The sequence below is a fragment of the Cynocephalus volans genome, chromosome 11 (assembly GCF_027409185.1).
Source record: "Cynocephalus volans isolate mCynVol1 chromosome 11, mCynVol1.pri, whole genome shotgun sequence".
NCBI lineage: Eukaryota > Metazoa > Chordata > Mammalia > Dermoptera > Cynocephalidae > Cynocephalus > Cynocephalus volans.
In genome coordinates, this window is record NC_084470.1 from 54,915,250 (window position 1) to 54,987,338 (window position 72,089).

Below are 72,089 nucleotides of genomic sequence, written 5' to 3' on the forward strand. Positions count from 1 at the left end.
GTGAGTGGAATGACTTGAGTGAGAGGGACTGGTAGGGAGAAACCATCAAGGAGCTGATGAGAGAATCAAAACCCTGAGATGGGGCATGGGCAGGAGGTATGGAAGGGGTGTGTGTGCCCACATCCTAAACCAGCCAGGCCAGCTTGGGCAGTGCTGGCCAAGCATCAGTGTTCGTGTTGGGTTGGACCAGAAGCTCAAAGACCTGCCCCAGCTTGACAGTTCTGAGGCTGTCTGACAAGGGGTGGGGTGTGAGGTAATAGTAGGTGGAACCCCAGGCAGGGCGAGTGGCAGTGCCCCTGGAAGGGACGAGAGGAGTAAAATGAGTTATTTCAGATATTCCGAATGTGACGCGTTGGGGGACATGCATGGGGAACGGTCTATCCCATGCAACACGAAGAGAGTGAAGGAGAAAGAACGGTGTTGGGTTTATCTTTTAGAAGGCCACTGGGACCTTCAAGAATGCAAGGTGTGTGTCAGTGGTCAGGGCCCAAGAGGGAGACAGATGGCACCCTCGAGTTGAGTAATTCAAGGAGAGTTTAATGAAGGGATCGTGTGCAGAGAGGTGAGAAGCCACAGAGATGGTGCAGTACCCAGGACTGGTAATGGTGGCAGTCAACAGCAGGGACCAGAACGGGAGACAGACAGGCCTGTTTGGAGAGGGGCCCGACACCCAGCGAGCCGGTGTCCTGACCCCCCTTTCCTGCCAGGAGGGAAGGGAGCCATTAATGAGGACTCTACCACGTGTCAGCCTCCTGGAACCCAAGGCTGAGTGACAATAGGACGTGAGGGGAAGCAAAAACATCACAGCCAAACTGCAGGCTGTTGGGAGGCAGGCGGGATGGGGCTGGATGCAGCCTGACACAGTGGCTGGTTAAGAGGATGGTGAAAGCAGGAGGGGGCGGGTCCTGGGCAGGTGCCGGCTGGAGGCCAGGAGCTCAGCTGTGATGCCTGTGACCAGGGGAGAGGATGGAGGGGAGTGGGAGTGGGGTGATGCCTGGAGAACAACCCAGATGGGAAAGGGGGGGATGGTCAGTCCTCCCTCCAGGGGAAAAAATGATAATTAAAGAGAAAAGAAGACACACACTTGAATAACCCACGAAGACTGAGTAGAGATGACGAAGAGTGAAAAGTGATGAGATTTCCTGTCCTGTCATTTGCTTTTATGAAATTAACAGAAACCAGAATTTCCAACTGTACCTCCCCTTGGTTCCATTTCCCTGAAAGACTGACCCAACTGGTGCTTGAGAATAATTTCCTTCAACAAGGAGCCTGGTAGGAAGCAGCCCATTTCTCTGCCTCTTCAATTCATCAGAATTTGCGTGTTAACAAGGTTTGCCCAAGGGCAGGCTCCTCATGCTTTCATGTGTACATGTGGGGATCTTGTTAAATGCATATTCTGATCCAGCAGGTCTGGAGCTGGGCCAAGGATCTGCATTTCTAACTGGCTTCCCAACGCAGTGCTTTTGGCCTCTGGAGCCACACTGTGAGTAGCGAGGCCTTGGGAGACTTTTTCTAAAGATTAGGATTTAAAAACCAAACAAGAGGCTAGATGATCCCAGGTATGAGAAGCAGATGGCAAACATCTACACTAAAAAGCGCAGCACACAGCTGTGAGCACATCTACCCTGCCGCACCGCCCTCTGCTGCCCTTCTGAATAAATAAAGCCCTGCATCTCCAGGAGACACTCTGAGTTGGTACACACTGGGTGCCGCTTAAAAGCAGCGCTGCTGGAGGCAAAAACCTTTCATGCACATTGTAAGTTACCTAAGAAAAGCAGCGGCATCCTTTTTGAAATGGTTCTCTGTTTCATAAGCTGGATTTTTTTTTTTTTTTTACCACTACTCTTCTCCCCCTGCTCACCCCCTGGACACGCTAAAAGTGATTTCCTTCAACTTCTTGGGGTGATTTGAGTCCATACATGGAGGCAGATACTTCGTGAGCTCCTTTACACACCTCCTTAACACTGCCGACTGCAAGGCTGGCCTCCCTCCCCTGTGACTGTTACCAATAAATTTCAAAAAAGGCAGGTCCCCAGCATCCATTTCTCTCATTACCTGAAAAGGGCTGTTACCTAGTTTTACTGGATTTGAAAAGCACGGAGCACTTGAGGATAGAGATTTCTCCGACCCTCACTTTGGGCCCTCCCTCCTTCACCAAGAGGAAGTCAGATGATGGACAGCCAGTGTTCTGGCTTCTCAACTCTGGAGCATTATAAGGTGGAACCCGCCTTTCACTTGTTCCCTGATTTAGTTCTAATCTTGGGGTGATGAGAGCTAGAGATGTAGTTATTGTGATGAGACAGTTTATTTTGAAAATTAAGAAGGTCTATGATGTAGAAAAACTCATCCAATCTCCTCTTCTCTCCAGCCTCAACACCCTCCACCCTGTTCCACTGCCTCTTCTTAAACATTATTTTTTAAAAGGCAGAGTCATTTTCTTCTCTCTTTCTTGATTGTGTTCTTCATACCCATTCAAACTCACCATGCAAAACAAGTTCACCTATAATCTCTGGCTCGTGCTAAATTATGGAGACTTAATATACTCCAAGTGGAATCACCCCCTCACTTCAGAGAGCCTGAGGGGGCAGCAAGTGTAGCAGTATTTTAATAACAGTGAGCATTAGTAAGCACTTACTGTGTGCCAGGGTCTGTACCAGGTACCTTACACTCAATGGCTTATTGCCGTGCCAGCCCCTCTGGGAGATGGGGGTACAGTCACTTTCCCATTTCATAGAGAAGGAGTCTGGGACATGCATGGATCACTACATTTGACCAGGGGCACTTGGTTGGAATAGCGGTACTAGGCCTGCCCAGTCCCAGAACCCAAGCTCCTAAAACTGCTCTCTAGCATTAGAAGCAGCTGGAGCTGCTGGCACCCTAACCAGGTATGCTCATTGAAAGCCTCAATCGTTTTGGAGTTTGGAAGTTCAGGGAACCCAAATTTGAACAGCCCCTTAATTAGAACATTGCAATCTAACAATGTCAAGGTCTCAGTGTAGAACTAGGTATTGCGTGCCTTCCTCTGTGTGTTTTACAAACATCTGTATCCGGGACTTTTGTCTAGGTACATTCCTTCGAGGAAAAGTCCCATTCCCACCTCAGGCCACCTCAGACCCTGAGGGATTCATTGTTAGGGGCTGCTTTCCTGGTACCCAACTGTAGCACTGTTCCTGGTGGCCTCAGCAGCAGTGATTTGTTTCAGGGTCTGGGAAGGTCTGGATCTGCTGCATTTGTAAATGAGTTGGGCACCTAATACATAAAACTGTCAGACCCTGATTTGGGGATCTCTGCAGGCTGGGTTATTTAGTTGGGTTGAGCAAGTTTACAGTTCAGCCAAAGTGTGTTGTGCACCTACTAAGTGCAAGCTACAGACAAGTGAAGTGGAAAAGCCAGATAGAGGGATGTATAAGACACAAGCACTGTGTCTAGAGCCTCAAGGACCCTGGCAGTGATGACACTTGTCAGTCCATAATGCAGCCCAAGTTGCTTTTATAAGGTGCAATGGAAGGCCAAGGGAGAGGAAAAGAGATAGCTGGCCAGCAGGGAACTGGGGAGGCCTCGGGGAGTTGTTGGCATTTGAGATGAGACTGGAATGAGGCAATAGGACTCAGACAGGCAGGGACTTGGGTGGGGGGCATTGCAGGGAGAGGCATGGAGGCCTCCTTAGGACTTTGAAGAGTGTTAGGCAGGAGTGTTTGAGGGTCTGGAGCTGTGATGCCACATTAGCTTAGGAAGAACCAGACATCTAAATCCTCTAATAATAGAGCCAGCACCTAAGACTCTTACTCCACTCCGTGCTTTGAAGGCTTTCTCATTTAATTCTTCTTAGCCCCCGTGGTAGGTTTTATTATTTCCACTTTACAGATGGAGAAACTGAGGCCTGGATGGGCTAAGGGACTCACTTGAGGCCACACAGCTAAGAAGTGGCAAAGTGAGGAGTGAAACCCCAGCAGGTCTTCTCAGGAGGCCGTGTTCCTCAACTGGGCACTCTGCCTCACCTCACCGCAGTTGATCCCCATTGTGGGGAACCAGCACTGGTCTGCAAAACCGCAAGGCTTGAAAAGCGATGGGAGTTGCCCCTGTACCAGATCAGCCTCTGAATCCATACCCTACAGTGTGGGAGATGGAGACACCTTCAGGACCTACACAGGCACCTGCCTGGGTGGCAGGAGCCTGCAGGGTAGAAGAACAGCCACATATTGGGGCAGCAGGTGCCAAGAAGTTTCCTTCTCTGGCAGATGGCTTACTGGCCCCAGCCCATTCTCTCCCAGCAGCCACATGCATGCAAGTGCAGAGCCCCACCAGGAGCACATGCCTGGGAACTGGCGTCCCTTCTGAGAACCCTGAGGCAAAGGGACACAAGGCAGAGCAAATTAAAACAATGGAAGTCACATCACTTATGCCTCTTTAAGGCAAGCCATAAGTACATAAATTCTTGGACCTGCTATTCTGATTCCAGCTAATATGTTTTAACTGCAGTTCATGGGCCCTGGACAGCAGCTGTGAGGAACAGGGCAGTAAATTGGATTGTAGAAGCACAGGATAGAAAAATGATTGCAGCATTTTTACAATTACCTAGTTCTCCATCCACAGAGGGAAGAGTGCTTTCTCTTTGTACCTCTGCGGTAAAAATGTATCCAGGTTAAGTCCATGTCTCCAGGTTAAGTCCATGTCATTACTGTATCATCATAATCTAGCAGGTACTGATTGCTCCCCACTCACCAAGACAGCAGCCTCACGTTTAACCCTCCTCACACCTCCCCTGCCAGGTGGGCTCTCTCCATGCATTCCTGCTTTTCACCTGAGTCAGCAGAGGCACCAAGAGGCCAGCAAGGTCCAGAGCCAGGGGGATGGTGACCCTGGCAGCCAGACACCCCCATCCCAAGGTGGCAGGCTCCAGTACCCACTCCTCCCAAGAGTGAGAGTTTTGCTTTCTGTTACATTACTGTGAGGAGAACGAAAGTGGGTCAATTTTCATTTTCCAAATCACATTTTCTTTCCACACCTAAGGGATTCAAACAGTCTCTAAGCCCCTGAAACTCAGGCACATGCTCCCCCTAACTGGAGCAGCCAGGTCCCCTCTCCATACTGGGGGCTGCAGTTTTCATTGTCTCCCTGCACATTATTAAGAATCTCTCAAAAGTGAACTTAGATCCACTGTACCAAGTACAAGCTGCTTTCTATTTTTCGCTCTTCTACTTAAATTTTCAAAGAATCTAAAATAGCACTTGCCATTTTTTACCATCTTCTCTTCTGAAATATTTAATTCTTCCTTGAGCAGTTTAACATTGTGTTGCCCGAGGATTAACTTCCATTTTTGAAAAGAGTCTATTAGCCGAGAGAGGCAGAAAATGTATTTCACCGAGTGGCAGAGGTGCAGCCAGCAGTGCAAGCGAGGAGAAGCCGGGAGGCCACAGCTTTGCCTTTATCAGGCTGTTTGCCCATCCGCAAAGCTGGGACCAACTGCCTTTATTAAATGCATACTGATTTTTAGAAAGCAAAGTTTCCCTGCAAAGACCAATTTTAAGGGGATTAATGCTCAATGAATAATGCATCGGGGAAGAATGACCGCAGTAATACTTAATTGGAAGAGGAAGAATCAACTGTGGTGAAGTGCAGAAATCACCTTCTAGATGCAAAGCAAGTCATGAGGGCTGCACGGGTCTGAAGCCACCACTAGGGCAGCTCCCAAGTCTCCAGCCAGAATGGGGACAGCCTAGATCACGGGCTGCCACTGTTTCTCTAATTGTCTGTCTCAATAACTGCCAGAGAAGAGGAGAGGTGAAAACGCACACAAGAGATGAAAGCTTTGGTGATTTCTGCCTTTTCGTTTGAAGGTCCTAATCAAAAGCCTTATTTCTCCCTCTTAAATTATTAAGTCAGACAATGTTGATCACAGGTGATTCCGCAGAGTTCTTGCTGGAGTCTGTCGCTGGCCTCCGTCTCCTGCTTCCTTGGGCCAGGCCTAAAAAGTTTGAAGTTTATCCCCCTCCAGAGACAGTTTTTTCTGACAGCCTTTGTGGATAGCTGTGATGGTTTTACTGCCTTTCCCCTATGTCTTTGCCTGTTTTCCTGCTCAGTTCAGCAAACTGGACCTCCTTTAGTCTATGAGGTGTGCAGGTTTTTGCTTCTTTGACCAAAAGTGTCCAAATTCACTCACTGTGGTAGCGGGAGAAAGGGACAGTTTCCTCCTTTAATCCTAACTCACTTCTTTTCTCAAAGAAAGGTTTCTAAGCCATGATGTTGGAAATGTTCTTGCCAGGTCAGTGTAGGAAAATGTAATTCTTGGCCGATTAACTATGAAGCTGATTTTCCCAAATCCAGATTGGTAGTGATAAATTGCTAACCCTTGCCAACTATCATTTATTTTTTTCTGGAAATATGAAATGAAAGGGGGCCTCTAAAAATTGAAAAGAGACCATCAGGATCCCACTTTTAGCACATTTCCACTCTCCAGCTGGCCCCTGCGAGACATAGAGGATACCTCCTGTTTTCCACTTGGCCTGGAGATCACTGATTTATAGTGCAGAGGTACTGGAGGCACCCGAACCCTAGGAGCTGTGAGTGCTGGGCCTCCCGAGATGCTTCACAATGGGTTTAAGCTGTAAAGGCGGGCGCCCTTCCTCGGAGGAAGGGTGACTTTCCAGCTCCCATGTTCTCAACTCTTTGCAGTCCCCAGGTTTGCAGTAACTGCAGGGCCAGGCACAGGGTGGAGGTGGCACGTGGAGAATACCCCCCGACCTGTCATTTCTAGTGCTTGGCGGGGGGGGGGGGCCTCAGTCCTTGCTGCCTCTTAGAATGACCTGTGTTAGCGGGCTTTTGGAAACCCTCTTCCAGGCTCGCCCTAGACTAAATAAACTGAATCTCTGAGGGAGGAACATAGGCATCAATACTTTGTCAAGCAGCCCACATGAATTTATTGTGCAGCCACATATGAGAACCGCTGATCTCAAAGGCCCTCCCAAGGCAGCACTGGGGAAGAATTCATTCAGAAGAATACCTGCCTGCATCTTAGTCCCCTTTTATTTAGCAAGCACTCCAGGTCACTCTTTTCCCTACTTTTCCCATTGCTTTGTATTTTATTTTTGACACATTCCATTTTTCAGCTTCATTTTCCCTCCACAGCTGTTGAGGCACAACCTTTAATAGTTATGTTTCTCACCAAGAAGGTGGTTTAAAGCGTTAAGCAGTAAGTGAGCTTATAAGTCTCTGTCTGACTTAGTAAATCTGCTTTTAACAATGGTAACAAAGACTTCACAAATCCATTATAGTTATTTTGTTGTATGTCACCAGGTTTTTTCCTAAAAGCAAGGATGTGTTTTAGCTTTGCTTTTAAAAGATTATTCTAGAATTCTCCCACCAGTGTGTTTCTTTAGGAAGTAAGTTAGGTCCTTACACAACAAGAATGTAGGGGTCTCCAATTTTCACCATCTTTGCCATTTAGTCACTCCTTTTGTATAAGACTGTAACAAATAACGTGTTTATTTCCCCACCAGTGTTTCTTCTAGAACATCATATAAGCATGGTGTGATGGGAGGCTGAAATCTCTGGTTCAGTTTCTGACTCATCCACTGTTTCAAAGTGAAATGTTAGGTATACTATTTCCTTTCTTGAGATTGTTTCTCTTTTGTCTACCTCATAGGGCTATTATGTGGTTTCAAAGAGATATAGGTGAATGTACCCTGAAAAGCCTAATGCACTGTGATATAACGTAAATTTAAAATGTCATTAATTAAGGTTTCACTCTCTGCTGTGGCCTTTTTGTACATGGATGGATACAAGTCTGCCCTAAAAGAGGCACATTCAAGACATGATCTAGCAGAAGAACAGAGGTTAAAAGAGAAATTAATAACATAACTGATAACTTTTTAGGACTGTTTCCCTAGAGGCAAGAAGAATTTACGTTATGGCCTGCAAAAGGCAATTAATTGGTTGAACCACCGTCATTCAAGAGAATGCTTTAAAAATGTCTTGCTCTCTGTGTCTTACAGAAAAGCAAGGGGAGTTGGGAAGAGAGAGGGATTCTCAAATAGGTAGATGTTTTTTATATAATGTAGTATCTGTTTTAATTTTTAAATTTACTTTAAAGTTACCCGGACTTGTTTTATGTGTAACATGTTTTCTCCACCCTGAGAAAACCATTTACTGTTTTCTCAGAGACAATCTAGAAGCAGGAAAATCCTACAGCTGGAAAGGACTGTGCTGCACCATGGTCTAGTTACTGTTGTAACTCACTCACTGTAATGTGTTTATGCCAAAGGCTCCCCCACTTACCATCAATTAGGACAATACAATGAAGATACTGGGTATTCCCTTATATGTGTGTATACTTACTTTTTTTAGGACAGGCACGTGCAATCGGCTCCCCTTCCCATATCCATGGGTTCTGTATCTATGGATTCAACCAACTGCAGATCAAAAATATTGGGAAAAAATTTGCATCTGTACAGAATATGTATAGACTTTGTTCTTGTCATTCCATAAACAATACAGTATAACAACTATTTACATAGCATTTACATTGTGTTAGGTATTACAAGTAATCTAGAGATGATTTAAAGTATACAGGAGGATATGCACAGATTATATTAAAATACTACACCATTTTATATCAGGGACTTGAGCATCTGCAGATTTTGGTGTCCGAGAGAGGTCCTGGAACCAGTCCCACATGGATATTGAAGGATGACTGTGTTACAGTTTTTGAAAATCATTAAGGTAAGGAAGATCCTCTTTTGAAATGTTGGGGGCATAAGTGACTGGAAAACGTAGCCTTTTATTCTGCATATTCCTGCATTGTCTGTAAGGTCTCACTTCACTCACCACCTCCCAACTTTATCTCTCCCCATCTCTGCCCCATTCCTGGAAAAAACCACTATTCACCATGTAGTGTTTATGGGTCCAGACATTTGCCATTTATAATCATGTGCCTTTAAGAACAGAAACCACAAGTGGAACTATAATACATATGTACTCATCCAGTTACCGTATATTAACACCTACTGTGGGCCAGGCACTGTTTACGTGCTAAGGAGACAACGCAAAAAGAAAGGTAGGGTCCCTGATCTCAAGTAGCTTGTATTCTAACATTTAGTGACATTAAAAAAAAAACAAAACTTTATTTTGAAATAATTATAGATCCACAGAAAGTCACAAAGACAGTACAGAGTCCAAAGGTCCTGCACACTCTCTGTCCAGTTTCTGCCATGGTTGCATCTTACATAACTGTAATACAATAGCAAAACCAGGAAGGTGACACTGGTACAATGTGTTTGTATAATTCTGTGTTGTATCACATGTGTAGATTTATGTAACCAGCACCACAGTCAAGGTGCAGAACTAACCATCACCACAAAGATCTCCCTTGTTCCACCCCTTTATAGTCACTCCCACCACACTCCCACTCGCCATCTCTAACCCCTGGCAACCACTAACCTGTTCTCCATCTCTATAAGTTTTTCATTTGGAGGATGTTATATAGATGGAATTCTACAGTATGTGATCCTTTTTAATTGGCCTTTTTTTTTTTTTTTTTACTTAGCATCATGCCCTTGAGATCCACCCAAGTTGTTGTGTATATCAATAGTTTGCTCCTTTTTATTGCTATGTAGTATTCCATGGTATGAATGTACTACAAATTGTTTAATCATTTACCTGTCAAGGGACACTGCAGTTGTTTCCAATTTGAGGCTATTACAAGTAAAGCTGCTATGAGCAATTGTGTACAGGTTTTCATATGAACGTAAGTTTTATGCTTTCTGGGACAAATGCCCAGGAGTATAATTGCTAGGTCTTATAGCAAGTATATGTTAATTTTTGAAGAAACTGCCAAACTGATTTCCAGAGTGGCTTTACCACTTTACATTCCCACAGGCAGTGCATGAGAGATGTGCTTTCTCCACATCCTCTCCAGCATTTTGTGGTGTCACTGTTTTTTATTTTGTCTGTACTAAGAAGTGTGTAGTGATATCTCATTGCGGTCTCAATTTGCATTTTCCTCATGGGTAGTTCTGTTTAATATTTTTTCATGTGCTTATTTGCTATTTATATATCCTTTTCAGTGAAATGTCTATTCATGTCTTTTGCCCATTTTCTAATTTGTTCATTTGTTATTTTAATATTGAGCTCAGAGAGTTCCTTGTATATTCTAGATAATAATCCTTTGTAGAATACGTGGTTTCCAAGTATTTTCTCCCACTCTGTATATTGTCTGTTCATCACCTTAACAGTGTTTTGCAGAGCAAAACGTTTTAATTTTGTTAAGGTCCAATTATCAATTTTCTTCTTTTATGGTGTTATGTCATGTCATGTCATATTTAAGGGTTCTTTGCCTAGCCCCAGATCCTGAAGATACTCTCCCATGTTTTTTCTAAGTTTTATAGTTTTACATTTTACATTTAAGTCCATCATCCATTTTGAGTTATTTTTGTATAAGGTATGAGATTTAAGTTGAGGTTCATTATTATTTTTTTATTTTTATTTTTGTCTGTGACTGTCCGATTGCTCCAGCAGCGTTTGTTGAAATGCTGTCCTTCCTCTACTGAATTACTTCTGTACCTTTGTCAAAAGTCAACTGAGCTCTAATGCGGAGTATTTCTGGGTTCTCTGTTCTTCCTGTTGTTCTCTGTGTCTGTCCCTTCACCAACAGCACACAGTCTTGATGGCTGTAGACATATAATCAGTCCTAAAATCAGGCAGATTGATTTATCTCATTTTATTCTTTTTCAAAATTGTTTTAGCTATTCTAGTTCCTTTGCATTTACATATAAATTTTAGAATAATCTTGTCTATATCTACAAAATACAGGGATTTTGTTAAGAATTGCATTAAGCCTGTATCAGCTTGGGCAGAATTTGACATCTTTACCATGTTGAGTTTTCAAATTCATGAACACAATATGCCTCTCCATTTATTTAGATCTTTGATTTCTTTCATTACCATTTTATGGTTTTCAGCATCCAAGTTCTATACAAGTTTTATTAGATGTACAGATGTAAGAGGGTGAAAAACCCTGTTTTTTCCTTCTACTCACACATCACTCAAAACAACGCTTCTGACAGCAGGTGTGTGGGGGTATTTCCCCATACACCAAACAGTTCTCCAGCAGACACCAGCTGGAGGTCCTCTAATTCAATTCAATTCTGACACTGTCTATCTGGACATAGCATCAGATCCCATAGGTTAAGGGCTCAGTTCCACAAGACTGCTCCTCCTTCACATGCCAGTCACAAGCAGTAGGCTGTTACCTGTAGTTCTGACCATCTATAAATCAGGTACTATCATAACCCCCTCCTTAGGTTTGATTAATTTGCTAGAGTGGCTCACAGAACTCGAGGAAACTCTTTACTCATATTTACTGACTTATTCATAGAGGATATAATAAAGGATGCAGATGAACAGTCAGATGAAGAGGTACATAGGGCAAAGTCTGGAAATGTCCCGAGCACAGGAGCTTCCATTCCCATGGAGTTTGAGTGCACCCCTCCCCTGGCACATTGGATGTGTTTGCCAACCTGGAAGCTCTCCAAACCCCATAGTTCAAGGATTTTTATGGAGGCTTCATCATTGTAGGCATGGTAGATTGTTACCTCCACTGTCAGTCCCTCTCCCTTCTCTGGAGAATAGAAGGTGGAGCTGAAAGCTCCAAGTTTATAATTATGGCTTGGTCTTTCTGGTGACCAGCCTTGATTCAAGAACCCAAGAGTCACCTTGTTAGAACAAAAGATGCTCCTATTATCAGGACATTCCAAGGGATTTAGGAGCTCTGTGTCAGGAATCAGGGTCAAAGACCAAGTATTAGAATAGAAGATTCTCCTAGCACCATTTCTACAAGGGTATTAGGAACTATGTCTCAGAAACTAGTTCAGAGACCAAACATTAGAACAAAAGATTCTCCTAGAATCCCTACTGTTCAGGAAATTAGAAGGATTTTAGGAGATCTTTTCCAGGGACTGGGAGCAGAGACCAGTGTCAATGTTTTTTATTATTTCACAACACGTATGTCTTTTATTTTTTCTTTTTAGTGATTGTAAATGATATTGTATTTCTAAAATTGGCACTTATATATTCATTGTTAGCTTATAAGAAGTACAATTGGTTTTTGTATGTTTATTACATTTATCTCATATTCTGTGACCTTGCTGAACTTCTTTATGAGTTCTGGGAGTTCTTTCATTGTTTTTGTTTTGTTTTGTTTTGTTTTTAGATCCCTTGGGATTTTCTATGTAATTTCATGCTGTCTAGAAATAGGGAGAGTTTTGTTTCTTCCTTTTTGTCCTTTATGCCTTTTCTTTCTTTTTTGTTGCTTTATTGCACTGGTTAGAACTTCCAGTACTAAGTTGAATAGGGAGAGGTGAAAGGAGACATCCCTGCCTTGTCCCATTTTATGGGGAAGCATTCAGTCTCTCACCATGAAGTATAATACTCATATTAACTGTAGAACATTTTGTAGATGCTTTTTTATCAAGTTGAGGAAGTTCCCCTCTGTTCCTACTTACCTGAGAGTTCTTATCATGAATAGGTGTTGAATTTTGTCAAATCCTTTTTCTCCATAAATTTACACAATCGTAATTTTCTTCATTAGCCTGATAATATGATGGATGACGTTGATGGAGTTTTGAATGTTGAATTAGCTTGCATCCCTAGAATAAACCCCACTAGGTCACGGTATATAATTCCTTTCATAATATTGCTGAATTTTATTTGCTAATGTTTTGTTAAGGAATTTTACATCTATTTTTATGAGGGATATTGGTCTGTAGTTAGTTTTTTGTTGTTGTTTTGTACTGTCCCTGTCTAGTTTTAGTATTATGGTAATACTGGCTTCATAAGATAAGTCAAAAACTGTTTCCTACTCTTCTATTTTTACTGGAAGAGAATGTGTAGAATTGGTATTAGTTCTTTGGTGGAATTCTTCTAGGAAATCATCCAGGCCGGGAGATTTCTTTTGCAGGAGATTTTAAATTACAAATTCAATTTTCTTGATAGTTATAAGGCTATTCAAATCATCTATTTCATACTGGGTGAGTTCATGTTTTTTAAGGAATCAATTCATATCATCTAAGTTGTCAAATTTCATAGTAATTCCTTATTATCCTTTTGATGTCTATGGGGTCTGTAGTGATATCCTGTGTTTCAGTTCCTGATATTGGTAGTTTCTGTTTTCTTTCTTTCTTGCTTTGTCAGTCTTGCTGGAAATTTGTCAATTTTCTTGATCTTTTTCTAAGAACCAGATTTTTGTTTTATTTGTTTTCTCTATTTTACTATTTTCAATTTCACTAGTTTCTACCCTTTATTATTTTCTTTCTCTGCTATCTTTGAGTTTATTTTTGCTCTTTTTTTTTTCTAGTTTCTTGAGGTAGGAGCTTAGATTATTATTATTTGGGACTTATCCTCTTTTCTAATATAAGCATTTATGATGCCCCTTCTCTGGTTCTTTGGCTATGAAAAGAATTTTGGTTTGGTGGAGACCTTTTGTTGGGATCTTTGTGACTATTCCTATGACATTTCCAGGTTGTTGGCTTCTTCATGTCCAGGTCTAGGATATATGAGGCAAAAAGAAAACCCAGTAAACTCACCATCATGTCATCCTTTGGCCCAAGGTCCCTAGCCAGTCTTCTTGCTTCTCTCTGCTTTTCATATCTATATCTCCATGATGTGGAGATACAGATTTAGATATAGAGGTCGTATATCAAGACACCATACTAGACAATTTTAGTAGTTCTAACAATTCCCAAGATAATGGTTTTGGATTTTGGAGGATAGCAATCACAAACTTTTAAAAGAACTGTGTTTTCTCTTCCTTCCCAATATTTATATCTCACTTTATTTTCTGATTTTCTGGTCACTGCCTTTCTCAAGACCACTAGTGTAATGTGGAATAGCAATGATAATGATGGGCATCCATCTCTCTCTTACTTCTCATGTTTCAGTGTTAAATACAGTCATGTACTACTTGACAACCTTTCAGTCAATGAAGGACCACATATATAGCGGTTGTCCCATAAGGTTATAATGGAGCTGAAGCATTCCTGTCGCCTATGATGTCACTATCATTGTAGCGTACTTTTTTTTTTATAAATTTAGTGTAGCCCAAGTGTACAATGTTTATAAAGTCTATAGCAGTGCACAGTAATGTCCTAGACCTTCACATTCACTCACCACTCACTGACTCACCCAGAGCAACTTCCAGTCCTGCAAGCTCCATTTGTGGTAAGTGCCCTACACAGGTGTGCCATATTTTTAATATTTTATTCTGTGTTTTTGCTGTACCTTTCGCATGTTTAGATACGTTTACATACACAGATACTTACCATTGCATTATAGTTGCCTACAGTATTCAGTATGATAATATGCTGTTCGTGTCTGTAGCCTAGGAGCAATCGGCTATATAGCATATAACCTAGGTGTGTAGTAAGCTGTACCGTCTAGATTTGTGTAAGTACACTCTATGATGTCTGGCACAATGACGAAATCGCCTAATGACACATTTCTCAGAACATACCCCTGTCTTTAAGCAATGCATGACTGTAGATTGTGTATTGTTTTGTAGGTTTCTGTAGGAATGCATGTGCCTTTTTATCAATGTCTTGTGTCCAGATGATTGTGTTTTTCTCCCCGATCTACTGACAAGTTGAATTATAGTAATATTTTTAATGTTGAGTCATCTTTGCCTTCCCAGCATAAATTCTCCTAGATCATGTTGTGTTACTCTTTTAAGACACTACTAATTTTAATTTATGAAATTATATTAGGATTTTTGCTTATGTATGCATTAATAAGGTTGTACTTATAAGCCCTGCTGTACACCAAACCGAAGACCTCTTTCAGATGGGTCATATGTTCTCCCTATGGTCACTCTATCAAATTAATATTAAACTTCCTATTAAATATTAAGTTTCTTCCTATTAAATGTCTTGTCTGGCTTCTAAAGGCTTTCCGAGTTGTCTGTACGTGGCTATTTTAGTGCCATTCTGTTCACTTTTGGTATCTAGGTTACAATAGCTTTGTAGAGTAAGTTGAGAGACTTTGCATATTTTTCATGTTCTGTGCAGCCTAGCACAGGAATTGATGTGTACTTTAAACTTTAAAGGTTGTTAAAGTAAAAAAAAGAAAAGGAAAAGAAAGTAGTGAGGAGTAAAACCATCTGGGCCTGGGACCTGTTTGCCAAGGGATGAAATCTTTGGCTACTTTTTCAATTTTTTTTCCCTATATTTGCTGATCTTTTCAGGTTTTCTGCCTCTTATTGGGTCTGATTTTCAAGTCTTCTCCCTCTTATTAGTAGTTTATATGTTCCTAGGAAATTATTTTTTTTCTATTTCCACATTTATTTTTTCAAATTTTTTCCAAATATGTCGGTATTTGCATATATATCCTTTAATAATCCTGAAATCAAATCCATGTCTGTAGTTATGTCCTCTTTATTATTCCTAATTTGTTTTGTTTACCTTTTTTTATCAGACTGGTCTCTTTTATTAATCTTTACATCTTTACGATTTAATGATCAAACCAATTTGTCTGTTTTCTATTCATCATTTTGTTTTTTCTTTATTGAATCCCTTTCTTCAACTTTGTTTAGCTCTTTTTTCTTAAATTTCTTGAGATGATTGTTTAGTGCATTTTCAGTCTTCGTTGCTTTCCAAATGCAGTTTAAATTTCGAGTCCCTCTTTGATGCATCCTGTAGATTTTGAGCTGAGTGATCTCATTATCATTTGTTGCTATACAGTCTCTAATTTCAGCTTTGATTTTCTTTGATAAATTACTCCTGGGTTAGAGCATCAAGAGACCTGTAGTATTATTCTTTTGAGGATTTTATTGAGATTTTATTTGTGGCCATATACTTGGTCAGGTTTTTTAAGTGTTCGTGGAAATTTAAACACGTTTTCTGTTAGTTGGGAACTGAGTTTAAATATGAAAATCATCTAGCTTGCTGACTGTGTATCAAATCATCTGTGTCCTTGCCTGTATTTTGGTCTGTTTGATCTGTCAATTTCTGAGAAAGACGTGCTAAAGTTTCCCACCATGGTCATGGATTTAACAGCTTCTGCTTGAATTTCTAACACTTGTTACACAGTTCCACGCTGTGTTATTCATTGAAAACGGTTTGTAACTATTATTATTTTCTGGATTGTATCTTTAATTCATATAAAATATTCTTTTGCTTTTGGCCTTGAATTCTACTTTTGTTTAATATTAATACTGCAGTTTTTGCTTTTCTTTTGATAGCACTAGGTTTATCCCCAGTCATTCTATATCATTTTAAGTCTTTTCAAAATAACATACAGCTTGGTTTTATACATTTCCCTCTGAAAGCCTATCTTTAAATAGGAGAATTTAAACTGTTTGTATTTATTATAAATATTGGTATATTTGGACTTATCCCTGTCATTTATTTTTATTTTCTATTTAACCCACTTCTTGTTGTTTCTCTCCCTACCTCCCTTTTCTTATTGCTGTGTTCATGTTTTCCTTTTCTTTCTTATCCTTTCATGCTTTGGAAATATTACATCCTAATCTTCTTATCTTTAGGTGTTTAAAGCAGAGTATTTAACCCTCATTATTGATAGGAAAATGTTATTTTAATCAGAATTTGTAACTTACCCCCACCAACAGGACAAAAATCTTCAGCACATTTTTACATGTTTTTAACTTCCAAGGACTTTCTTGCTCTCTGATTGCCCTCTTTTCACAATAGCCTGTTCTTGTTTTACCAGAGCTGTGCATCACTGAAGATAACAAGACAGAGGCAGAGTTTACAGTATAGTGTGTAAGTTCTGTTCTCTGCATTGGAGTCCAGTTCTGTTTATCTTTGTCTTTCTCTGTTGTGCAAATGATTTCTTTGAATGTCTGATCATTCTTGCTCATCATTCATATTTTAAAATGCAGAATTGTGTGAATTAGTGTTGGTAATTGTCATGTCTTTCCTTGGCAATCATGTGCCTTGGTTTCTACTGCAGATCTCGCCTCTGAATAGAAGGATGGCTAAGAGCCACATGTCAGTTAGTGGCTGGTGTGACAGCAAATTTCCCTTCTGGGTCCCTGGGAAGAGAGCACCCAAGCCACTGGAAACCTCATGGGACACCATAGGAAAGCTTTACCCTGGTGGAACTGTGTCCCATAGCTCACTTCTGGACAGAGTTTTGTTTCTCTTATTCTTTCCTTACCCCCAACTCTGCTGAGATTCCTTGTCTCTCCTCTTACTAATGTTCTATACTCAGCATCCAGGAGTTCAGCTCCTATCCCGTCCTAGACCAATTCCTAGCCTTAAGGCCACTCTCATGGGTCAAGTCTGGCACATGTACTGCTTCTAGCCTTCTACATACTGCAGGAAGGGGCAGGAAGGGTTGGCCCAGCTATAAACTCTCTTTTAACCAATTTCCCTCATAAGTGCCTGCATGGTCTGCCCTGTCTACAAATTTGGAGTCTTGCCAGCATAACATTGGGAAGACTCTCTTACCTCTGCCTCACCTGATTTCTGTCTTCCTGAAATTTATCAATCCATGTATCTGGGGCACTAATGGTACCCTTTCCATGCTAGTAAGGATTTATTTTCTTTCTTGGTGAGGGGAATAAAACATATGGTTAATCTGCCATCTTCAACCAGAAGTCTAAAAGAGAGTTTAGGATATTGCAAACATGTATCTTTTTGAGTGAGAAAAACAAATCACTAAAATATATTTTCTATAAATAATTCCAAAAGAGACTTCCCTTTTCCTGTAAATGTAAGTCAAATAAATAAAATATAAGAATGTGAGTTGTGTTTGTCTGCAGTTAGAATGAAGCAGTGAGCACTACTGCCTGACAGAGGCCAGGCGTCGGGGCTGTGTTTGTATTGGCAGCACTGGTCATATACACTAGCTGCCTCTATTAAAATGTAACTATTAGCAAATGAAATTAAATACTTCAGTTGCCTAGTAACTAATCCAATCTGAGAAAGAAGCAAAAATAGAATACATAAATTTAGCACTTTTAGGCCATGTGCCAAGCAAAATATTCTTGCTTTGTATCCTTTTGATCATCTGCAATTTGAATGGAAGAAAGAGTATTTTAGTGTCAAAGAGGCAACATTTGTGTTGATATTTCTTGCTAAAAAGTGAATACCCCTTGATGACTGAACATAAATGAGAGATTGTCCAGCTTCCCAGGGATCTGTGGCCATACTAGCCCCTAAAATCACCAAATAGAAGGAGCTGTAATTAACCACTGGGAATTTATTTTTCTGACTTAATTGAAAAACCAAAGGGCACTGTGTGATTTCAGCGACATTATACTGTTGGAAGAAAAGTGTAAACCATTTGTTTTACCCATTTTCATATAAAATAAAAATATCATTTTTCCTCCCAATCAGCTTTTCAACAAGATACAGAAAATTAAGAAACAGTTTAAGATTATGTTGGTACATGAAGTAATTAGTGGACCATATGATATTGGAGTTTTAAAAAATACCATGATAAATAAATCAACATTAAATGTAATATCAGTTACTTCAAATATTACTTTTTTCTGCCTCCTTACAAAAATGGGGAAAAATGCATTTATTTATGGATGGCATATTTCAAAATAGAAAGCAAAAAAAGATGAAAATCTATTCCCCCCCCCAAATAAAAATAATTTAAAACTTAAGGAAGAGTTGTAAGAATAGGACAATGAATTCCCATACACTGTGGATCCAGATTAATTGCTTTGTCACGTCTTTCCTGCTCTCTCTGTCTCTCTCTCTCTCTCTCTCTCTCACACACACACACACACACACACTTACACATGTATACACACACATTTTTTCCTAAACCATTTGAGAGTTAGTTTATCTTTAAATATTTCAGTATGTATTTCCTGAGAACATAACCCAGTACAATCATACAATTCAGGAAATTTAACATTGATACAATAATATATTGGTAAAATTGTATTGGTATTGTATTGATACATTATCACAATCTATATTCGAATTTCGCCACCTGTCCTAATTATGTCCTTTAGGGAAATTTCCTTTCCTCGTGATCCAGGATGCAGTCGAGTAGCATGCACTGCGTTTGGTTGTTGTCTCTTTGATCTTCTATAATCTGAAACAGTCCCTCAGCCTTTCTTGTCTTTCATGACACTGACATTTTTTAAAAGAACAAAGAATGTCCCTCCTTTGGGGTTCTTCTGGTATGTCCTCATGATTAGATGGAAGATACATTTTCAGTCATTAATCACAATATTCTTTTGAATAATCTAAGTTCTGAAGAGGATCGTTGAGTAGAAGGTAGTTGGAAGACATCGGAGCCCTATCACCCCAAAGCGTGGCTGGGTCAGGCATGGCTCTTGGTTGGGAGTGGCTGGCCCCGCATGCCCAGGGCTCTGGCCTCAGCTCTCTGGCGTATCACCACTCAGCACACAGTAGGCATTTCCTAACAAAATATGCAATGACCCACTATAAAAAAGGAAAGCAATCATTTGAGCATGAAACCTATTTTTTTCACTCCCTTTTAAATGTAAAAGCTCATAAAAAAGAGGCGACATACTTTAGCAAAACTATTTAGACTATCTAAATGTCTTTCTATTACTAACAGTTAGCAAGTTAAGCTTTTAAAGTGATACCAACTTTAACTGCTTAAAGAAAGGCTGGCTGATAAATTGAAGGGCTGAGAATTATAATGCAAAGAAATTAGTAAATGAGGTTCCAAAGGGAAGTTCACATACACAGGCCAGTGAACTAACTGTGTAGCTACCTGTCCTAAAGTCAGGTCTTACCCCACAGCCAGGTTTTCAATGAATTAGGTTAGGGAAAGTTTTTCTGAGAAATATGTGTGTGTGTATAAGTTTATGTTTATACATGGTTGGATTTGGAAGAAGATATAATCATAGAACTGTTTCTTGTCCTGTGAACTGAAGAGTTTGGTGTCTTAGTCTCCCACAGCCACAGGTTCATCACCAGAGTGAGCCATTTTCACCCACACTCACTGTCAAACACACATTATAAATCCTGGACAGAGGCAAATAGTTCTTCGTGGCCTCTGTGTGAGCTCTTTGCTTAGCGTCCAGCTTCATTCTTTTCCACAACTCTTTCCTACTGCTTCTCTGCTTCCCATTTTTCTGCAGTTATTTCCAATATTAAAAGTGCAGACCAGAAACATCATAGTGGTTATCCCGAGGCAGTCTTGCCAGGTTCTTGGAATTTTCCACAATGATACTTAGTGCAGCCATCTTGTTTGTAACTCTTAATGTTTGAACCTAAGCCATAATTCTGAGCTTAGGTTCTCACCTGCTCCCCTTCAGCTTCCATGAGCACCTCCTCAGCTGCTTCCTCACTCCCCAGCTTTGTGCAAAGCCGGGGTATTGCAGAGATCAGGGGAGGAGCGGGCAGCTCTATGGAACAAAGATGTTGCTTTCCATTCTTTCAGTCATTCATTCAACAAGCATCTGCTGAGCATCCATTACGTGCCAGGCACTGATCTTAGTTAGCAGTGGAGATACAGAGGTGAACAGGTCAAAGCAGATTCCCACCCTCATAGAGCTTGTGTTCCAGTGGGGAATCATGTGATATACCAGAGCATAAACATAGTAGAACGTAGTTCCAGATGGAGATAAGCACTGCAATGAGAATCAGATGGGCTAACGTGAAAGCCAGTGACAAGTGGCATAGGTGCTCACCTTTGCTTCCCTAGCCTGTCATCCCAGCTGCATGCCCTTCTCCAGCTGTGGGTTTTGCTCTGGTGCTTCTCTACACAGGCTGGCTGGCTGTTCCCTCTTTTCCCTTAGGCTGAGTCCAGGGTAAGTATGTGGGGAGATGCCAGCAGGGCCCCAGGTGCTCCTTATTAATGGTCTATAGGAGATGCTAAGTTATTTGGGGTTTCTTGGAGATGGGACAGGGTGTGTACATCTCACAGACAGAACCTGGGATCAACGATTTGATGTGAGAAATTAATTCCTGAAAAGAAAGACTTTCAGTTTGTTCAAGAGGAAGTCAATAGAGCATTATTTGTTTAATCTAATTTTTATATGGAAAATAATCAGAACTATGGTACAACAAATTTAGAATAGACATCATCTTGCTTATGCTTTCTAGACATGGGACTATATACTGTGTAGTTAATTCCAATGATTTTGTGTAGTTCTTAGTAATTACCATTCCAGTCACATCTGCCCCTAAAATTGGGCCATATGCAAGTCTCTCATATTATTTATCTTTCAAAATTAAAAGGTAACAGACTGAAATTATGACTTCAAACAGTATATGTGTTATTTTTTCACATCTTTCAAAAGCTCGTGTCTTTGGGCTACAGTGTGAATTTTTAGACTGCATCAGGTTGTTTGGATTGGGCAGGAGACGAAGGAACAGCTGTACCTACTCAAGGACTAATCAGTAGCAAGCCTCTAAGCCGTCGGAAGGTATACTTCTCCAGTATCAGCCTGAGATAGTTGCGTTATGAATGTAGCTATAAGCAATTTTATACTATGTAGTACAGAGAAGCACATACACACAGTCCAAGAAACATAAGTTTTCACCAAAACTTGATCTAAGACACTCATGGGGGAAGTCGGGGAGCAAGGCAGTTCTCACGCCTCTGGTGGGACAGAACCACTGCATCCAGCCAGGCCACCAGCCCACAAGCTTTCCTGGGCTCATGGACCATGGTCTGAGATGGGCCCCCCAGTCCCACCCCAGCACAAAGCTCAGGATTCCCTTTGACCTTCACTCTGTCGCAAGAACCATGGACTTTGTGCACAGCCCCAGCCAGGACCCCCCCAGGGCTTACAGTTTGCAGGGGTGGGAGAGCCCTGGCATGGGGAGTACTGGCCAAAGGACTTTGAGGCCCACGCCTTGCCTGCAGGGCGACACAAAGCACCTCTCTCTTTTCCTCTCCTTTCTTCCCGTCTCCTGATTCCAAAAACCCTGGAAATGATAGAGGCTTAGTGAAAGAGCGGAAACAAACACCTCTTTTGTATTTCCATCCAAAGTGGCCCCCAAGGGATAACAGAGGCCTCCCTACAGAGACCATGGTCCACATAGCCCTCACCAAGGGTCAACAAAGCACGGCCAGAAGATCAGACTTCCTGCCTTCAGGGACTTGTGGCACTTCAAAGTGTGGAGATAGAAAGTTCAAGAAGCAGAACCCTTGAATGGCCCAATGCACAGATTTTACCGCGGTAAAACACAAGACAAAATTTCTTTGCCCCGCTGTATTAGTCCATTTGTGTTGCTTATAACAAAATACCTGAGACTGGGTGATTTATAAAGAAAAACATTTATTGCTTACAGTTTCTGAGGCTGGGAAGTCTAAAGTCCATCTGGTGGTGGGAACAGCAACCCAGGGGTCTCACTTTGCAAGATGGTGGAAGCAGAGAGAGAAAGAAAGACAGACTCTCCCCTTCTTTTAAAGCCCTCAGAACCACACCTCTCACCAACCATTTTTAATCCATTCATTACTGCACAGTCCTGCAACCCAATCACCTCTTCAAGGCCCCACCTTACAATTGCCATAATAGTAGTTCCCACTCTGTTAACAATCACAGTAGAGGCTAAGTTTCTAATACATAAAACTTGGGGGATACAATTCAAGCTTCATTGAGTTTCAGGGGAGCATAATTCAACAGTTTGCAATATCAGAAGTTTTCTAAGCAAAGAAAGCATAAAACTGGCAAAGCCTGAGGGTCCCTGTGATTCCCTGATGACTTTTAACAGCCCCCCACTCCTGTCCCATAGGTCTGCCACCATTTCTCCTTCTCCTGAATCCCTATTCCTAAACTTGGCCAGCCGCAGCATGGAAAGTGTGGACCGCTGACATGGCACCTTACCCCAAGAGCAGCCTCCTAATCCAGAGACCAAAAGAAGAAAAAATTAAACAATCTTCCATCTTTTTCTTTTTTTTTTTAATACAATGTGCAAGTAACCTGAAAGATGAAAATGAAAACGAGGATCCAAAGAAAATGAATGGCAGCAGCAAGCAGGATACACACACTGTTGCACTCTGGGACTGTCAGAATTCAGCAGGGAGGACCGTTGTCCCTTGGTAATTATGCGCATTCATTAGCATGGCATCCATTCTTTGTCAGAAGCTTTGGTGACAGTCCCTCTCCAGAGAAGCACACAGCTCCTGCGGTTAGATGGCTGCAGCGTGCCTCCCCCAGGGAAATGCTGCAGCTAACACCATATTAAAGGCAGAGTTTGTTGGGGTTTGTGGTTTTTTTTCCATCTCAGATGCCAGTGCAGAAGCACAAGATATTTATTATAATTTTATAGACACTGCTAACAAAAGCTTCACTCACAAAGGAAAATTAAATGTTAAGGTTTCGGGGATGATGATAGTGGGGGTGGGGTGGTTTGCAGGAGGTTGGGTAGGATAGGGAAGTGTCCTTTCCGTTCCTGTAGGAAAGAAAATATGGGGCAAGCCATAAACATAGCTTCATTCCCAAGCTGGCAATTCTTACACTTAATATGTTTTGTCAGGCAAGTCTTCAATACAGATTAAAATGAAATGCAAAGTAATTTCCACCTCTCGGGCTGGCTTGTGTCTGCGAACAATGGAGAGTGTTTTGATGAATGTCAGTTAATGGCACTTGCACTCTTGTAGATTCCGTCCCAGCAGCAAGGACTGTGGGATGGGGGGTGGGGGCTCAGTGTCTGTGTTTGGGGAGGAGGGGTGGGGAAGATTGTTCCGTAATCCCTTTCTGACTGATTTGGCTCATAATAACTGAAATTCAAAGTGAACCAAAAACAGAATCAGGATGCCAAAATATGATGACCCTTTGTTGTTAATTAGGCCCAAAGTGTAAAACATGATTTCTAAGAGCAGGGTCCACTCAGAGGAGGCTTTCTTCACATTTCGGATGCTTGTCAGGCAGATTCTATTTCAGTGGAAGGAAAGAGGGTGGCCGTGCTGCTGGGTCTCAGCTCTGGTTCAGCTGTGAGGTTTGCAGTCTCTCGTCAGTTGCACTGTTGAGTCTGTCCCCTTCCCCACTCGGTTCCAACCTGACAGATACCAGACCCTGCAAAACCCCAGGCCAAGCCATGTTATCTCATTTCCCTACACACCACTGCCTTTGCAATTTTGCGTTCTAAACTCCCAGTATGAGGTAATTTTGAATAGGATAAAAACTAAAGCACCAGCAGAATTCTGTCACCCAAGGATCTAAATCCTCACCTTCCTCGAGACTGGAATGTGCAATGTACTTATTTCTTTCATCCTGTTCTTAAGCTTGATTGGTAGGATTTGATTTTCACTTATTCTCTTACTGTCTGGAATATGAGCTTTACCTGGAAATCACTGACTAATTCTACGGTTGTGTAGGTAACAGTTAACACTCCTGCCCAGTATCCATGGTGAGTAAAGTCTCTCCGTGTTCCAGGTCTAGTAGGTTATGTTGGTTTTCCCTTCAGTCACAACGACCAGCCTGGTGCATCAGCTTTGGTGCTTAAGTGTTTTTTGTTGGTTCTTTTTGAATCACTGGTTAACAAATCTTGTAGCATAAACCTAACTTTCTTACACATTGAATCAGAAAGGAATTCTTGGGACATGTGAAAAAATGATCTTCCCGTGACCTGAATGGAGGTCCCAAGAGCAAGGGGAATAAAACTGAGGTGTGTTGGGGTTGACGATTCTCATTTATTCTCCCCCACCTCATCCGATCTGCACACACACCCTCTGAGAGGTGTCCTGTCCCTGTTTTACCCACAAGAAGCTCCCTGACTTGCTCAAGACCCCACCCCACTAAGAGTGACAGAGCAAGGAATTAAGCTGTGGGTCTGCCTGACCCAGAGTTCCAGCTCTCACCCAAAGCCTTACCTTCTGAAAATTTTCAAGTTTTTACTATAACTCAGAGATTGCTCTTACATGCTTAAAAAAAAGTTGAAGGAAGGAGTAGTTCTTGTTATACTTGTATACTGATGCTGAATTCCATTTTTAAATTTTTAACCTTGCACAATCGGGTGCATAATTAGTCTCAGAGCATAAAACATGATTTCTGAGAGCTGAGTCCACTCTGCAGAGGATTGCTTTGCACTTAGGAATCATATACTCCCTCATGTACATTTCAGGCAGCATGAGTTTTTAAATTTCTAGATAATTGAAAAAGTCCATTTTTCTGCTTCTAGCCTTTTCAAAACTAAAGTTTTAAGGAGCTGCCTCTAAAGCAGGAGTAAAATGGAATGACACGAGCTGGTCTCCCTTCGGCATCTGGGGAATTTGGAAGCACGGTAGAGAGCAGGCACCCTGCCAGCCTGTGAGAAAAGGAAGGGCAATGCTTGCTGAAGATGCCTGGGGCTGGAGGACTGTAGCCAACCCAGAAGTTCATCCCCACCACTCCACCCGGGATCCAAGACGCACTTTGTTGTCTCATTATCTGGACTCACTGTCTTGCCATCACCACCACTGGGAGCCGGTGTGGATGTTGGGGATGTTTGTGGTTGAGGCTGAGCCCCCATTTCCTCACCCATCACGTAGGGCAATGATACTTACTCCTAGGTTCTGCAAGGCTTAGAAAGGAGGCGTGTGGAATACCTGCCAAAGTCAGCCTCCCTGCAAGGTGGCCACTGCAGCAGAAGCATTCCAGAAGCTGCCAGCTCAGCCAGGCATCTCTGGGCCTCCCTGGCAGACCTGAACTCAGTTCCCATCTATTTTGCGGTCTGTCTCTGACAACAATTCAAGTCCTCTGGCATTTGGAGGGAGTATAAAGGATGGGGTAGCGTGCCAGGGAGGTGAGTATTGAGTCCTTAACCCCAGCCTGCAAAGGCTAATTCAGAAAAGCAGCTTTGTCAAGTCAGAGAACTCCAGGGCATTTTCTTAGGCTCGTTCCTCTGGGACCCTCTCATGATCCGAAGGATTCTTCAATTTCAAAAATCAAAGTGAAATCTTTGGCAAAACACCAAAATAGAGCTGTGCATCTCTGTCAGCAAATTTCGCTTCCTGAGGAACTGTTTCCACAGGCAGAAAGGCCAGTGGTCACTGGAGGAGCAGGAAGATTTGGAGTCCTGGGGCTCTGCCTCAGCCTAGACTCTCTAAGGAGTGGGCATGGTGGCATCTCTTCCCCAGGGTACAGCCTTCAGGGCACACGAGTGGAGAGAGGACAGGAGGGGCATTCCTCCAAGAGGATTGCAAGGCTTGACTAACTTATATTGGTGAAAAACTGAGGAATGTGTGTAGAAATGGAGTCTAAGGATATTAGACCAAGGAGGATGAGGAGTGAGATTCTGAATTTAATGTGTTAGCTCAAGCAGCTGGAAGCAGCTCTAGGAGACTGGTTGGTTGCCTGACAGTGGGACTCAATGGTTCTGTATTCAATGAAGTTTCCAAAACTTCCTTGGCATAATGTAGAAGGAAGGAATCAAAGGCTTAGGAAGGCTGGGATGTTGGAGGGGATTTACTATGTGTGTCCTGCACACCCATTTCTTCACCCTGTCCCCAGAGCAGGCTCAGAGGACACTCCCTTTACCAAGGCCTGAGAAACATCAGTGATGGGAACACCGGAGGCCTTGAAGAGCTCAGGGGTGGCTGAACTTTCAAGCTGGGCGTACTGGTGGGGGGTACTGCCATTGAGATGGACTCTGTGATTTCACTGGGGATGACCCTATGGCAGAGACCAGAGACAAACATTTACCTGCCAGGGACAAATGGGCACAGTAACCTACTGGGCATGAAAATGTTTTCCCAATATTGCTATCCAGCTCTTCTACAAACATTAGTTATATAGTGTTTCCTTTCTCCATTACTTTTCTTTGCTTTTACTATAAGCACCTAAACATTGTATACCACGTCTTGGCTGTGAATCAACTGATTCCTCCACTTTGATCCTTTTTTGTTTTTCCTCCTGATTTTTGATATTGGAGAAAACCACTTCCAATAACATAGTAGGTACCATCAACACATCATCCTTTGGTATAATGAACCTGAGCCCACAGGCACTATGTAGAATGAATGTTCTGAGTGTGTGCTGTTTCTCCAGGGTAGACAGCTAGCTATAGGAACTCCCCACTGTGGTTGGTGTTCGTGCTTATTTCCGTGGTGTTAGGGGCTCCTGTTGGTGAGCTGCCAACAACAATGATTACTGTGATGGCTGTGAATATTTATTGAGCCCGAGTATTATCTCTTATTCGCTCTAATAGGCAAGGAGAGTAAGCGTGGTTATTGTCCCATTTTACAGAGGAGGAAACTGTCAGCTAATCATTAGGTCTGTCTTGCTGACCTTCCACCCCAGGTACCCAGAGTATCTCCAGGGAGTCCCCTCAGACCTCCTGCAGGGCAGGGTGCTCACCTTTACACGCTGCTGACTTGGTCTGAATAAATGTTCTGGAGGAGCTGCCTTGCTCTTCTTCCCTTTGCTGGTCTGAATCCATTATAGGAGTAAAGAAAATAAAAAACATTAGCTATGAAACAAAGGTTGCTTCAAAGGAAAGTTAAATACATTTACAAAATATGTATGGCTCCTACCAATCCCTGATTTTCATAAAAGTCAATAAGCTGCCCCAAAAAAGTTTGCTTTAAGTCCCCTGCCTCAGTTTCCCCCATCTGCAAAATGGGGGCAAGACCAAGACCCATTTTCCATCTCCTCACATCTCATTTTATTGCCTCTCAAGGACAAGGGGAACTGAGGTCAGGTGTATCTTCAGCTGAGAAGAAGGGCTTTGCTGAGGGTTTTCTTCTTTCACCCCTTTCTCCTCAGCTTCCCTGAAAGTACCCCCTTCTCCTGAGCCCTCAGGTCTGCAGCTATTGGCTGAGCCTCTGGGAATGTGGGACGAAGGAAGAGCTTCAGATTGGTGCTTTGTCTAGAGAGTATTGAACCATTTTTTTTTCTTTCTAGGGATGTAGAATGGGGGGGTGGAGGGAGGGAGGGAAAGATGGTGTCATAGAAACACAAACAGTCCGAGAGCACCCCAGCCCTAAAACAGGAAACGCCACCTATGCTTAAAAGACCCATAACACATGTCACTAGAAGCCCTGTGTCAAACAAGAGCTAAGAGGCACTTACGGGTGCTGTGATTACGTTAGCTGTGCACTGTCACTTTGTCAGAGAAGACTGAAAGTACAGAGGAGAATCCAGCAGTGAGTGCCCAGGCTGGCAGAGCTCCCCACCCAGCCACAGTTCTTCAGCCCAAGGTTAAGTCAGCAGGGCAGTGAGAAGGTGGACCATTTGGGGGCCAGAATGGACCCATGAAATTCAACCGCATACCCAGGTTGCTTTTGCTGAGTTTGAAAGGACTTGCCCTGAAGTCAGGGTGACTCTGAGGTGACCAATTTCTGGGAATTTTTTACAGAATGAAGAATGAGGCTGGACATCCCATTTTGTGTCCAGAACAAGGATGGAGAGGCTCAGCAGTACCAGCAGGTCAGTAGGTTTCTTCTGTTCCATATGACAGGGTTCTGAGTTGGCTACAGCTGTGGCCTTGGGCCAGGCACGTGATGTCTGATTTTGAGTCTCAAGGGTGGTGTTATTCCCATTTCAGCAATAAGGAAACTGAGGCACAGAGTGGAGTGGAGCACCAGACAGCATTATGAGGCAATGGAATGCAGCAAGGTCAGGTGGGTGTCAGCTCTGGGGTGTGGAGATGAGTCGTATGTCCCCGCTGCTCTCCATGCTCTCCCCGGCATCCATGTTCCCACGGGGAAGGCGTCCTTGATTTTTGCTATGCCTCGGACCCCTCCTCAGAATATGGCCTTTAAATGCCAAAATTAAAATACCTAGGGTTAGAAAAGTGCTTTCCTTTGAGCAAAGTCTCAGGGATATTTTCCTAAGCATTCCTCATTCAATTATGTCAATAAATAATCACACAAAAACTTTTTAAAAATAGTGTTACTAAGGAAGCTGCATGGACCCCTTGAATTCTCATCTCTGCCTTAATCTGTCCCACCTTCCTGTTCTTCCCATTCGTGCATCTGAACAAACTCCTCCCCAGGCATGAGCACCTCCTTTTGCAGGAAAGCTGTCTCCTGCCCCCAGGATTCCAGGCACTTTCAAAGTGTAGTGCATAGGGCCAGAGTTCTGGAGGAATTCACTAGCTCCAGGTGACCTGTGTCTCCCTCACTGACAGAATGGGTCCTTGAGCTGCTCCAGTAATGACACTCTGGAAGAGTCATGTCAGTGTCAATGCCTGGGCCTAGAGTCTGGGGAGAGGACCCTCTTTGAGACAATTTCTCCCAGCCCCCAGAAGCCGGTTAAGAACCATAGAACCATTTGGACTCATGAATTGTCCTTAGATTTTGTTAGTGATTTCTCTAAATGATGGCCAGGTGATCTCCTAACAGATCCGAAAGTGATACAGAAGTGGGCGTGAGCATGTGTGTGCCAGAGTCTCCCCAACTGAGGGCTGCAGTGTAAGAGGTGGTGACTCATTCATTCTCAAGCCTGTTCTTGTTACCTTTTCCTGAGTATTTTGCAGTTGTGCAGAGGCAGCTCATTCTGTTCAGAAGCAGAACTTCCCCTTGCTACTCTGTGAAACCACATGCCTTTAAAGGCTTTTCCTCCTCCAAGACTACAGTAGTTGCTGCATTTTTAAAAAGCAAGTTTCTTGGGAGTAATACTAGAAAGAAGAGAATGCACACATGTGATGACAGAGGCCTGTGAACCATGCAAGGTAAATTTCACGGAGCTACAAGGCCAGGAATTGTGGAGAGGAAGCAGGACTTTCAAAAAGAAATATTAGGTCTCTGCTGATAACCAGAAAGGCTCAGCAGGCCTTTGAGTTCTCAGTGCCAGTCAGGGCTTTCAAGCAACAACTTTTTTTCTTCCATGAGAAAAACTGCTTGGTCAAGCTTCCCAAATGTACATTTTGTCTGTGAAGAAAGCATTTGTGCTCTGGCAGCAGAAATCCTGAGAGCCAAGGCAAGAGAGCCATGCCAGGAGAAAGGGAGAACAGCCCACCAGCCCCAGGTGGGGGATCCCAGTGTCCCCTCCACAGCCACTTCTGTCTGGGCCAGGGAGTCTCAGACTTGCCCAGAAGGTCTTCCTTCCAGGGTCCTGGGCAGGCAGCAGGACAGGCAAGGTCAGTAACCCATGTGTGCTGACCATGAGCTCAGTGTGTTGGAGAGAAAATGGAGACAGGATTGTCTTGTTCATTTATTAATAGGCATTTGTCACACACCAGGTTAGGAAATAATCTTCCCATTGTCATGGTATTTTTTTTTTCTTTTGGGGAATTTTACCATTTTATTATAGTTTTATATCCTGCTTTTTTTCCCCTCCTAAAAATTATTTTGTGGGCAATGTCAGTATGTCTTAATCCTCGTGTTGTCGATATGTCTTCTGGGACTTGCAGAGGAGAGAGATGATTTTTGGAAGAAATCCCTTTTCAGTGATAGATAAAGATGCACCTCTCTTTATATGATGGGCGCATGATATTCAGGGCAGCAAGGAAACTTGTTTTTTTAACAGACTCCTACTAGAGCTCTTGGACTCCTTAGGTGGTTTGTGTATAAATAGAGGCTTCCATGTATTGGGTTTCCTTAAATGATGTTTTTCCACATTTTGCTTGGTTCTTAAAAGAGTAACAAACCAGCATTATTCAAGAAAGGCCAGGAGCTGACAACCCTTAGTGCATCAAGTCCTGGCTACCTCTGATGAATGCTCGTGGGCTTTTCACTTTCCTGTTATCACCCCCTGCCCGCATTGTAAGCCTAGTAAAGGAGATGACCACAATGAAGAAAAGAAAGAAAATGCAACTAACTTCAAGCATTTTTAAATTCAATAAAGAATAGAAAAGCAAAGTTCTGAGCAAGGTCAAAAGCAGGTCTCTTTCAACTGTGTGAAACTGTCACAGTGAAATCCTTTTGAGTAGAGAACCCCAAGCATTTCTATCCCTTAGACAGACCAGAGTGCCGAGCACATCCCTAGAACCACCAAAGAGACAGGATTTAACCATTTTGATTTAGCTAGAAAAGAACAGAAAAAAATCATCGCTAACTAAGGCACCAAATTCACACTGTGGAAAAGAAGAAATCATAAACTCTCTCCCCGATGCTAAGTAGCATTCACACAAAAGCAAATTTTCTGACAGTGAATCAACCACTAAAAAAAGCCACTTGCAGCACATGGCAGGGACCAGCCTTCAAACATGGGTGCTGATTATTCTGCCCTCCCCCCAGAAAGCAGCTCTCAGATACAGCAATCTATCCACGGAAGAGCCACGGCTTTCCAGGATTAATTACAAGCAGGGGCCACACATCTGTCTTGGATGCGTGATCGATCCTGCAGGAGGAAATTCAATGGGAAGCTAACGGGAAGCTAATGCTACCTTTTATCCAGTAAGCAAAGTTCAGAGATGTTTGCATTCTGCCAAGTAAGCATGCTCTCTCAAGACCCAAGAAGGATGGACTGCCTTGTCAGCATGAATTCTCACCAAGGCGACACATAGGTATGCCTCGGTGGACCTCACCTGGCTCAGTGGACCAGAACTCCTAATTTTGTAAATAGCTTAATTCCGTCATGTTTTAATTAACATGAAATATTGCAAACTGATTCTATTTAAGAGATTGGCAAGTGAAAATGGATTAAGATCAGTTGCAATAGAATTGGGATGTATAGGGTTTTCCTAATCACTGAAGTGTGCTAGATGCTGGAATTTTCTAATTTAAGCAGAAAAAGAGTCTTATTTTTTGCCATATACCCTCTTCCAGAAAAAAACCTGAGTACAGGATTCATCAAAACAATAAAAGGAAAAGGGGAATATTGCATGTGGCAGAGCTGGAACTTGGAACAAATAAATGCTAAAGGGATCTGGTACTTCAGGAGGCCCACTCATGACTCAGATGCCTGGCAAAGAAAATATCTTCACACCAAAGATGTGTTGTGTAGCCTAGTGGCCTGAAGAGCCAGCAGCTCTGGGCTCAAACCACAGCTCTGTGGCCACTTTCCAGCTGTGACTTTGGGTAAGCTATAATTGCTGTTTCCAAGCTTCCATTTCCTTAAGTGGGAAAACTGTAAAACAGTAATGTCTCACCCCAGTTAGAATTAGATCAGATATCAAACATGAAGTGTCAAGCCTGATAACAGAAAGATAGTAAGTGCTCAACTAATGATAGTACTTCATTTATTAGAAGATCCAGCGGGATCCAGGAAAAGTAGGAGAGAGAAGATAGTGGTCGGTGGCTGGGTTACCAAAGGAAGCGTACAGCTCTTCCTTATGGCAAAACACTTTCTTCACATCGAGGGCAAAAATCCTGTCCCAACACATCTGATACCAAATAGGTTTGATATTCTGCCCTCAAGATTATCGCAAAGATGTCTTAAATGCTCACATCAGAATATGCACTCAGCTCTGTCCAAACATGGGACAGTTTTGTTTTTTTTTTTCTCTTTTTGACCGAAAAGGGGATCGCAACCCTCGGCACGGTGTAGTCTGCACCACACTCAGCCAGTGAGCGCACAGGCCATCCCTATATAGGATCTGAACCCGCGGCCTTGGCACTACCAGCGCTGCACTCTCCCGAGTAAGCCATGGTGCCAGCCCATGGGACAGTTTTAAACATACACATGTACACCATTATTTTAAAACCACTCATGAGTCTTAAGAGGGTTCAGACTATAGTGTGACACAGAAGGGAACTGTATGGAGCTGAGGACCTTCAGGTAAGAAATGAGCCAGGGTGAACTATGGTTTACCAGCAGTGAGCACTGCTTCATCTCTGGAGCAAGCGTTGGAAGGCAGGCTCCCAGGCCCCATGCTTTCCTTTCCCTTTATGGTCTCACTTAACTCTCACACCATCATGAAGGCTGTGGGGAGATTAGGAGGCAAAGGGATGGAGGATTGGAGAGGGAAGCCCTGGAGCTGTGTGGGGGACTCCATGGCTATAATAGCCACTGCTCACCAGGACATTTACTGTGTTCCCAGTAGTGTTCCAAGCACCACACATGTACCTTTTTCATTTAATCCTCACAATAACCCTGCAGTTTGCAATACTTCTAATGTGGGGATTGTAAGAGTCTCAGGGTTAGGTAACTTGCCCAAAGTCACAGCAGCAGGCCCAGGACTCAGTTCCTGAGGATCTAATCACAGACCCTATGCCTGTCCACCCTGGGACGCCTCCTCAAACCCACCAAAGGCTGCCAGAGTAACGCAGAGACTAGTGGTAGGTAGGAAGACTAGACAGGGTTCCTCAGGGCCAGATTTCTGTAATTAGCAGGCAGGAGCGTGCAGTTCACATCTGAAGACCCTAAAAGACATGCCAATGGGGAATTTTACCATGCACTCTGTGTATATACTACAGGAAGCTGCAAATGACAGTGAGTTTTGACAAATTTCCCAGCCTGTGCTAGTATTAGCTTACATTTACCCAGTGCCTGCTGTGTGTGCGCCAACACCATTCTGAGTGGTTGACATGTGTCAACACACTGTATCCTTACAGCAATCCTATGCAGCAGGTTCTGTGGTTATGCCCATCTTACAGATGAGCAAAGTGAGGCCAGAGAGGTAAAGCAACATGCCTGAGGTCGCAGAGGTAGAAAGTTGTCCAGCTGGTATTTAAACCTGGGCAAGTCTGGCTACAAGGTCCATCCATGCTCTTAACCCTACTGGGCCATGGACTAGAGGAGCAACACACTGTGGGGCCTGGAGACATGTCTCTGATGTCTCCATGTGTCAGGTGATACTGACAAAGGTGAGTGCTGGAAGGGATGCACCTCTTCCAATAATTCATGTTAATGATTCTACTAAACCTTAAAGAGTATGGCATGAAAGATAATGGGTGACACTGTGCCCTCCATTCAGCCATCCTCAAGCCCTTAACTTGAGGAGAGGCTTGGAAAAGAGATACTTAGTTGATCTTCCTGATTTTACCCTTCTCACTTAGCATATTCAGCCGGTGGGGCTGCTAGAAAGAGTTTGGAGGCCCGCTGAGCGTCTTGACATCCTTGTCTGAGAGACATTGGCATTGGCAGGTGTCCAAATACTGGGTGACTTTCAAACCATTATAATTGAAACCACATTTTTTTTTTTCAGAAGGAGGGGGTAGATACCAGAGTAGGAGAAAGATCTTGGCAAAAACCTTATATGTACTTTTTCCACCACTGGATTGACCAGACAGGGCCACCAAGCTGATACAACGGGATTAGCAAAATTGCATTGTTGGACATAGGCACAGCGTGACATGTGCTACAGCAAAGGCATTTGGCAGGATTAACCTGCCAAGGATAAAGATGTAGCAGACAAGAGGCTGAATTAATGGACTGGCATGACCGAAGCAGGGAAATCTATTTGCATGCGATATTAACTGTGCTAATAAACTCTGGGCTGAGCTCAGCAGGCGGGGCAGCCTCTTCAGGAGTTTTTATTTTAAAGCCCACCTGGAAGGCTTCTGCCAAGATGGGCTAAAGCAAGCAGGCCTTACAGGTTGCCTTGTGGTTTATTTTTGCCATCATCTGAAAATAGACATGTTGTCTTAAATGCCTTCAATGGCATCTGTGCTTTACTGACTGTGCAGAGTGATTCTAATACCTCAGGATTTGGGTGCCAAAAAGTCCTCCATTTAGAGGGTTATCATCTGTGAGAAAGCAATGAAGAAGCACAGGCACAGCACACTCTAGAAAATACCTACTTGGATTGGGTTGCTTTGCCTGATTTGTGTATTCTGATTCCCTGAAAGTCATGGTAGGACTAGGGTGAGCAGGCAAGACATCCAGGATGCAAAATTTCAGGAGGCACTGAGGTCCGGCTCATGTCAGAACACGTCAGCACCTGAGAGTGAGCTCCTCTCACCCCGGCCCCACCCTGGAAACAGCCTAAGACACACCCATTCAAAAACATGAGTGCCCTTAAATACACTTAACACAGACACAATCTGCCCAGCTGCGTGCTGGGAGGTGGTCCCAGGAAGCATTGCAAGAGACTAAGGAAGGGAGCCAGTAAGGAGTGTGTTATCCATCAGGTTAGTCTGTGGGCAAGTGGGGACCTCTGTGAGCCCATGAGAGAGCCGGTGATTACCGTCAACTCCCATCTGTCACTCGTTGATGGCACTCAACCACCCACATGCAGACTAAATACACTCCTACTCCCATTCCTGGCCCAAGGAAGCCCCCAGGCAGAAAGTCGCATCCTGAACAGTGGTGTTGGGCATAAACAGCGCCTGCCACGTGGGCAAAATTTAATTTTCTTCTGAGGATGTTGAAGCCATATCAGACTCCCACTGTGCTGAGGCTCATCAGGAACATCAGATTTTAACAGAGCCCTAGATTTAGAGTAGCAGTTCCCAAGTCTGGTTTATTAGAATCCCTGGGGTGGGGGCTGGATTCCTGGGCTTCACTCCCAAATCAGGACCTTGGATTTAGGGTGGAGCCCTGAATCCCCCACCCCCCACCCTGCAGCCACCTTGAGCCAGCTGGATCCAGTGGCTGGTGTCAAACCCTGAATGGAATCTGCGTTGACCCACAATGACCCTGAGAGGTGGTTGATGAGAAAACACATCATGCTTTTCTGTTGCAGTCATCTTTTTCCAGAACTAACAGGCGGAAAAAGGTTCAGTTGATTTGAGACCTCTGATGTTATAAAGCTTAGATAAATGTCGTGTCCTTGGTGTTGCCTGCACCAAGTGATCATTATGTGATGTTAAAAAAATAAAACAGAACAGAATTAGCTGGCTTGACCCTACCAAGCTGGTAGTGAAGAAGCATTAACATAAGCAGGCAAAAGAGGAAAATAAAAAGATGAAGGCTTTGGTTAAAATTGGTGCCTGAGTTTTGGAGCACTAGATATCTTGCATTCTCTTATAATGCCCCTGGGGTAGCTGAGGTCCTTAAGGAGGCAACAGGTTAGAAAGGCGCTAAAGTGGGAAGGTGCAGGATATGTCCCAGCAGGGCCACTCCATCTGCCTGTATACACAGGGGCCCCTGTCCAGGGACAAGTGGGTGCTGAAGTCAAGCCCAGGTGTCCCCTCGGTAGGTCACATGCCCTTTTAAGGGGCTGCATCTGCCTGGTCGCAGGGGCCTCTTCTTGTGCTCACAAAAGGCTCCATTCAAAGGAAAACATGATTTTTTTTTTTTTACATTGCAGACATATAGTCTAGCTCTGCATTTCAAGATCTGAAAGAAAGACAGTGTGGCCAGAGTCTACTAGGAGGGAGGTGACGTTGGATAAGCAGGCAGGCCTGGCTCACCAGGGCCTTGTGGGCTTTTGCAGGGAATTTGCATTTTATTCTGGGTGGGATGGGAAGCCAATGAGGGTTTGAGGCAGGAGACTGACGTTCTCTGATTCATGTTCTAAAGGGGTCACTCAGGCTGCTGTGTGAGGAATGCATCGCAGAAGAACAAGTTAGACACCACGTCCTCCAGACAAGAGGTGGGGGTGGGGGGAGTCTGGGCTGGGGTGTGGGGTGGCCAAGGAGAGGAAGAAATACATTTTAGATGGCAAAATATCAGGACTTTCCGGACATACTGGTGATGCTTAGCGGATGCTATGAACACATTTTTGCCATGATGGTGCCCACACCCCCAACTCTGCAGGACTTCCTCATTGAATGAGAGCACGTCCAAGCTGAAGGCCCCTGTGTCCCAGGTGCTTTGTGGGTGCTGACCTGCCAGGTGACTCCACAGTGACCTCTGTCCTGGGGTCACCATCTACTAGGACAAACTGAAGAGTTGAACAGTGATGGAAGGACACAGAGATGCAAGAGTCATGGAGTCCAGGCCAGGAGCTTGGACTGAGCAAGGGACCTTCCTGATGGCTGGCTGAAGAGCCCAGACTGCAGGAAGGAGTTTTCTGGATAGAAAGGGTGGAGGGCATTCCAGTCAGGTTCAAGTCCACAGAAACACACACATGTTGGGGGCACTGCTGCACCATGTGGAAGGGGCAGACCAGAAAAGGGGCTGGAGGAGAAGTGAGGATGTAGGACCTGGGACTCTATCCTGGGGGCCATAGGGAGCCTTGGAGAGGTTAAGCCAGATCAGATTGACCCTCTGGAAGAGTCCCTATGATTCCTGTGGATCAGAGTGGGGTTAGCCTAGAGGCAGGGAGATGAGTTAGGAGGTCTGACCATCAGTCTGTTGAAGTAAGATTATTCATTACAAAATAGCACTGGATATATCCCTAAAGTACTCAGTGCCATTTTGATTCTCCTGAGGAATTCATCCAAGCACTTAGAAAACAGTAACTGCATCACACAGGTCTTGGTTTGAATCGTTCATTTGTCCAACCAGAATTCATCAAGCATCTCCTACACGGCCAGTGCTGGGGATCCAATGGTGAGGTCAAGTGGAGGAGATTTCACTCACACTCCATGATAAGTGTGTTGAAGGAAGACTACTGGATGCCTGGAGAGCTTGTTACAGAGGAGTCAGATCTGTTCTGGGGGTAGGGAGTCCAAGAAGGGACTCCAGAGCCGAAGTCCGAGGGAGTTGGTATTCAACTATGCTAAATGGGGAGGGAGGCATTCCAGGTGCAGGACGCAGCTTGTGTAGACGCCCTGGGGTGGGAGGCAGCATGGCCTATTTGAGAAGTTAAAAAAGCAGAGAGCAAGGAGGAGAACAGGGAGGGATAAAGGGAAGAAGGGAGTGGGGCCAGGCCAGGCCCTTGCTGGGTGCCAGCTCCTTGCAAGCATTTGAAGTTAAAACATGATCATCATTTATTACTTTGAGATAATCACTTCATGACCTCTATGTGATCCCCTGGGCTCTGAAGGATTCTAGAGAGAACCAAGAAGTGGGATTGGCTGCAGATAGGTCTGTTCATGCTCCAGCTTCCCACCTACTCCTCAGTTGCCTTTTGCACCTTAGATGCAGGGATGGGATAATGCAGTAAATGAGTTCATGGTCTTTCACTTTCTTGGAGTTTGTGCAGGTTTCACCCAGTACCAACATGACCTTCTACGTACAGTCTTGGCCAAAAGAACACATTAACCTTGCTGAAGGCTCAAGCCACTGAGCTGTGGCAATTCACAGTCCCCTAGCTTTATTTTGTAAGGAGCTATTTTACGTGGAACTTGCTCATTCTCAGAGTAAGTCGTTGTTGGTCCTCAAGACAGTCCACAGAAATTTTAGCCCCAGGGGAAAAACAAAGCCCAGGTCTCTCTCTACCCAGTGCTTGGAAAGCTGGCCACATTAACCTGATCAGCACCAACACTCGGAAAATACAATATGCACACTTATCGAGTGTTTGCAGTATGCCATGTTTTCTGCTCCTATTGTTACACTGTTTTGCAGATGCTGAAACTGAGGCCCAGAAGGGTTCAGTAGCTTGCTCTAAGAACACAGGTGGGAAGGGACAGACTAAACATGCACATCCAGACCCAGCTGTTTCCAGTGTCCCAGTGCCTAACCACAGTACCACACAGCCGCGCACTCATCCATACTGTGTGTCCAGAGAGCAGGCTTCCGGCCTGCAGAGCTCGGGGTGTGGGGCTTAGAGACCATCTGCTCTGGGCCCTCCTTCAACAGATGAGCAATCTGAATCAGGGAAGTTACCCAGACTCAGCCATATCTACCCAGGGAAGCTGGTGGCCAAGCTGGAGCTGAGGCTGGGTGCCCTTTCCACCCTGGCTTCTCCCACCACTCCTTGACCACACACAAATTCCTCATCCCTCTAAACTTGCCACTCCTACCCCAGTGGGCACAGTGATAGATCATGCCCCTCATGGGCTCAAGCATGTGTAGTGCCTAGAACATCTCCTGGCCCAGACATCAGCATTCCTTCTGCCCGGCACTCAATGAACTGCATTTCTGGTTCCGTGTCCTTCCTGGGAGCCTGGCACAAGCAACCACATTTGCTAGAAATTCCCTGCTTGACAATTCCGTGGACCACGGAAGCCCCAGTGTAAAGATTATAGCCTGATGCTCCAGCAGGGATTCTTTGGTTTTAGACAGGAAAATCTAGACATTTCTGAACTACAAGGCCACAGTGGTTACATGTCACAGCCTTAAGCTATGATTGATGAATTACGCAAAGTTCCTACCTCCCCCGACTCCGGGGAGAACTCTGGCACAACTTCTGTGCCACATCCAGTACTAGGAACTTGCCAAGTTTGTGTCCTTAAAGAGGTTTCCAAGATAGATAGATGGCAGAAAGTGGAAAACGTGATTTTTCTTGATTGGGGAACTAAACCACACAGCAGGCAGGAGCCATTTTGGGCCAAAGAGCTGTTCATTTAAAGCGTTTATCGACACCTGGAAAAAGGGATTGGACTTCAAATGCTATTTTCACGTCCGTTTATGCTACATAATCTCATAATGGTGATAAAATCCAGGCAGACACCAAAGGAGATTTCCAAAGTCATTTTACCACTGTTTCCCTACTAGAGACATTCACTGTCCTGGACCCACTGAAGCTGGGAGAGGAGGAGCCCCGGCCGTCACGTGCAGGTAGAGAGGCAGGCACCGTGACAGCCAGTTGTGTTCACGTTGGCCACCTGACTTCTTTTCAGCCAGTCTCAGCTTCTGTTGGTTTGTATGACTGTCCTGAATCCTCAGTGATCACCCTCATTTGTGTTTGGCTTCTGTCCCCTGCTCTGTCGAGGACTGAGTCAGGGAGATGCTGTCCATCCTGATCATGCTCGGTAGACATAAGAACTGCTCAGGTGTGGCCTTCAAGGTCTGGAGACCCTGGTCGGGCATACAAATCAAAAGGGTGGGAATCTTGGAAACGTTACAACTCAGAATACAAGGTGAACTGTCTCTGGTTTCTGTGTTTAGCAACAGAGTGATGGGAATTCCTGCATCCCTCCTGGACAAGCATCAGTAGGGGGAAAACTTTACTGACTGGTGTTAAAAATATTTGGTTACCACTGCACCTCCAAGACAGCGATACTCCAGCTCTGGAGGGCTGTGTTTCTGAAACACAGTAAGTTTGTGTCCAGGGTTCCCTGGAGCCATAGATACCCATCTATGACCCCACGGGATGGGGAAGGTGGCAAAGACAACAAAGAGAACAGTGTCTCCGATGGGGATACGAGGAGATGCAAGAATGGGATCTGCTTGCATTCATTCCAGTTCTAACCCCAGCTGCTCTGTCCTGTCCCCGCCTCCTCCCACCCTCCAGGAGCAGCAGCATCGCAGAAGTGACCCCACAACCATCGGCCACCCCGAAGACCTCCTGGCATGGTGCGGTGGGGCAGCTGGTGTTGTGAATCAGGCCGTTGCCAATCAGAGAACGGCTACTTCACAACACCAGGGTCGCACCCCACTACAGGCAGCACTCTGGCACCAGAACCAGCAAGGGCGCTTGCCGGTGAGACAGCCCAGCCCTCTGAAGAGGGTCATCGGCATGACACCCCCACTTGGCTCCAGACCCAGGCACGCAGCTTTCCAGTTCCTGTCCTGCTGGTGCAGCGCCACTGCAAACACTGGCATCCCGAGGCTGCTGTTTACCCCCCAATGCAAATAGCTCCACTTTTAATGAAAAAGCCACTCCTGGCAGCATTAGCTTCCTACAGAGAAAATGGTGCTACCAGGCTCCCCACTGTGAAAATGGAGCTAGCTATGGGCCCTCAGAAGGGTTAAGCGCCACTCAACTGAACATTTCCTCATAGGTGTTACACCCACGCAGCAGTTGCAGAGCCGAGACCTCTGCTTTGATACTTGGCGATGGTAGCTTTGAACAAGGCAAAGGGGAGGGAAGGGAGGACCTAGTTATAGGATGGCGGCCTCAGGGGACACTCTGGGAGAGGGAACGGCTTTTGTAGCCACACATACAGGAATGCATCTATTTCTTAGATGGCTCCAGTTTCCCTGAAGAGTTGAATGCCTTTCTTTGCTGGGGAGAGTTCCACAGCTCCCCAATGGGCGCGTGTCCCAGCGATGTGAATGCTGGATGAGGACCAAGCACAGCACCGTTCCTAGGGCGTTGATCTGCCAGAAGCTCCAGTCGAGGGTAATATGTGCCATTACCTGTGATGACAGATGGGCTTCCTTTCCTCAGGTTCTCACAGCCAGGGACCCAGCAGAGTTGGAAAACTAATTAGGGTCTCCAGAGTTTGCATGTTTTTATGCCTAACTTACATCTTACATGTGACACCCCCATTTTTCAGTGCCTAGGCAAGAGTTTTCAAGACAGAGTGGCTGGGCTGGCTGTGTGAAGCACTAAGAAAACAGAGGATATCCATCCCTCTGGCTTTCTGTAGTATGGAGATCCAGAGCCGCTCTGATGAATGCAGGCCCTGGCTATATGACCTCAGCACTGTGATGTTTGCACAGGCCTTTTTCTGCTGTCCCATAGAAAGCCAGAGAGATGGACAAAAACGAGCCTCGGCAAAATATTGCACAGCATCAGGGTTACATAGACAGAGCCTGAGTTCATCAGAAATGCCTGGATCTCTGTCACCATAGAGGTCTGGGAGCTGAGACTGCTGCCTCTGTGAAGTTCTATCCCTCACCCCATCCCCAGATCCCTAAGGGCATATCTGAAATTTGTACTAATTATGTTTGGGAACAAGTATCTTCAGAGTAAAAAGAGTCCCAATTTTCAGAAAGGGTTCTCTGCCGTCTCCTAAAACATACAAACTGCCTGTTTCTGAGAATCCCTCCACTTCCCACTCCCCACCCCATCACCAACAGAGCCCAAACCAGTGACACTCACAGTGTGTCCCTGGGCGGTGGCCTTTCCATGTTAGAAAAGCAGAATCTCTGTCCCCACCGTACATCTGCCCCATCAGAATCTCCGGTGGGGACAGCAAGCTGGGCTCAGGAACTGTGTGTTAACAGTCCCAACGGACTCTTTAGAACTGTGGCCACCCCCTTTTTGGTCTCCCCACATCCTCTCCAGCTTCCAGTCCAACCCCATCTCTTCTGCATGATACAGCCTGAATGATCTTTTCAAAATTCACCATTAATATCATGTGAATCCCTGCACTGAGGCCCTAAATCTGCTTAAAGAATTGGCCTTACCATAACTGCAGTGGGACCCATTAGTAGCATGCACACCCCAAGCCCCTCTTGTAAGGCACCCTTCCTCTCTCCCTACAAAATCTCTCCTGCCCCTGCCCCAGGGCTTTTATATGGCTCAACCCTATCTGGAATGCTCCCCAATTCCAAACTCTCATTATTGATGCCTGACTGTCTTCCATATTTCAGACGAGCCAACCCCCCACCCCCACCCCTGCTAGGTCAGGTAGCTGCTGTCAGTGCACTCAGCAATCTTCATTCCATCCCTTTGGACTGTCCATCCCGTTTTGCTATTGTGCATTCATCCACGGGAACCTTTGCTAAATGTGTGTGTCTCCAACTGGCCTGAAGGTCCTCGGGGGCAGGGACATTCAGCTTCATCCAGGGCTGCACCCCCAGCCCGGCTCAGCGTCTGGTGTTGAGTCATAGCTCCATAGCAGATTTGTCCAGTGAAGGGACAAGCACAGCCTGAGCCCAGTGTTCTTCAAGGTCAGTCTCTCTCGCTCTTTGCTGAAGCCTTAGGTCTTTGTTTCCTTCCAGTGGCATCACAGTAATAGCAGCAGGCACTTAGAGAGTGGGAACGGTGTGCCAGGCACTGCTGTTTACCCTTTTACTTGATGCCTCAATTTCTTTGTGATAGGTCATGTGACCACGCTACTGGGTAAGTACCAAGGTCACACCATCCATACTGTTGGTAGTTGGGTCACTGCTATTCAAACCCAGGCACTCTGGCCCCAGAGTCCATGCCTTGGGCCACCGCTCCATGCTGCTGCGGAGCCAGAGTAAAGGGGGCAAAGGTAAAGAGACAGACCCGGGGCCTGCTCCCAGGGACCAAGCAAAGCCCTCTTTGCTCTCAGAGGCTTACACTCTGGTTTCCTAAGCCAGGCAGACCAGGCAGTGTTCTTCCCATTGGTGCATTTGAAAAGGTTAGATTCTAACCTTGTATAAAGCACATCGTGATGGAACCTGATTAAAAACCTAATAAATATAAACAGGGTCAAGTCCAGAGAGAGAACTGCTTAAGATCCAGAAGAAGCTCTACTTAACTTTGGTGTTAACTGGTGAATTCATTTGAGGTTTGCACAGTGGCCTTTAGAGGTCAAGGCTGCAAAGGCAGATGGCATGAGCCCTCAGCCCAGCCTAGGGGAGTGCAGCTCCAGGGCCACCTTCCCAGTCCCTAGCGCCAGCCAAAGCCCCATCCCTGGCCACACATCTCCGTCCACACATCTCTGTCCACACTATGGCTTCTTTTCCACAATGCATCTTACCTTAGAACAGCCTCCTCTTCCAGAACATGCCAAATCCTCCACGTAGGTAGACTTGATGCCTCCTGGCCAGGAAGAAACTAAATCACCTGAAGCCCTAAATTTAGAATCTCTGTATTGTAACTTTGTAATAACTATGTTTGCAGTTAGCCACATTCCAAATTACGGGACTCTTTCAAGAGGCCCATTGCAGATGACCAAAAGCCTTGGTGATGAAGGCAGCTCATCAAACACCTACTTTTACACCCGCCATCATGTCCTCTCATGCTGGTCACCATCTGCTGACCCCAGTCAGTGCTTCTGGGAAAAGCTAGGTTTGTAAAGGAAGTTTCCTGAGTAGATATTAATAGCACATACAGCTGTGGTTCTCAAAGTGTGGTCTCTGGATCGGCGGTAACACCATCATTCTCTGGGCACCAGTTAGACATACAGATTCTCTGGCCCAGCAATCTATGCTAAGAAGCCCCCCAGGGAATTCCAAAATCCTCTCAAGTTTGAGAACCACTAAAATAGACAAAAGATAGAACAAAAAGCCTTTCCAGTCCCAAATGGGAAAGGGCACGGTAGTGGAATGCCTGTGCCTGCCATTTCGGCACTAAACTGAAAAGTTTAGGGCTTTTACTGTATGTTGAATAATAATTCTTTTAAGACTCACTTTTCTGAATTTTAAAAGTAAATCCCCAGGTATTCTGAGCTGTGAAAACCTCTTTCCAGCTTCATCTGAATAAACATGCCCAGAACATCCTTTTATCACTCACAACAGGGGAGTTGGAAGGCAAAAGTTATTTTCCACCGATATAAAGTCTTAGATTTTTTTTCCTAATTTATTGAATTCTTAACACACTACCTGGCACACTTTAAAGGCTAATCCTAGGGATGAGAGGCTTTACATTGTAAAGTCTTTAATCTGAGCTCACAAGAACCCCACTTTAAGAAGAGGAACTAGAGGCAAAGAGAGGTTTAGGAATCTGCCACCCAGGGCTGAGAGGCATCTACTTGCTGGAGCACAGATTTGAGCGTCACTTGTGTCCCCAGACCCAGGTTTGGTCCTGCTTTGGATTTGCCTTCTCCTTAATGAACATGTGAGGACCAGAAAAGTCAGCTGTGCCCAGCTCAGAGCACCTGTATCCATCTGAGCATTGAAAAGCCTTTTGATTGGCAGCCAAGTCGGGGAAACCTTGACCCTAAAATGTAGTGCCATAAAGACTAAACACTCTGGGCAGTCATTTCATTTAAAATTGAGTAACTTTGTTGTTCTATTAACTTGAGGTGGGTTTCTTTTTTTAGTGGTGATGGTGGGCTACATTTTCTTGCTTGTTTTGCTGGAAATTATCACTAGCTGTTTACCTTAGGCCTCATGGAGGGTCTCTTATGTATTCCTTGTGCAAGCCACAGCCAAACACCTTTTCAACCCCAAGCATCTCTTCCTGGTAAGTACTGGCTCCAGATAAGTGGCGCCAACCCCAACACTTTTTTTTTTTTTAAGAAAATACAGTAATTTGCAGGTTTTTATTTGTCATTGCTGTGAGGCAAGAGTTCCCACACACCCCGTCCTACCACCTGTAATGAGACTAACAGGAAAGCCGAGCACACACACTGCTGAAATTTCAGGAAGAGTTCATGGGCCTCAAGGACAGAGTTGAGGTCAAAGGCTTTTTACCTTAATGTTGAGCTTTGATGGATTTTTAAAGGCGGGAGGCAACAAAAGTCTTCCACCATTTTCTCTCTCCCCTAAAAAAAACTCATAAGGAGCCTCACACAAACCAGAGAGAGAGCATGAAATTGCTATTTTAAAAGGCATAGCAAAAACGAGTTTTGATAGAAATATGGACCAAAATAAGTAAGCAGCAAAACATAATCTCTAACATATCCTCCAGAAGCCTGGCATACTGGTTCAGTTCTGGACACTTGGATCACTGCTCCCTATTTCTACGGGGGTGGCACAGGGGCCCAAAGCAGGGAAACCTAAGGCTGGAGCCCAACAGGATGAAACTTGGGAGCAGCCTCGGGTCTGGAAAACCTCGCCTTCCTGGAAGAGCAGGTCAGGGTGCAGCAGAGCCCAGGGCTGGGCACCTGCCAGGAGCCACAATCTCAGATGAATGGAATCGAGTCAGGGGCCACCGAAGGGAATGAAGGAGGGGCTGTCCTGGCTGTGAGGGACACCGCAGCCTGCTGTGGAAGTACCTACCCCTGGCTTGTCCTGTTGCATCTCCAACTCATGGATGAGGAAGCAACAGCTCAGGAAGGTGCAATAACCTGTCCTAGGCCACACAGCCTGGCCCTCTATTTCCAGAGCCAGAAATCTTTGTGCTTCAGAAAAGACAGTGGCCCTACCACCCCACTGGCATTTACCATGTGCCAGATACATGGCGTGTGTCATCTCTTTTAGGCAAGAACAGCCCTGAGAATGGAAGCACTGTCACTGTTTCCATTTTTCTGGTGAGAAACAGACTTCAAAAGGTGGAGAAACTTGCTCAAGGTCTCACAGCTGGTGAAGAGATTGTCAGCCTGCAAAGGCGTGTGCTGCTGACGCTGCAGAGGGGCTTCCTCCCCCCTCCTTCCGGGGTGGCTCTCCTGCCGCCAGCCAGCAGGCCGTAGGTGTGGCTACCTTCAGGGTTCTCTACCTGTCTTCAACTTGAAACATAGGAGCTTGGGGAGAGAGCACTGGCAGTGGGGGGAAATCCATGCCCTGCTGCAGGGCCTGCCAAGGTTGTTCACTCCGGCTTGACTCAGAGGCAACATGTATGTGTGCATGTGTAACTGACTTTATAACTGTGAAACTCAGTTAATGCTGTTCTGTCCTTGCCCATACTGTTTCTTCTGGTACATTGCCTAGAGGAATATCCATCAATGTTTAGAACACAAAACAATAGAAAACAACACTGTTCAAGATCCAAACTGTTCAGGAAAAACATTGCAGATGTACAGGATGTAAGTGAAAGTCCCTTATAATTCTGTCCTCACAGTTAACCACTTGCCTATTTGTTTATAATTTATTTTTTAAGATTACAAAAGTCATACACATTTAAAGATACATCAAAATGAATTAAAAATAAATGCTTCATCACTCAGGTTACCTTGGTAGGTGCAGGGTCTAAGGCCACACCCATCAGTACAACTCACCACGTAGGTTACCAGGTCCCCCTGCCGTTGGCCCCCTTGATTTTTGGATTCAGTAAGTAAATAGAATGGGCAAGGACTGGCCTGAAATCCTTTTGAAACACAAGTAGGATCCAGGGACTCCGATTTCCAGTCACTCAGGATCTGTCCCTGTCCCGGATCCTGCACTCCACTCCAGCCCCACTGGGCCTATCTACTGTTCTTCACACAAACCTATACCCCTAAGGCTTTGCATACACTGTCCCATGCAGAGGTTTCTCTTCCCCCACGTGTCAACTCAACTCCCTTCCATCCCTCCACTTGGTGAAGAGCCCCTCCAGTGATAAGTCTCCCTCAGTGACAGCCACCCTGACCTCCGTTGAGTGTGTACCACTGTCCACCCATGGCCCTACCCCTCTGCCTTACCTTGCTTCCATGGCAGGTATCACCCCGAGATGCCTACTTGTGATCTTGTCTCCTCCCATTAGACCATAAGCCACCCGAGGGCAGATTTGTTCATTGATACATCTCCAGCACCCAGAACAGTGCTTGGCACACAGTAGGTATTCAGTACCTGTGTGTTTAATGAACAGATGTGGGCCCCATCTCTGCCAAGGCTGGGAAGTAAACAGCCTGCAGCCTGTGCCTGTGCTCTTCCCGTGGGTGGCTTCTCTCTCAGCTGATCTCACTTGTCATTTCAGCTCTGGGAAGCTGAAAGTTCAAATCCAGTTCCCTCACCTTCCAATACAGACAATAAAGCTCATAGGCAAGGGCGCTTGTCAAAGGGAAGAATGCCTTCCGTGGGGCATTGTGACCCAGAGGCTCTCACAGACCATCCCAGGAACTTTGGATTCATCTTGGTGATTTTAAAAGACACAGAAAAGAGTTTCTACGCTGCCTTCCCTGAGTCCTAGGCCAGGTCAGTCTCCCCCGTGGTACACTCTCATGGCACCCTGTTGAAAACACTGCACACTCATAGCTATGAAAAGGATTAACTAGGACATCTCCATATCCTTGTTCTCCACCAAGTGATAAGCTTCAGAAGCCCAGGGTCTGTTTTGTTCTTTTGCCTCCCCCAGCACCTGGCACTATGCATAGCACATAGTGTTTTGAGGGACAGATGACTGTGCCTCATGTAATGCCCCACTCTGCTTGGCACACACGATGATTAACATTCCCCATGCTATAAAGGATACATAGTGCTCCTCTCCTCCAAGAGCCATCAGGCAAGTTCAGATAATAATGCCAAATGGATGGCACCACCAGCTTGGGAAGAGAGTGCCTGGATGAGCACATGCCTGTTTCTCTCCATGGAGGCAGTGTGGAATGATAGGGGTGATTTAGGGCCTAGAGGGGACACCTTAACTCTGTTACTTGAAGCCCAAAGCATTCCTCACCGATCTAACCACTGATTATAATGTCATAACCATTACCCACCACAAGAAGCCTGGAGGTAGGGAATCCAGGGTTGATGTGTGATCCAGAGATACCATCAAAAGTCCAGACTACACCCTTCTGCCCCCACCTGGATCACAAGAGGGCTACCGCTTTCAAGTCATCACCTCCACACTCCAGGAGGAAGAAAGGAGAGGCGGAAGAGAGGAGACAGCTTTCCTGGAAACCTCCACCTCTGCCCAGCAGACTTCACTTACATCTCACTGGCCAGAGCTCCATCACCTGGAGTTCTCAGTGGTCAGGGAAGCTGGAAAAGTACAGGTTCAGCTACAAAGACGGAAAAACTGAAGCAACAAGGGAGAAATGGATCGGTAATAACTGTAGAGTTAGCCAACAGCATCTGCCAAAACTATGTAAGATATTTTTTAGCATAACCACTTTGCAGGGTTTTTTTATTATTATTACAAATGTAATGGATATATGTTGTTACTTTAGGAAATAAAGATTTAAAATTCCACAGTCCCATCACACAGAAGTAACCACTGTTTATTCCTGGTTTATTATCCTTCTAGATCTTTGTATTTTTTAACATGGATGGAACCACACTATGGGTTGCTCTGTAATTAGCCTTTTTACCTGATATTGTGAAAATTCTTTCCAAATCATTAAATGCTCTTTGCAGAATCACATTGTATATCTGAGTGTTCCGTTGAATAAGGGTATCATGATTTGCTTATTCAGTCCCTTGGTGTGGACTTTGATGTTTATAAAAGTAAAATGTGAGTAACCAACGTAAGTGATTCTCCTCACAGCCAAATCTTTGACTCAGAAGTTCCCCTTCTAGGAATGTATCATAAGGGAATAATCTTGGATTTGCACATTCCTTAGAGCTTTTGAAATATTCTATCAAATCACCTTCCTCCATGGATTGTTCCAGTGTACAATCCGTCCAACAGATATGAGTGTCCAGTTCTCCCAAAATTTTTACCAGCACTGAAAAAAGGACAGACTTGGGGAACAGGAGTGGTAACCTAACCACGCCCCCTCGTTTCCCAGATGAGGGGACAGAGGAAAGCACTTGAAGAAGGCCACACAGCATGGCCAGCCCTAGGACCCAAGCCTCAGGACCAAAGGCCAGACCCTTCAGAGAGAGCCAAAGCCAGGAGAGCTTGGGGTATGATGCCTAGCCAGCCGTGGGCATGGGCAGTTCCGGTCTGGGAGTCACCCTGGGCAGGTACATCATACTGCCACTCAGACTGTGTGACCCTGGGTTTCTCATGTAACTATTTCTGGGACCAGTAAAAAGTGGAAATACTGCTCAGAGCCTGGTCTTCTTGCCAACCATCATGTCTGCTGTGGATTGAATTGTGTCCCCCTAAAATTCATATGTTGAAGCTCTAACCCCCAATGTCACTGTATTTGGAGAAGGGGCCTTTAAGGAGGTAATTAAGATTAAGTTAGGTCATAAGGGTGGGGCCCTAATCCAGCAGGACCAGTGTTCTCACAGGAAGAGGAAGAGACTCCAAGAAGGCAAAGACCTTCACACACAGAGGAAAGACCGCGTGAGGATGCAGTGAGAAGATGACCATCTGCAAGCCAAGAAGAGAGGCCTCAGGAGAAACCAGCCCTGCCAACATCTTGATCCTGGACTTCTAGACTCCAGAACTGTAAGAAATAAGTTTCTGTTGTTTTAGCTACCCAGTCTGTGGTATTTTGTTAAGGCAGCCCTAGCAGAGTAGTCTAGTACCCAACAGGTGTGATCACTGCTACTTCTCCTGAATCTTGAGCCACGAGTATCAGTTACCCTGAAACTGGAGTCAGATTCTTTCTATAAGCCTAGAATACGCATGTTGCAGATGCTGTGGATGCCCCGCCCATTATGCCAGCTGCCTCTGAGTTCCCCATGGCTGTGATGGACATTTCCCTGCATGCTGACTGCGTCCACCCCACCTCTCCCATGCTCTGTGCCTGAGGCTCTGCTGGTGCCTGCTCAGCCTATGTGCAGGCCACATCTGCCAGAAAGTACCTGGGAGCCAGTGCCCCTGGGCAATGAGGCATTGGAATTCACCAATGAGGAATGGAAGTCAGAGCTGTCCCAACACTCTGCACAGCTCGTCAGATGGCCCCCAGCAGGGTCAAGCACCAGTTGCCCATGTTGACCAGTTCACTGATGCCGCTTTATTGGCTCATACTCCTCCACTCTCACTCTTACATACACACGCACGCACGCACGCGCGCGCCTCAGACTCCTGCTTCCTGGAATGGCCTCTCAAATAAACTACTTGTCTCAGCATCTGCCTGTCAGGCACATGGGAAAGAAAGCTGTGGAGGTGGTGGGGGTGGTTTTGTTTTAAGAGACTTTATTTTTTAGAGCAGTTTTGGGTTTACAGAAAGATTGAGTGGAAGGTATAAAGATTTCCTGTACTCTCCCTGCCCAATCCTGCTTCTTCCCCTTTTTATCTCTCACAAGCATCCCACTCCACTCCCCTCCCCCCTCAAAAAAAAACCTTCACTCCTACCTCCCTCTCAGTTGTGTCTTCTGGAAAGATGATGCTAACACATCCTTTCCTTCCTTCCTTGATTCTGCACCTGCTACATGAAACAGCAACAGAGATAGGTTTTCACAGGGCTTCATTTGAGGGTCTCTAGAATTTTACTCCCAGTGGGATCCTTCCAAAGGAATCAGGATCAGTCAGGGCTCTTCCATGACAACCAACAGAAACAGACCCTAGTTAATTTAATAAGAAAAGGTATAAGAATGCATTGGAATGCTATGGGATACTCAGAGAATTTAAGGAAAACTAAAGAACCAGGCTCTGAAAGGATATGTAAAGCTGACATTTCACAATTTCCTGAAATTAATGATCTCTTTTTTTCAGAAAACCATTGTTGATATCAATAAGCTTTAGACAAATTTTAGTCCTTCTAACATTCCACTCAGTGTTCAGATTCCAAGGAGAGAGATGTCTACTTGGCCCAGGAGGTGGTGGGGCACTTTGGGAAGCAACTCTTCTTCCACAGACGGACAGACCCACTAATTCTGTATCCAAGGAAAGATCAGAGTACCTGTCATCAGAAGATAAATGGATCTGCCGGATGGCTTACTCCACCCACAGAACTCGACAGAACCTAATGGGAGAAGGAAAGATGCCCACCCTGCCCCAATGCCTCGCAGGAGCTCAAAGCGATGGATCTCCCATGCATTTCCACCTGTTCACTCCTGCCTAAACCACCATCCATTCTTCCGCTAAGAATTTGAGTTTCTTGGGCTCAACATAATTGTACCTAAATTTAAGGTTTTTTATCTTCCAAAGTATCAGCTAAGAAGTCAAGAAGGACATACTCAAATTCTTTCAAAAGCACTTGTTTGGGATGTGATAAGCTGCCTTCCTTTTCCCAAAAAGAACAACCCCTCCCTCACACAGCCCCACTCCCCTCCACTCACCACAGTGATGGAGGACAGCTGGCATTGGGGACAGTACCAATTTCATCATCAGGCCATCAAAGTGCTCAGGATTTATTATCTTTAAAGGCCATTTCACATTCCTTTAAGCTCCTCATTCCAACACAAAAGCAGGTCTGATAGTTGGGAAAATTCATGGACATGCAGAGGGCTCACAACTCGGCCAGAAGGCCCATAGCAGGTGATGTGGTATCCTCTAGGTAGGCATTCACCTGGAAGCACTAAAGGCTGCTGCCTACCAACACTTATGACTGTCCACCTAAGGACTTGTTTGTTTGTTCTGTTTTGATTACGCAAAGGTCAAGCCGGAAGTGCAGAGTGTTAATGTCCTTGGGAGGAGGCTTCATCCACTGACAGATGGGAATTTACTAGATATATGCAGGAGCTCCCTTGCCCTTGGGGGAATGCCTTGTAATACATGGCCTCCCAGAGTTCCTCAGTGGGACTGAGCTCCATTTGTCCACAGCAGTCACTTATGAAAATGCACCTTTACTGGCTGCTTTCCCTTTCCTGTCTCATTTTCCCACTCTACTGGTGTTTCCTTGGACTACCTCCCAAATGAAACACTTGCACATAAATCCTTGTCTCAGTTTGGGTTCCCCTAGAAGTAGACACCGACACAAAGCCCTTTTTTATCAGTTAAAGTTTCTGATCAGAAAGACAAAGAATAGCAGTACCCCTCTGCTGCTGGCAAAGTCTGGAAGGAAGCACCAGAAAAAGCCCCCTGGCCAGCTGAGGGAAACCTACCTGTGCAAGCCACCCACCTTCTCCCCTAAACCAATCAGGAGCCCAGCCTCTGTGTCAGAGCTGCCGGTTCTGCCCTCTAGGCCTGGGGGGTGCCAGGAGGAGGCCGCTGGGAATGGAAGGGATGCAGATGCCAACAGCCTTTCAGTGCCTGTAGGCACATTTCACACTGACAGGCTACCGGGGGTGCAGCACTATTTTTATTTAAAACACCAGTTGCCATGGTAACATCCACATGACCCAATACTTATTCTAAGTCACACAGAAAATACCCTTGGGAAGGGAGAGAGAAGCCCCGTGTGAGTGCAGTGCAGCTCTGGGAATCAGATAGCAAGTGGGCAGGGCCTCATGTCTGAGCTTGTCCTCCAAACACCTGCTCAAGTCTTCCTGCAGTTTCACTTTGCTATTGATTAAAATGTTCAGAAGCATATGCACAGTGCTGTGATCTGCCCAGATGGCCTTCTGAACTGCAGTACCCCCCGTGGAGGTCAGAAGTTTCCTCTGGAGTGACCTCAGCCACAGGTCAAGGTATGGGTGCTGAGAACAACCCTGGGCCCTGGGCACAGGAGGACCTGCTCCCGGCCATGCTCAGCTTTACATAGCACACTCTGGAGGCAAAGAGTTTGTATCTCCACAGCCTTGCAGTGGAGAAACCAGGGTGCTCCAGAAAGGCACAGGGCACCCCCATGGAGAAAAGGAAAAAATCCAAAAGAGGTTGGCTTATTGACCAGAAGGAGAGCTTGTTCTATAGCAGCCCCCATCCATGCATGCCCTCCCTGACCCTGGGCCAACTGGATTTCAGCAGCTGTGCATCTTTAGTGGTCTGTTTACTTCCCCATTAGCAAAAACCCAGGGCTGGCAATGTTAACCTTCTGAGGCCCTCAGAGACATGGAGGACCCCTGAGTGTCTCTATGAGGCCTCTGGGGCTCTAGACAGAGGCTATGGTGGTTCAGTGCAGCTTGGGGCTCACCCGCCAGCTCCTAGGGCAGCTCGGCATGCCCTGCCTACACTGTGGTGGGCAAAGTACTTCCCAGCTCTGAGCCACAGTTTTTGTCTGTGGCCTGGACACAACAGTAGCCATTTCACAGGTGTTTCATGAGAATTGAGTAATGATTGTAAAGCACCTGACACACAGAGCACCCAGTAATTAGTAATTAGTCATATTATGATGGTGGCAGAGGGGTGGGCATGGACCATCCTTGAGGAGCAGTAACTGGACAAATCACACTGAGCTTTTCCCCTCCCCCAGATGATTCAATTATAATAATTTCAATAATAACAACAGCTAACATTTAATGAATGCTTAATATATGCAAGTGCCTGACTCATTTGATCCTGACAATGACCCTGCAAGGTTTTATTTTCATACACAGTCTAGAGATAAAACTCTAGTTTCCTCATCAGAGAGGTTAGGTAACCTATCCAAGCAGCTGGTATGCTGTGGAGCTGGGACTTGAACCCAGATCTGCCTGACTCCTGAATATGTGCTTTTAGTTATCATGCTATGAAAGTGATCACCTGAGACTGCCTTGCCCAGGAAGACAGTGGCAAAAGAGCAAGTAGAGGTGTTTGTGGAAGCAGGGAGAGGCCAGCTCTGGCTTTGTGGGTGCTGATAGGGCATGAAGGTGTTAAGGAATGGCCGCTTGTGTATGAGTCTCAGGTCTTTTCCTGCCTTTGTTTTTGTCTCTTCACCCCTGAGGCCTGCTTTGGCAGCCAAAACGACCACTCCAGATTATCAATATCTGCTATCTATGGCTGGACCTGAGGAGGGAGGAATGGCCCAGGAAATACAGTCAAGAAGGTACTGCTGAATTTTGAGGCATGGAGACATTTCCCTGGGCCAGAAGTGTGGGGCCCCCTGAAATGAGTGCCTTTGTAAGAATCAGGCTTTATGAGGCAAATAGGGGCTCTTGTGGGATGGCTTCTGCCTATTGGTTCTACCACCAGAAGTGTCACAGAGGTGAGAGGGGGTTCCAGGACTACAGTAGGGCCCCATCAGAGCTGCAGTCTGCTCTTTCTTCCTCCCACTGGCATCGCCTTGAAAATGGAGGCAAAGGTTCAGTGGGCCCTTTCTCTCAGAGCATGGTCTAACAAAAGACATCGAGTAGTGTCTTAATCCAGCAGATCTGGGCAAGATCAACTGTTTAACACTGGAAGTTCATTAACTTCTGTAAAAAGACAGAATTACAACAAATTTAGTTATAGATCTAATTGGCTTTTATTCCTGATTCATGAATCAGGACAGCTTCTAGTCTACAAAATAGAATAGGGCTCCCCCTCCCTACCTTACAAAGCCCACTGTTCTGCCATTGCATGGTAGGGCAGGGGGCTGTTTTTAGGGAGTTTCTTCAAAATCTTTTGGGACAGTCTCTTTTCCAACGTCCTGGTTGGTTGCCTAACTGGCAACAATGCTTTGGAAACTGCTGCAATAGGGCTCACTTATTGGAGAAGTGCCATGGAACAGGCCTGAAGGTCATTCTAAGTTGTTGGTTGCCGTGGAGGTGCTGTAATTGCAAAGCCATTAATTTGGAAGCCTTTTATTTTTTTTTATCTTATTCTAAGGTCTTCTCAAAATGTTCTACTATGATTACTAGTTCAGCCAGTCCTGTAGACTCCCAACCTCTCTTTTGTGTTTTTAGGACCCTGCATCAACTTAGGAAAAGCCAGAATGCCATAAGAAAAGGGCTTCCAAGCAAATTTTTAAATCAGTAACATACTCATTGTTCTTTTGCCTGCAGGTCTAAATGACAGACCAGTTGGTGCAGGTGGGAAACACTTTAGGAATGGCTTTCAAAAGGTCATTTGCAATTTTGGGACTTTGCCTGGCCCATAAGTGGACCAGGTGGGGCTTGTTAGGCCACTGATATCATTCTCTGGAGAATACCATTCTGCCTCTTTTGTCCAATTTTGGGCTTCCCTAGGTACTGCCAATATGTGTATTAGTTGACAGAGGTCATGTATCCCAGGGTCATAGGTTCTAATTAAGACCATGAATTCTTGGGAAAACCTTTGAGGGCTTTCCTTAGGTTTAAAAAATTCTTTAACTATATAGCCCTAAGCTCTGTTTTTATCCACAGAGTGTAAGTAACTTGGGGATTATCCCCTAAATTTTCAGGTGGTTTTATTTTATAATGAAACTGTGTAACTATTTTTTCAGAAAAGAAAGCAATTCAGGCAGTTAGTAGATTGCAAATGTTCAGGTAAAGTAGAATAGGGAGGAGCAGTAGGAGTCATGTCAGTTTTACCATTCTTGGTATGGGGGATGTCTTGCATTTTATTAGCTTTTCATTAGCTTTTCAGAATGAATATTTTAAAAGAAGCTATTTTAGAATCCTTTTGTCTCTTTGAAGCTTCTGAATGCCAATTGAAAATAAGAATCCCATCCTCTCTGCCTACTTGTGTTTCAAGTACATTTCTTAGATGAATGGTCTTGTTCATCTGGAACGTTTTTCTATGGCCATTGTAATTCTAAATTATCTTTAGTAAGATTTTGCCACTTTTGTAAATATTTGCAGCGTGTGGAGCCATAATACTTATACAAGTAAAAGGCAGTCATAGCCAGAAGGTAGACTAAGCAAATCTTTAGAAATTAAGGATCCCATTTTTACACTGACTCTTAGGTCTCTCAGAGCTGAGATAAAAGCATAAAAGGTCAATGCCATAGGATTGGGTCATATAATGCTTTCACAGTATACCTTGTGGCACAGACATTTTCTTGAAGCTGTTTGGTGACCTAATGTCAACTGACCTGTCTATGACCAGCTTATCCTCTCACAACAGTCTTATATTTTGGTGGTGAGCACTCTAATAGCTCTTACATGCCCAACCCATGCTCACCAGTTAGGTTGTGGTTTTGGCTCTGAGATCTCCTTAACCAATTTAGCCAATAACTTTCCAGTTTCTGTCTGACCCAGTCAGACACCTGAGGCCTCCCTCACCTAAGAACACAAGAAAAGAAATGAAGAGGACAGAACACAATACCTGCAAATACTGAAAGCCAGAGTTTATGCCCCCTACAGTAACAAGCACTTACCACAACTAGTGTCAGTTACCTTTAAAACTGCAACTCTTGCCAGTGACTCATCAGCCCCTGCAAACCCAAAGGTCAAGTGTTCTCTCACAGCACAGACTAACCCTTGGGACTCCAAGGTCAAATCCTCTCTAACAGTGCAAGCAAACCCTTGGTACCAAAAGCCAAAGAGATCAGGGAGCTCAAACACAAAAGAGAGCAGAACAGCGGACCTGTGGGAAACTTACAACTCTCAGGGCTCCATGAGGAAGACAGAGGACCCCAGGAAGAAAATCAGTAGCACCGTCCTGTGTTCCTCAGGGGTCTCGGTGTCATCAGAAGTCTCCTTCAGGTCTTTTCATGTAGTCACCAAAAAACTGTCAAAAGACAAATTACAACAAATTTAGTTATAGATCTAATTGTCTCTTATTTACGATTCATAAATTGAAGAGGCCTCCATCTTACAAAATGGAATAGGGATTCCCCCTACCTCCACCTCCAGGCAATGGCAGAAAAATGGGTTTTGTAGGGTAAAAACAAGGAAACAGAACAATAGGGAAAAAAAAAAGTCTGATCAGTGAACATAAGGTTACTTCAACTTAGACTAAAAAAACGGTTTTCAGGAAAAATTGGTCTATTTTTGGATCTATCTACTTTTGTGGCATACAGCATGAGTGACTCCATTTTGGTTTGGTCTGGTTTGTTGGGGCCTAATGCAGGAGCTCAGTCCAAAACAATGGCCTCCCTTAATTTTTGTTTAACACCTCTAAAAATCTCTACTTTTCTCATCTTTTAAATGGAAGTGATGTCTACCTGTAGCAGATGCTGCCAGGTCTCACCCCAGCCACTGCCTGGTTCCCTCAGCAGGTTGCCCGGGCATAGTTTCATAAAGTCCATGACTTTCTGCCTGAGGTTGTCTGCTGGCCACCACAGCAAGCTCAGCTGTGCATGTCGGGAAGGCCACAAGAGCCAGAGAGTTAATACTCCAAAGTGACTCTCAACCGACAAGGGATGCGAGTTGGTAGATAGACAGCTGGGTGCCCACTTCGTAACCTGCACATTAGTACACCCTCTGTCCACTTTCCTTCCTTCCCTGTCTTATTTCCCTCACACCATCCTGGGAGCACTTCCTGGGAGCATCCCCCAAATAAACTACCTGAGTCTTCGTCTCAATGTGTGCTTTGGAGAGAACCCAACCTAAGACATCACCTCATATGGTCTGTGGAACACTGAATGAGGATGCATGTCAGGCTTTCATCTAATATCTCTTGTTACATATGATACTCAGAGATAGAGCTGAATTCAGCTGTGCATTTACTTTGTACATTTAGGAGTTCATTAGGTATTCTACATTCCCTGATTTAGAAGACTTCTAATTTGGGATTAAATTTGGCTGTAGGTTCTCCTCCAACAAATTCTTGATACTCACATGGACCATTAAGAAAGACTATCCTCTAGATCAGTTTTTCTTTTTCTTTTTCTTTTTTTTTTTTTTTTTTGTCTTTTTCGTGACCGGCACTCAGCCAGTGAGTGCACTGGCCATTCCTATATAGGATCCGAACCCACAGCGGGAGCGTCGCCACGCTCCCAGCGCTGCACTCTCCCGAGTGCGCCACGGGCTCGGCCCTAGATCAGTTTTTCTAATAAAATTTCCCTGTAGCCCAAAACAGAAGTTGTGTGGATCAGGTAAGGCCTTTGGGGAAATTATGCAGTCAGCACTCCTTCCACTCACCCTTCAGGCTCACAGTGCCTCTCTGCTGCCCAAGGAGAGACAGACCCTCCCCCATGCAGGAGAGCCCCCTGTGTACCCTAAATCTAACTTACCTCAGCTATTGAAAATAAAAGTATACCATAAACAAATTCATACTAAAGTGTGACTGATCATCTTCCATTATAGCAGGGACCTCTAATTGAGGGGGAGAATGGGAGTATATCTTGGCTGTCTCAAGGATGTCTGGAAGCAGTTCATTCTTTCCCCCTTGAACTTCCACAAGGCTTAAATTTTCCTTTAAATATTTTGTTTCAGCTGAAACTTTCATATGATTTTTTATTTCTACTCCATAATGCACCCATATTTTAGAAAAATAGAATTGGGGTCATGAACCTGCCAACGTATTCAACATGAGTCACATTTCCTGACCTCTAATATGAAACTCCTTGATTTTATTTAAGCTGCTGCCTTTTGTGTTCTCTAATTCCACAGGGCTGCTTTGGGTGTTTTCAGAAAAGAAAAAAGAAATAAGACACATGCAACTGAATATTTGAATCAGAAAACTAAGGACAGGTTTGCCTCCTCCACCCATGACACTCTTTCCTATTTTGAGCAAAGATCCTCAAACTTCAGCATAGGTGAGAGCCGTGGGGAAGGGACGAACTGTTTAAAATGCAGTCCCCAGTTCCACTAGAGGAGGCTAATGTTGGTCTGGGGTAGGCTTTGAGATTCTTTTTCAAACTGGGGTGCTGGTCATTCCAATGAAGGTCGTCTTTGGATTTTTTTGCTTTGTTCCTTTAAATCAGTATTTCTCACAGAGAGATTTCCCTATAAATCCTTATACCCACCTCTGCCCTGGTTCCAATAAGCTCCTAGAGATATTTGAGCAGATCAGAGAATGCTGCTTCTTGCCTGTCAAAGGCAAACAAACAGCTTGACAATGTAATGCTTCACAAGGAATCAAGTACCTCAAGGATTAAAAGCCTGCAAATGAACCAGTTTGTTCATTTCTGTTCTATTGCATGAATACAATTTTTAAATCCATGACTATTTATAGACATTCCAGGACTATGAGCTAGCTAAAATGCATACCCCCTAAAGAGAAAATGTATTACATCAGATAGCAATAGGAAAAACTCACAGGCTGCCTCTTGGAGGTGTTAGTCACAGACCTGGCAGGTATACATTCTGCAGACGGGAGTCCATAGAGGTTTCCTAACATCAGAAGAGGAATATCTCCACCTCCTCCCAATATTCTTGGTTAATTCTGCTCAGAAATATTCCACCAGTACACTTCTCAGACTTCTTATTTGGCACACAGTCATCTCCATTTGGATCAAGATTCAGAAAAATAAAAAGTATAAGCATCACAGTTGCTAATGATAAAAGAAATTTTTCAAAAGGCTCACTAGACACAGAGACAAATGCATGGTGATGCAGTGATCACCACTCAGCATGATCCAGCCCAGCAAGCACCACCCAAAGAGGCTGCTCTGTCAACCCGCAGTGGACACCAAGCAAAAGCTTCCTCCTTCACTGCAGGTCAAGGAAGAAACTTTAGGGGACAGGAGCCTCTGGTCTAAACACATGTTTTAGATGAGCATTGCAGACTAAACTGACAGGAGGGAAAGGGCCTGACCTCGGGTCAGGAAGCCCTAAAATTCTAGTTTAAAGAGACAGATCTAATACGTTCCCACCTTCATCAACCAATACTGTCACAGATACGAAGGGAGCTATAGATCCACACACAGACATGGAGGATAACCCTCATTCCCTGCTTGGTCCCAAAGAAGGGGAAACTTCACCCATTTCTAGGAAGGGATCACTCTTATAATTAGAACATTTGGGCACCTGGCATAATACATCACTTTACTTTCCACCATGTTTCCATCAGTTTCCATTAGATGGGTGTCCAGGAGTACCACATCATTATGTTTCCTACCAGATTCCTTTCTCCCTTCCCAGCCCCCATAGTTTTCTCTCTTCCTCCCTCCCTCCCCAAGGTCCTGGCTCTACCTGGAGAGGCTGCATGGCACTGCTGAAGGAAGTTCTGGTTCTGTGTATTCCCAACCCCTTTCCTTTGGATTACTCAACTCCCCTTAGAGCAGAGCTTGGATGAGTTATATACCTTAGTTTAGATTCTCTCAGAAGCAGATCCTAGACAAGGATTTGAGTGCAAGAAATCTTATTTGGAAAGTGAACAAGACACATTGTTAGGGGAGTGGAAAGGGGGGACATGGAAAGGTTCTTTGTCAAGCTAATTACCCTTGGGGGCCACTGGAGATTAATGCCACCCACAGGGACGCTTTGGGAGCTAGTGTAGAACAAATACCTCAAAGAACTGGGGTATTCATGAGTTGAGGGCTACTGCAAGGGACTGTTAATTCCCTGGAGCTCTGAGCCATCAGGAATAATGTCTTCTGCTGCCAGAACAACTTTCGGGCAGCAAAATGCAGGTACATGCAGCTGGAAGTCTGATGGCAGGATGGTAAGGACAAGGGATTGGAGTAGGGCACCAGCAGCAGGAGCTACAAATTCTGAAGTTAATAAGATTCTCTGGCTCTTTACTGTCTTACCAAAGACCACTTCCCATCAGTAATGAGACAGACAGAGGGACGGATAGAAGGAAGGAGAAAAGAAGGGGAGAAAAATCCACTCTTGTCACCATGTTTTTAATGTAACAATCCTCAAAATGAAGGAAGGAGAAGATTGATCTCCAGGGGAAGACAACTTGGATGAAAGCATTATAACATAATTTCACATGGTGCTGGAGTGTACTGCTTTTTTAGAATGCAAATATGGAAAGAGAAAGTCTGGGAAATCTCACTGTTTGCCATACACAGAAAACACAGCAGTGATCCCCAGGATGGTGAGCCTTAAGGAATAGATTCTCAAGGTAGGTGCAGACCCTGAGTTTGATGGTTATCACAAGCAGCATAGATTTTAAAAGTTTGGGGAATGCTGTTAGTGTGAGTGAAGCTAAGAAGCTAAACACTATGTGACCAGAAACCCTGTGGAGTGGATGAGAACCACCTTATGATTCAGAGAGATGGGGCACTTTAAGATAGAGTGTATTGGGCAACCCATGCTCCCTTAAGAAAATAAGTCAGGCATCATCTGAGTTTCACCCTGGTAGGAACCTTAGCCATGTACTCTGGAGTGTCACCCCCATCTTAGGGTTCTCTCACTCTGAGCACTGCCACTGACCTCCCAGAGCACTCAGCTTCTCAGTCATGTTACTCTAAGCTCCCCTAAAAACAGACTCTGAGGTAAGGGCTTGTGTGATGGTAGGTTATTTGTAGGGTGATCTCAGGAGGCAGAAGGGAGGTAGTGGGAAATGGAGAAAATAACAATAAAGGACACGTTAATGAGTGGGTTACTGCTATGGGAAACTGGGCTCAGTCCTGCTGGGAAACTTCGGAGGAACCATACAGAATCTTCCACAAGTGGAAAGATGCACACTTGTCCACAGGTCTCCATCCCCCCAGAGGCATGAATTCCCTTGCACTTCTGGGCTGAATGTGGTGCAAGTCCAACAGGCCACACCAGCTTTGGAGAAAGCTCCAAGGCTGAAAAGTAGAGGGAAGCTGTGGACCCACTCGTGGCACTCCTGGAGGTGTGCTGCTCAGATCTCCTTCAGCAGAACCTGCTGCAAGGAGCCTCTTCCTTCTGCACCCTCAGATATACTGCAGCACTCACCACGCTTTCCCTGGCTGCGCCCAGCCAACACCTGAGCACAAAGGGGGTATTGGAATCAGGTCATTCCTTCCCAGTGCAAAAACCCTTTAAAGGCCAATCTTTGCTCAGGGTCTCCCCATTGGCCTGGCCAAAACTGTCTCATAACTACTTAGAAGGCCTGAGGCTCTTCCTGCACAATCCTTCCTTCCCCCTCTTCTTTCATAAGGGTCAGGCCTTCATTGCAGCCTGAAGCTCTCTCTTATGACTCCTTCTACCTCCCCTCTATCCATCACAGGTGTCTCCCCAATAAATCTGTTGTTCATCTAATCCTGTTGTAGCATCTACTTCTAGTAAAACCTGAATTGACACAAAACTTACAGGACACCGTCAGTTGGTTTGGAACTGTCCACCACAATGGTGCTGAAATCAGAAGCAGACCAAGGAGATGAGATGCAGGAATAAAATATATCTGTGTTCTCCCTGCATGACTGTGTAACCCTAAAATGGTGCAGCATGTTCCCTTGGTTCTCCTTAGTCAAGGTAACTAGCTGGTATTTTCACAGGACTTCTTCAAATGCTGAGGAGAAAAAACTGAAGAGTTTGCAGTGAGACCACACAAAGGGTGGTTTCCATAGGTGCTGCTCCTGGAAACATGGAAGCTGCTGAAGTCTGCAAAGTCACCCTCAGTTATTTACAGATCCAGAACCAGGAGCAGGTGGCATTCCAGCCTTCTGCAAGTGTCTCATACTGGCAAAGTCTTCAGTGCACACTGTAAAGGGGAGCACAGGAGAACGGGACTGAGAAAAAACTGCTGGGATGGAGAGCAGTGTACCCTTTAGTGTCATCAGGTGGCACTGTCTCATGTGGGCTCAGATGTCTTTTCCCAACAGAGGTGGTGAGGTTGAAATATCCAACACTGAGTTTGGATATTGCCAACAAGGCTTAAGTCCCTCCCCTGTCAGTGACCAGCTGAATGACCTTGGGCAAGTAACATGACCTCTCTGAGCCTCAGCAACCTCATTTGTAAAGCAGAGGTGGACTAGACCAGAGATTTTCAAACTGTGTTCCAAAGAACCCAAGGGTACCACAGCCCCTTCAGGGGTTACTAAACAGTTTGGGTGGGAAGAGAGGACAAGTCCAGCTAAACCACAGTAGTCTCACTTTTATCTGATTCCTGCTCTAGGGTTTTCCAGAGTTTTCTCTGAAGCTTAAATAAATGTTTGAAAACCTTAGGCCCAGATGATTGAAGGTTCTTTATATCTTTATCTTTCATAAGTTTATGGGACTTGAACCAAAATCCAGTCCATTCTGGGAACTAGCCTTTCCCACATGCATTAACACATTCCCCGTAGTCCTTTACAGAACCAGTTGAAAAATGGGTGGACACAGAGACCATCTCATCACAGGACCACCGCCTCTGGTTCACAATCCCCAAATCCAAAAAGCTCTGAAAATTGAAAGATTTATTTCTAACTCAGTTAGTTACAAACCTTGCCCTTGACTGATGGGTGGCTATTTTTAGTCTTTATGCTACTCAGTGTGAATATTCATAAGTTTGTCTGCAGAAATATTAATGCGTTTGATGATAAGGTGCTTCCCGAGACTCCTGGAGGTGTCAATATAATATGTATGTTTCATTATCTTCCTAAAGTTAAAAAATCTGAATTCTAAAATACATAAAGGTGTTTGAATAAAGGATTACAGACATATACTGCACAAAATCCCAAGGGATACGTGTTATCTTCATTTTATTAAAGATAATAAAACAAGATTTCAAGATGTTAAGTAACTTGCCTGAGGTCACACAATAAGCAGCAACATATTATATGTTTAATACAACAAGTATGTCAATTGCAACTTCCAATGGACAAGTCTTTACATGGCATAGTCACAGAGCTGATTATACTTTAAGGTGGGGCTGGTACTTTTTAATAAACTGAAAATTACAAAAAGAGGTTTTGCCACCAGCAAAGTTATGCTGTTAAGATTTCAGACCAGCTCCCAGAGAGGCCTTCCCATCTTCATTTTCAAGGAAACTGTGCCCTCTGACTTTAAGGAGATACATTTCTTCTCATCCCTTAAAAGCAGAGAAATTTGATAAAGAAGTTGCCTGGCAAAGGAAAAAAAACCCACTAGACCGAAATCAAAACAAATCATTTTTTGCATATTAATCAGGCGCCTGATTGAAACTGTGCTAGCTGCTTCGAGAGAGGAATATTAAAAGTAAAGCGCTGCTAATTTAAGCACAACTAATTTTAAAAGATGAACCTAGAAACAGCCACATGGGAGAATCATTTAAGCTGCATCAACCGCCCGCTTTGTTTGATGGGATATGCCTGGGTTGGGAGCCCAACGTCATGACATTTACTTCATTCCTGTGGGTAGACAATGAAGTCATCTATCCCTGCAAACTGCAAGATTCTGGTTTTCATGGATCCATCCCGATTTATTCCTGCCTCCCAAGTGAACAAGAGGAGCCCGGAGGGAAGACCCTGACCTGGGACCAAAACGATGGTCCTAGGAGCTACATCGAAGCTTGAGCCCTACCCCCACGGAGCTGGAAGGCCACCCCTTCTGAGAAGGCAGTCCCATAAAAAACAGATGCTGGGCTCACTGGGAAACCTGACTTGGAGCAGACAGTATTGGGGCTCTTCCCAGATCTCCTCAGATTCCTTTCACCACTTCTGTGTGCCCCTCCCTGAGCTTGTACCCACAATTTTGGGAGGATTGTGTTGAGGCTGCTGGTGCAGCTTTGCCTGCAGCCATCAGGAGCTTGTCCCCCGGGACAGCCCTTACCTGGTGCTTGACTGGTGCAAGAGCATGGAAGCTCAGCCCCTTTGCCTCTAGTCCAAGTATAATTTATGCTCTAGCACTCCTTTGTGGGGTCAGGGTGAGGCTACACCCCTTTCTGAGCTCCTTCCCTTTCCTTGTACTTCTTCCCTGTTCCTTCACTGATTTCTCATCATTTAAAAAAAAAGCACTGCTTCTGAGTTATGCCACCTAAGACCATCGTATCCAAGATTCTAGGATCTCAGTATAGAAGGTAAATGTTATACTTTCAGGTGAATAATAAACCTCAAGTAAATTCTCTACACTTTTGGAAATGACCTAATTACTTAAAGATCAACTATTCCACTGTTGAGCTCATCATCTGCCACCTGGACCTGCGTAAGGACAGGGGAAAAAAGAGTAAGTCAGAACCAGAGCAGAGAACATGACCAGTAATGCCTATCTTTCCTCTCTCCAGAGCTATGGACAATACACAAGTACCTGTGGCAAAGGCTACTTCCTACCCTAAAGTCTGTTCTCCCTTCTCTTTCACAAACATGGAACCTGCAGCTATAAACTGGACATGTGTTTAGCCAGCCAGCCTGCTTTCCAGTTGGATGTGGCCATGCAACTAAGTTCCGACCAGTGCGGTCTAAACCTAAGTGACATGCACAACGTCTGAGGCATGTTTCTCCTTCCCCGTCACCCCGTGTGGACATGGTGGGAACCATCACAGACCATGTAGATGAAGGCCACATCCGAGAAATGGATGAAAAACAATATAGAAGGATCGGGGTCCTCAATGTCATGGAGTGCCCAGACTGTTTCATGAAGAGAAAGAAACATCTATCCATGTAAGCCAAGTTATTTTAGGTTTCTGTTAGAGCAGTCAAACCAATATTCTAACTAATACAGTTCCTTAGAGTGCGCTGGGATTATACATTTTCAAATTGAGTTACAGGTAAAGAGAAAAAAGCTGTCTTAGGTTGGATTTCCTTGAGGTAAGGATCCATGTTAAAGTTATTTCTGATTTATTAGAAAACATTCCCGGGAAAAACTGGTGGTAGATGGGGGAAATAAGAAGAGAAAGTGGCCAAGCAAGAGTACTACATGAGATAAAGTCCCACGGAGGGTAACTGCAGCTCAATTCCTCCAGGGATTCCTGGGGACATTGTAGGTTAAACCTAAGTGTGTTGTAATCGCAGGCAAGGGAGCTGGAGAATTTACACCCCCACACCTGCCAGTCATTAGTCAAGCAATGCCTCCAGAAGAACAGAAATTTGGGGGAACTTCTGGATATCCATGCACACAAGCAGAGTAGAGTCCAGCAGCCTGTGAGCAACCCTCCAACAAAGAGACACAGGTGCTGGGTGTTGCGAGTGAAAGCACACTGGGGGCCCACATGCACAAAAGTGGTAAATGAACCCAAGGGGACGTGGGTGAGGTGCTGACAGTGTCTGCTTACAGAGGCCCCTTCTAAAAGTTTTTGCCTGGAGGTCCCAAGTGATTACTCAAGTCACTTATTCCTGTGTTCTTTTGCACTGGAAACAACTTTGCTTCTTATTTTCACTTGGATATTTCTTTTGGTTGTATCTTGTGTTTTCAAGGGCCTAAATGGCATTCTTGTGGCAACCACAAAGATAGACAAGATTATATTTCAGAGGTCTCTGCAGGTCCTAAGAGAAAGAATAACAAATTGTATAGGTGTTCCTGATAGGACCCTTTACTCCCCACTCACAGCTCAAAAAATCCGGCAGTAAAAATCATCTGCCATATTCCTGAATATGGAATGACACTGTTGCCAAATTTATTTCATACCTATTTAGGAACTAGCACAAGTATTTTGTAATATAAAAAGACACTTGAGAATATGGCCTGAGATGAATACACACAACTCAAAACCAACTAGGGCTGAAGATTGACTGCTACGCACACACTCTCTTTTAAAAGCTCACGTAAATTCACCCGTCAAATTGGAAAAAAATGACAAACAACAACAAATCCCAGTGATAGTGAGGGTACTGGAGCATAGACACTCTTAAGTGCTGCTGATGGGAATGTAAATTATTACAACCCTTCTCAAGGTCAATATGAGAATATGTTTCAAAAAACTTAAATACATGCATACTTTGACACACACACACCCGCCAAAGTCCATATTTAGAAAATTTGGGTGATGTATAGTTAAGTAAATTTTAATACATATATAGATTCACATAACCACTGACACAAGAATACACCAAAAAACTCTTGTGCTATTCTTTTATAGTCACCACCCCCACCTTCATAATTCCTGGCAACCACTGATTTGTTCTTCAATCTCTATAGTTTTGTCTTTTCAAGAAAGTTGTATAAATGGAAACACAGAGTATGTAACCTTCTTTCACTCAGCAAAATGTGTTTGAGTTTTATCTAAGTTATTGCATTTGTCAGCAATGTTTCTTTTTATTGCTCAGTATACAGAAATAAATTGCTGAGTAATATTGTATAGATGTACCACAGTCTGTTTATCCACTTCCTAACTGAATGACCTGTGGGTTGTTTCCAGGTTTTGGCAATTATGAACAGAGCTGCTATAAACATTCACATGCAGGTTTTGTGTGAACACAAGTCTTCATTTCTCTAGGGTAGATACCCAGGAGTGGGATTGCTGGGTCATACAGTAAGTATATGTTCAACTTTATAAGAAACTGTATCATTACAAAAAGCCAAACTATTTTCAAGATTTGCATTCCCACCAGCAAGGTAAGAGTTCCAGTTGCTCTACATCTTCATCAAAATTCAGTATTGTAAGTATTATCCATTTTTGCCATTCTAACAGGTGTATAGTGATATCTCATCATGGTTTTAATTTGCATTTCCCTAATGGTTAATGATGTTGAACATCTCTTCACGTGCCTGTTTGCCATCTGTGGCAAACAGATGAAATGTCTGTTCATGTGTTTTGCCCACTCTTTATTGTTAAAGTTTGAAAGTTCTTTATTTTGGATACAAGTGCTTTGTCAGATAAATGATTTGCAAATATTTTCTACCAGGCTGTAGTCTGTCTTTTCATTCTCTTAACTGTGTTGCTTGCAGACAAAGAGTTTTAAATTTTAATGAAGTCTAATTTATCAATATTTTCTTTTATAGATCATGCTTTTGGTGTCATATCTAGGAACTCTTCTCCTAACCTCCAGTTGTGAAGATTTTTTCCTATGTTTTATCCTAAAAGTTTTGTACTCTGATGTTTTATATTTAGATATATGATTATTTTCAGTTAACTTTTGTATAAGGTATGAGGTTTAGATCCAGATTTATTTTTTTTGCTTATGGATGTCCAACCATTTCAGTACCATTTGTTGAAGAGACTACACTTCCCATTGAATTGCTTTGAGACTGTCAAAAATCAGTTGGGCATATTTGTGTGGGTCTATTTCTGTACCCACTAATCTACATTCCATTGATATATACATCTGTCTCTTCACCAATACCATACTCTTATGATTAATGTAAATCTTAAGATTGATTAAATAGTATAATTCCTCCAACTATATTCTTTTTCCAAATTGCTTTAGCTATTCCAATTCATTTGTTTTTCATAAAATTAGTTTTGTCTATATCTACTAAGAATGCTTCTGGGATTTCAATTAGTGTTGCATTAAAACTACAAGACAATTTGGGCAAAACTGATATCTTTACTATGTTGAGTCTTCCAATCTATGAGCACAGTATGTCTCTCCATTTATTAGATCGTCTTTGATTTCTTTCACCAATGTTTTGTAGTTTTCAGCCCACAGACCCTATATGTATTTTGTCGGATTCATACGTAAGTATTTTATTTGGGGAAAAGCTATTGAAAATGATTTTTTAAAATTTTTCTCTCCAGTTGTACATTATTAGTGTATAGAAATATGACTGATTTTTATATGTTGCCCTGGAAAACTTGTTTTACTCATGTATTAGTTCTTATGAACTTTTTTGGTGATCCCTTGGGATTTTCCACAGAAAATCATGTTGTTTGTGAAAGATATTTTTTTTACTTCTTCCTTTGTAATCTATATGGTTTTTGTTTTGAATTTACTATTTTGTTTGTTTGTTTTTCTGATTGCACCAGCTAAGAATTCCAGTGTGATGCTGAATAGCAGTGGTGAGACTGGATGTCCCTGCTCTGTTCCCAGTATTAGAGAGAAATGAGTCTTTTTCCAGTAAATGTGGTATCAGTTGTAGGTTTTCCGTAGGTGCCCTGTATCAGGTTGAGGAGATTCCCTTCTATTCTTATTTTGTTGAGAATTCTTACGAGGAATGAATGTTGGAATTTGTCAAAGCTCTTTCTGCACCTATTGATATGATCATGTGGGGTTTTTTTTCTTTAAACTGTTAATATGGTGAGTTACATGGATCAATTTCTGAATATTGAATCAGCTGACATTCCCAGCCTTAATCCCACTTGGTCACAGTGTGTTGTCCCTTTATATATATTGCTTTTTATAATTGCTAATATTTTATTGAGCATTTTTGCATCTACATTCATGAACAATAGTCATATGTGGTTTCGTTTTTGTACTATCTTAGCCTGATTTGGGCATTAGGGTAATGACAGACTCATAAAATGAGTTGGGAAATATTCTCTTCCTTTTTATTTTATGGAAGAGAATTTCAGAACTGGTATTTGGTAGAATTTGCCTGTGAAACCATCTGGACCTGGATATTTCTTTTTTGAAAGGATTTAATTACAAATTCAGTTTCTTTAATAGGTATAGGACTATTCAGTTTCTCCATTTTATCTTAGATGAAGTTTGATAGTTTGTGGATTTCATTTAACTTCTTCAATTTATGCATAGTTTATAGTACTCCCTTAACCTTTTAATGTCTGTGGAATCTGTTGTGATATCCCCTCTTTCACTCACTTCTAATATTGGTAATTGTGTCTTCTCTCTTCTTTGCTTTGTCAGTCCTTTAGCAGTTTATTAATTTTATTGATCTTTTCAAAATACCACCTTTGGTTTCATTGATGTTATGTATTGTTTTTGTGTTCCAGTTTTATTAATTTCTGATCTGTTAGAACTTTTGGTATTATCTTGCAGATTTCTGAGGCTCTGTTCACTTTATTTCAATCTTCTGTTTTTCAGTTTGGATAAATTCTATTGATCTAAAAATTCACTAACTTTTTTCTCTATCTGCCCATCCAGTGAGTTTTTTATTTTTGTTGTTGTAATTTTTAATTCTAAATTTTATGTTTAATTCTCTCTTATGTTCTCTATTTCTTTGCTGAGACTTTTTATTTTTAGCATTTGTTGTAAGAGTGTCCACAATTGCTTGTTTGAGCATTTTTATTATGGATGCTTTAAAGTCTTCATTAGATAATTCTGTTGTCTATGTTCTTGCTGTGATTGTCCTTTCCCAGGCAAGCTGAAATTTTTGTGGTTCTTTATATACTGAATAATTTTGGATTGTATCCTGGATATTTTAAGTATTATGTTATGAGACTTTGGGTCTTGTTTAAATCCTACAGAGATTGTTAATATTTTTGTTTTAGCAGGCAATGGACCTGGTTGTGTTCAGGCGGAAAGTTCCAATACGAGGGCTATGTTTCCAATATCAGTCCAGTTGTCAAACTTTTGCAATGCTCTTTAGATATGTCATGAATGTGTACCACTCAATCTAAAATCTGGGAGAGAAGGGGGGGATGAAATCTGTCCATTACTTTAGTTCTCAAAGTTTCTGGTATGCTAATTATGATCAGATGCACACATCCTGTCTCAAGAGTGAGACTTGGAGCTCATAAACAATTGTTCATAACAGACCTGTTTATGAACAGAGTTGCTTTCCTGATCTCCTCCTTTTCTGCAGTCTCTGTGATACCTTCTGGTTTTCTTAAGTCTTCCCTTTTTAGTCTTCTGGCCAGAAACTTGGGGCTGTAGTTATCCCACTCTGTCTCACACTTCCACGATTGGGTTTGCATTTGGGCTAAGTAGTGGGAAGACAGAGATAAGAAAGCAACAAGGATTAGCCCAATCTTCTCAGTATTAAAAAATCCACCACTGCCCCTACACTATAGGATTACCTGGAGGCTGGGGTGTGAGAGAACAAAGAAGATTAAATCCAGGAGGATCTCTGCCTCTGTGTGTATGTCTGCATGTGTGTGTATGGGTTAGCAGTTCCCTTTCCAACTCCTCAAGCCAGAAGGATTGAGGGATTCTCCTGGAGCTCTTCTGTGCCACAGTGCTCACTTTTGAGTTTCTGGCTGCATTGAATTTGACTGGGAAATACTGGAGGAAAAAAATGGCAAACTCACTGCCATGTTGGTAGTATCTTGATTTCTGGTGTTTTTCTCCAATCTGCCTGCTGCTATTTACTTTTCAAAGTCCTCAAATAGCTACTCCATGCACTCTGTCCAGGTTTTATAATTATATTCAGTGGGAGTAATGGGAAAAGTATACTTACTCCATCTTACTCAGATCCTAAAAACCAGGCTTAAGAAAGTATCATAGGGAAATAATCAAGATATGAGCTGAGAATGTGAATTCAAGCATTTCCGTCACAGCCTTGTTTAAGATAGGTATATAGCTTCTGTTATTCTTTGCAAGCAACAAAATCTACTTGTTTTAACTTAAATCTGGATGATTTAGGTTTTTAAAGGGATATTGAGTAGCTTAAAGAATGCTAAGGAGGGTGAGACTCTAGCCTAAGAGATTATGTAACCTGGAACAATGCCCAAATTCATGCTACAGATATGATTTAGTGACCATCTCATAGTGCCACTGTCCAGCTTTGGACACTGTGAATGGCACTAATCACCAATAATCATACGATTATCATTGCTGCTTCCAGAAAATTGATTACACTGAGTCTGACACTCAAAAGTCACCACCAAGGACCATCTGTTTACCTAGGACATTTCTTTGCTATTCCCAATTGTTTGCATCCTTCTGACCCATTTGTAATGTTTTTTTTTTCTGTAACACTCCCACAAAGCCACTGAAGACTTCATTATTTCTTTTTACTGACACAAGATATTAACTTTAAGCACTAAGTTATGTACCAAAAGTAATAAAGGCAGTAGGATTTTAGAGAAGAGGGACACTGTTGAGTACATGGGTTGTAGAAGAGAAGGCTTTTTTAAGAGTAGGGGCAAAGCTGGGTCATAAATTGTGATCTCAAGAGGAGGGATGTATCAGTCAGCAATTCCTGCACAACTGCCATGTAACAAAACATCCCTTAACAGTATTTCTCACTCATGGATTTAGAGCCAACTGAGGCAGCTCTGCTTATGATGTTAATTTTGCCCTCTCCATGGTTTCTGTGAGTTCCTGTGGCTTTTGTCCTCTTATCTCTCATAGCTTTCAACTGGCAGCATTAGATGTCACAAATTTGCACTTCATCAACCTGGCTTCACCAGTTCCCATGAGAATCTACTCATGTCAAGCATTTTGTGATGTAGCTACACTTCATCAAGGATTTGAGGGACCATATGAAAGGGTCACATCTTGGAAACCATGCCTTTTAGTCATCTTGCTGGCTATTCCCTCTTTCTCTCTTCCTCTTCCATTCATCTCCACTTCTGCCTTCTCTCAAACCCAAATCCACCCGCAAGTCCCTTCTCTTTTCTTTCACAGACCATTCTTCTCTCACCCAGGCCCCTCAGGGAGTTTCACCTGCTTCTTAATGGCTTAATAAAGTACTTCTTTCAAATGCATCCATTGCCCTCCCCAAGAGAATATCTGATAAATAATATACTCTCTCAAAGCAACCACAGTTATGCGTTTTTCTTCTTATCCCTTTAATCAGTTATTCTCATTCAAGTTATTTTTATTCAAAAATAACTAGACATGCAACAAGCAAATGATCTGTGGAAGATTTAACCTACTTAAAAGGAACAGAAATGAGATGTGGCTACCTGTGTATTATCCCTTGAAAATCTTATAAAAGTACAGCCCCAGTAGTCGGGATGCTCTGAGGAGAACCCCATTGGGTAGAACAATGGCTAAAAATAGTACTTGACCTTGGGTATCTGAAAGGAAAATGATGAAAAATGTTGACCAAAGAGTTTAAAGTGTTTTTGAAGAAAAAAGAAAAATAAAAGCACACCCACTTTTTAAAACTGTACAGAAGTCACCTTCTGCACTTTCTAGAAAGGAAAAGGTATTCAGCCAAGGTATAGACTTTCAGGCATGACCTTCAAAACAAGCAAGGGGCAAGTAGA